Source organism: Chionomys nivalis, chromosome 7, assembly GCF_950005125.1.
Source record: "Chionomys nivalis chromosome 7, mChiNiv1.1, whole genome shotgun sequence".
Lineage (NCBI taxonomy): Eukaryota > Metazoa > Chordata > Mammalia > Rodentia > Cricetidae > Chionomys > Chionomys nivalis.
The window spans coordinates 42,943,952-43,015,469 of NC_080092.1; the positions used below are offsets into that span (position 1 = coordinate 42,943,952).

Below are 71,518 nucleotides of genomic sequence, written 5' to 3' on the forward strand. Positions count from 1 at the left end.
GCATATTTATAACCATATTCACACAAAAATGACATTCTGTCAAGGACAGTTAGAGAAGAGATGACATCATGTTTGCTTCTGGGTTCCCCAGGCATCCAATGTCAGTCATTTTGTACTGACTCATAGACCCCTGATATCTAACATTAGCTACCTCAGCCCGGGCTGGGTATCTAGATCAGTCAGGTTGTCGACACATAACCTGGTCCTTAGAGCCGTCTGTTTAGGCAGATGTCACGGATGGTGGGGAAATAAGCAGAGATCCTGGGGAGGAGGCCTAGGACACATGAAGAACAATGCATGGACAGACAGGGTGCAACTCTATTAGTGAGGGACCCTCGGAGAAACCATTTTACAAATGGGAAACAGGGAAAAAAAAAAAAAAAGAACCCAGCCCAGATCACAGCTGAGGGTGGAAGCCAGCTTTGTCTGCCCTCTGCCTGCTGAGACGGAGAACATCTCAGAGTGTGGCAGGAGAGGCCACCTGGGTTCTGTTTGGCCATCTGCTCTCTCTCCTAATGCTCCCTCTCTCCTTCCACAGGACAGGCGGCCAGGGGCAGCTATGGCAAACTGCCCCAAAGAGCAGTACTGGGACTCCTTGACCAAAACCTGTGTCTCCTGCGTCTCCTGCAGCCAGAGGAGCCAGCGCAGCTGTACAGACTTGTGCAGTGAGTTCTGAGCCATTCCCTTGCCTTTCCCAGAACCCCTCTGGTCCATCTGCAGCCAGGTGGAGGACAGGGATGGAGGGATGAGATGTGTCATGTGGTCTCTTTCCATTCAGCCTTTCAACTGTTTGTACACATCCGTTCTTCCCTGCCTCGTGCCCTGGGAAACTGCTACTCCCCTGCCTGAAAGCATCTCCCAATCATCCCTTCGCTTCTTTTCACTGAGCCGTCAGTGTCTCTTAGCAGTTCCTGGAGGACTTCTCTGACACAAAGGAGGAATTAGTCCTCATCACATAGCCCTTCATCTCTATCTCCTCCTTAAATTTTTTCTTCAAGTTTATTCTTTGGTCATTCAGTCAGTAAATACAATGTTTCTCCCCCGCCTCCTCCTTTTCTGACAGCTCTGCTGTGTGTCTCAGGCTAGTCTTGAACTTGAAATCTTCCTGCATCAGCCTCCTGAGTACTGGGATTACAGGCGTGTACCCCCTCCCCAGCTCTATTGTTGCTTTGAAACATTTTATTATGGAAATTATCAAACACATAAATAGGCGAGCACAGCACATCTGCCTGCACATCTTCGGAAATTGTTAAAACTTTGCCTTTGCCTTTCCAATCTCGTTTGTTCCACTCAAGTATTTTTCAAATATTTACTGATTGTCACTCGGTCTTAAAACTTTCTTTCTCTCTCTCTCTCTCTCTCTCTCTCTCTCTCTCTCTCTCTCTCTCTCTCTCTCTCTGTGTGTGTGTGTGTGTGTGTGTGTGAAGATATTTTTGGTAGTTAGTTCTCTCCTTCCACCATGTGGGTCCTGGGAACCAAACTAGGTAATCAGTCTTAATGGCAAATACCTTTATCCACTGAGCAATCTTGTCCACACTGGTGGGCAAGATATTTAAATGTTTAAAATATTTAAAGAAATCTAAAACTCCATTAGTCTTAAAGGGAGAAAGTTCGTGATTTGGGGGGAGAGTCTCAATGTCCCTTGGCTCTTTATTTCTGGGTATGTGGTGAAGGCAGTTTATTGAGAAGCAAGTGGGTAGTATCTCCCCTTCCAGAGTGAACCTCCTCCAAGTAGACTATGTCCTGCCTTTCTGGCTGTGCAGCTGTGACTGGATCCGCTCACCCAGGAGATTAGCTGCCCATCATCTGTTCTGCCCAGCATCATTACCTGTGAGGCTGCTGTGGTGCCCACGTGCTGCCAATGAATCACCACGGACTTTCCCAGCTCCCCTCCCCAGCTCTCCAAGGAGGGTTCTGGCATTTTCTCTTCTATTCCTTCCACTAACCTGAAGCATGTTTCCCCTTCAGGAGATTTGAAAATGCAAATAAACAATTTATATGACCATGTAATAATCTAGATATTAATTTTAAAAGATACGTAGAGGGGACTAGAGAGATGGAACCACAGTTAAGAGCATTTGCTAATTTGCAGAGGACCCAGCCCTGTTCCTAGCACCCACACGGTGGCTCACAACCATCCCTAGGAGTCTCACACCCACTTCTGAACTCCACAGGCACAAGGCACTCGTGTGATGCAACGCATACATGCAGGCAAATCACCAGGCACATAAAATAAATAAATCTAAAAAAATTTAAATATATGTAGAAAACCACCACATTTGGAAACTAAAAAGTATGAAAAACTTGTGTGTCATAGAAGAAACAACAACAATAAGAAACCAGATGCATCTTCAGCTAGGTACAAGAAGATGCATATAAATATAGATATAAATATCCAAATGCGAATCATATGGGTAGAGAGCACCCAGGGGGCCCAACTGACCTGGAACTGCTGTTTTCACATTGAACCATATAGGGTCGGTTTGCTTCGTTCCTTCGCTTTGACATAGTTCTTCGTCAGACCCCAAGCTCCTGGAAGTCTCTAACACCCAGTAGCATTGTTCTTTGCATCTCCCAGAGTTCCTCAGTTGCCGCAGAGAGCATGGCAAGTACTACGACCATCTCCTGGGGGTCTGCATGAGCTGCGACTCCACCTGCACGCAGCACCCTCTGCAGTGCGCACACTTCTGTGAGAAAAAGGCCAGAAGCCAGATGAACCTCCAGCCCGAGCTCAGGAGACCACAGGCCGGGGAAGTGGAAGCCAGTCTAGGCAACTCAGGAAGGCACCAAGGAGTAGAACACGGAGGCTTGCAGACAGGATCAGGTAGGTGAACAGAGGTCAGAGCCTACGGTATCCGAGGGTCAGGATGGGGAGGAGGCCAGGCAGCAGGCTGCAATAACAAGAGTCTTAGGTTCAAGAGGCCCAGGCTGGCGAATAGCCAGAAGCCAGGGAGGTCACTCCAGGGTAGGAAAATTATGGAGACGAAAATTTCAGAAGTCTCTGGGACATTTTGACGGACAATTTATGATGTATACTGCTCAAATCTGACACCCCAGACACTGAACCAAGTCTTTGTAATGAAAATATTCCAAATCTCTTCAGATTTTCCCATTGATTCTGTCCAGTGTTGGGGCTGGACCCTGAGCCTCATGGTGCTATGGTCAAGCGGCCAGCTACTGAGCCAGGCACACATCCCTCTAGCGTCTGAGACAACCCAATACAATTGGTGTGGCCTAACCAGCCTCCCAGGATTGTCCCTTTCTACCTAGCCGCTCTGAGCTTCTCATTTCCTGGGATCAAACAGGGCCCAGCCCAGAGCAGAGTTGAAGAGAATGATTCCGTAGGGCCTGGTGTAGGCGGCAGACTTTTTTTTTTTTTTTTGGTAAATGAAAGAATTAATCAGAAGGAAACGATGAAAATTCAGATCAACCTTCATGATGAAAGTTGTTGACATTCATTGGTCTGAGAGGTGGTGCCCCAAGACCCAGAGGCACAGCTTTTGAACCTGCAAAGGAATGCAAATTGCGTGGTTTGGGGACTGGCATAGCTAAAGGTACAGAAAGAAGAGCAGAGGGTATTGTCAGGGGCAGAACGAGGAAGTGAACTGCTTTTCGACATGATCTGTTTCTTGGAATGGCTGGGTGAACGATAGGTCAGTTGCTTTTCTCTGACCCTCCAGGGGATTAGCTGCTTTCTGGGAATTCCATGGTGGCAGATCTGGGACCTTGGGCTTCTTTTAGGGCATCGGTTCTACATGAAGGGCAAGGGGGGAAATTTCCTTTAATCCCAGACCCTTTCCATATGAGGGATGCGGGTGCTGTTTTCTATCTAGCTACTATCTGGAGGGGGAAGCATCATCTGGGGGCTCTCAAGTCTGGAGTGACGCTAGAAGAGGCATTGTCTTTACTTCATCTTGTGAGGTGGAGCAGAGGAAGACAATGATGCTATCTAGGAGAAATTGGGGAAAAAGTTGAAAAGACAGGATAAACTCTAAGTATGAGGATGTTAAGGAGGAAGGTGTGAGAGGGGAGGGGCCAGGATGGGCAGGAGCCAGGAGCCCACCCAGAGGAGGCTTGTTCCTGAGTTTTCTGTGTGGGGTCTTGAAGCAGTTTTATCTGTTGATGAAGAAGCAGCCTTGTCCCTGGAGGAGCTGAAGGGTGTGGAGAGGATCTGGATGTAGACTGTCCACGAGCTGCAGAGACAGGGGGGTTGGCTGATGGAAAGAACCCCCTGTTTCTGCTGTCCTCCTTATAGTCCCTGGAAGAATGCCCAGCCTGACAAGAAGAGGGATGAGTTGGAAGGCCTCTCTGCTCTTGTTGATGGAGGTGTCGGGACAGAATTAGAGTTTCATGGTTAGAAGGGGAATCGTGAGGCGGAAGGCTAAGTGGACAGGTACCCGTCCAGCTACCGGGCAAGCACACAGAGACATTTGTCCTGCAGCCCCCAAAGAGCCATGCTTTATAGGAAAAACAGGGAATGGAGTCAAGAATGGTTACTCGGTGTAGCATTCCCTCTGCAGGGCACTTTGGAAGAGCGTCCCAGGGACATGGCAGTGAACGGCAGCAAGCTGACTAGGAAAACCAAGTTTATTTTAATTAATTGGTTCATTTTGAGCTAGGCAAAAGTTCTGGTGTTGAGAGGACACTGGTAAGGGGAGGCAGGTTCTAGGAACCCACAGGCCGCAGAAGGGTCAGGTTTGAATGGGGACAGATCGTTAAGGATTTGATAGGATTTTCCTAGAGTAAGGAAGACAGGTTGTCCTCCTGTCCCCAGCAGTATTAGGAACCAGAAGAGGATTCAGACAGATGGGTAATGGAGGATAGCGCCAGGAGGGCCGTCTGTGAGGAAGTGCTTCAGATAGCCCGAGGAGCAAAGGGGGGGGGGGTGAGCTGCACTGGAGGTTGGAAGGAACTGACAGGAGTGGTCGCAGGGAGGTGGGGTCTGCCAGCAGGTAAGGGGGGCCTGTGACGTCAGCTTGTTTCTGACTGGTAAGATGCCTTGAGCAGATAGATGTTGGGGAGGAGCGAGTTTTCGAACGTCTTGCTAGAAGATGAGAGTACAAACCCTTTAGGAAATCCCTCCCTACTGTTCCCAGGGTCCCCCAGTATCTATCTGGGTGAAGCGGAAGCCTGAGGGTGGGGCAGGGCAAGCTTGATTAGCAGTTAGAGACTAATGAAGACACACCCAAAAGAGGGACAGGAGAAAACCTCTACAAGATAAAGGGGAGATTTTGGAGCCCCCAAATCTAGTCTCTCCTTAAGAGCTAGGTTTTGATTTTTAAGTTTTTGGAGGGTCTTTTTCTCCTAAGTTAGGGTCGGTCAGTTTTGTTTTTGTTTTGTTTTGTTTGTGTTTTTGTTTCGTTTTGTGTGTTTGTTTTGTTTTTAAGCAGTGTACTTCTATCTAGTATTAGCTTCCTAGAACTTGCTGTGTAGCTAGGCACACATCAAACTTGCAGAGATCCACCTGCCTCTGCTTCCCGAGTGCTGGGATTGAAGGTGCATGCCACCATGATCAACAAGGATTGATTAGGAGAGATTTGAACAAAGACAGGGTAGCTGATTGGCTCATAACCGTGGTCTCTCAATCAGGCCATGTCATAGGGTCAGTCCACCAGCAGGGGGCCCCACTGAGAAAAAACATTAGGCCTTTGTTTTAAGCTGCTAGGCTTTGCCTCAGATAAGGAAGAAGCTGGGCATCTTGGAAGTTCACCATCTTTACAACCTCGTCTCAGCCCCTCTCTCTGTCTGCCTACCAGGGGGTCTGGCTAACTCTAGTCCCTCATCCCTCCACTCTCAGAGGCCCCCAACTGCTTAGGGACTTGGAGGTTCAGACTATTTAACTGCTTATGGGCTGGCAAAGAGTTGATATAGAATGGACAGCATTTAGAGCCCCTCAGAGGAGGATCCATCCAAGGGACCACAGTGTTTAACATCTGGCAAAGCTCCGGAACATCAGACAGTTGAGTGGTGATAGTGTGTGTCCTTGGAGTGAGCTATGTGGGCAACAGAGCATCCGCAGCACACCAAGAGTGAGACTGCTGGTGTATCATAGTTCCTACTGAGTCTAACTAAAATAGTTGGGTAGATTTGCCCTCATTAGGGGAAGTGGAGAGGCCGAAGGACATTTGGCAGGCTCTGCCGTAGGATCAGTGAGATTGATGATTTCTTTGTTATCATCACCCACTGTATGGTGTACATACATGGAGGAGACCACATTTAAGTTCAGAGGTCAGCCACTGGGTCTATTACAACTACGTGAGGACTGTTAAGAGGCAAAGTTAATGAGACAGTTTCATTACTAAACAAAACATATGCCGAAGGATACAGTATCTGCACAATAAGCTGCTTGTTACATCAGACTCCAGATTGTATAAGGAGTGAATGCCTGGAAACTAGGAGAACTCGGTTAAAGTCAGCATCTAACTGACAACTTAAAGAAGAAATAGAGCCGGGCGGTGGTGGCGCACGCCTTTAATCGCAGCACTCAGGAGGCAGAGGCAGGCGAATCCTTGTGAGTTCGAGGCCAGCCTGGTCTATAAGAGCTAGTTCCAGGACAGCTAGGACTGTTACACAGGGAAACCCTGTCTCGGAAAAACAAGAAGAAGGAAGAAGAAGGAAGAAGGAAGAAGGAAGAAGAAGAAGAAGAAGAAGAAGAAGAAGAAGAAGAAGAAGAAGAAGAAGAAGAAGAAGAAAGAAGAAGAAGAAGAAGAAGAAGAAGAAGAAGAAGAAGAAGAAGAAGAAGAAGAAGAAGAAGGAAGAAGAAGAAGAAAGAAGAAGAAGAAGAAGAAGAAGAAGAAGAAGAAGAAGAAGAAGAAGAAGAAGAAGAAGAAGAAGAAGAAGAAGAAATAGAGTCCAGATTGTCCACAATGTCTCATGAACACTACTACATGAGTATCCTGAGTCATTTCCACAAACCTGTTCGTGGGAGGTATAGAATGTCCAGCACAGACTGCTCAGTCCATCGAGATAGGACACAGATGAACGTCCCTGGGGGCCCAGTGAGGGAAGATGGGGAGGGAACATTAATGGGACAGGGACAGGAAGTTTTTCATTGGAGATAGAAACAGTCTCAAATTAGGGGGTGGAGATGGTTGATTGTGCAACATGGTTGTGAACAAGGTTAAAAAAAGAAATGTACACAACTCACTCAGCGGTGAATGTGATGACTTACAGATTACTTCCCGGTACAAAGGTACTGACCCACCCCCTTTATCTTCTAGCCCCCCATCAAGGAACAGGAGAATTAAGGAAAGTCCAATACAAAAAGCACCTGGCACCCAGAATGGACTGAGTTATCGCAGTGTCACTATGCTTTCTCAGAGAGAAAACACTCCAGGCACTTAAGGGATCAATAAAGGGAAAAACTGAGTAGTAGCGTGTGACTGATTCTGGCTAATGCACAAAAGGGAGCCGGCCCTGAACAGAAATCCCCCCCAGCTTATATGGACTCACGGCCCCAAGTCACACTTTGAGCAGTTATCCATTGTTCTACAGAAACAGAATTCCAAGGTTTGGTTGTTTGGACAGATGGGGAGATTTACAGTGTAAAGTATTCTCATAGTTATCTGAGACAGATCAGCCTGCTTTTCCTAGGCAGCTGGGGTCTTCTTGCCTGCAGGCAGAATTCTGCTGGGCCTGATTAGAGGCACAGGATGAATTAGCATTGTTCCCCCCGCCCCCCAGGCCTGCCTTCTAAACTGCCCAGAAGACTCAGTATTCCGTTGTTAAACTTTACTTTTGTGGACTTAATGTTTTCTGAGCAAGTTTATTGATAACCCCTTTATATGTTTATTACTTCCACTTCCTCCTTTGAGGGAGTGGGAGGAGCAATGTCAGGAGCAGAGAGCTTTGCCTGGGATAAGGTCTTAGTCCCTCATTCAAAGCCCGAGGTTCAAGTCTTGAGCTGTAAAGTGTCCCACACCCCCGACCCCCGCCACACCTGTGCCCGGGACTCCTTAGTCATCTTCCTGGTCCTGATTTCAAGTCCAGGCTCCCTGTGATGCTAGGAGAACTCATCCTCCTTGGACTGCCATCCTTGCAAACAAGAATGTGCGCATCCATCCCTGGGTCTGTCTACCTCCAAAGCACGTGGAGAAAACAGAATGGACCAGCTCCAGAGAGGTCCAGCTTTAAGGCCTTGGAAAAATGTGCCATCCGTTTGGGGTGGGAGGGGCTAGTTCTCTCAATACTCAGCATAGCAGTGATATCTTGGGGCCAGGAAAGGTATCCTATGTCTTTACCAGCGATGAAGGCCTGGGGATGACCATGTGCATTGCTTGGACCTAATGAGGTAAAAAGAAAGCCCATGGTAAGGAGAGCATTTAGTCCTGGGATGAGGGAGGGTATCAGTAGCAACGGGCCTGAATTTAACACTTTTGTGAGAAGGGGAAACTGGGGAGCGGGTGCAACCCTTGTACTCATGTTCTCTCTTGAAGCATCCACAGGACTGAGGGTGAGCAGCGACCAGTTGGCCCTTGTCTACTGCACACTGGGGCTCTGCCTCTGTGCCATCTTCTGCTGTTTCTTGGTGGCATTGGCCTGCTTCCTCCGGCGTAGAGAGCCGCTTCCTAAGCAGTGTTCAGGGCCGTGTGTGTCCCAGGCAAAGTCTCCCCACTGTAAGTACAGAAAGCCAGGCCTCCTTCCCGGGCAAGCCCCAGCATACCTCTCCCCTTCCCTACCCACCACTACCCCTCTTTCCGAGTGGACAGGTTCTGAGCCCATGGGAGAGAACTGGGCATCCTGAAGCATCTCAGCGAAGTCAGGTTCAAGCAGCAGGGCCAGGAGAAAGGGTGGGTGTCAGGTTGCTAGCTTCAGCTTTGACAGGCGATCCAGAAACAGGGGGCATCCAGGGGTGGGGGCTAGATGGTTTCTGGGTTCAGGGAGAAGTGAGCCCAGCCTTGACAGCCTGCTTGGGGGCACACAGGACAAGAAGTCCTGGAGTGGCTGTAGAAACGCTGGACTGCTGGACCAGGCAGTGTGGCACAGCCCTTGGTGCCCACGACACCCTCTCTGTCCCCCAGGCCCCGCGACAGAGGCTTGCAGTGAGGTGGCCTTGCCACCCCAGCCTGTCGAGACATGTAGCTTCTGCTTCCCGGAGCGCAGATCGCCCACACAGGAGAGCACTCGTACGCTCGGGACTCTCGGCTTAGCAGGAACCGCTGCTCCGCAGCCCTGTGCGCGTGCATCGCTTGGCATCGTGCGCGTGCCCATCGGAGATGCTGGTCCAGGAGCTTGACAGCCAGTGAAGAAGAAGACAATGAAGTGGATGGAGTGCAAGAGGAGGGGAGGGATGAAGAAGAGACAGGAAGAAGAAGACAGGAGATAGGCAGCCTGGCTGCATCCACCCACAATGAAGCAACCACCCGTAGCGCCCACATCCCCAGTACCACCTGTGCCACGGTTTCCCAGACTTTAGGCAGAGCAGTCAACCTGTACGCTCCCCTTTAGTAGAGAATGATGGAGTGTGGCAGGCACCTGGAGCATCGTCCTCATAGTTCTTACAAAGAAGAACCCTTCCCTAGGGCCTTAGGCAGATAACTGAGTGCAGTGTGTAGGTTTGTGAATAAAAGAATTTGTATGTGTGTGTGCAGACCCTGGGCCATGTCGTGTGCATGTGTACGTGAATGTGTGTCTGTATGAGTGGCATACATATGTGCATGTACATGCATGTGTGTGAATTTGGTGCATGCAGGTATGTGTGTCCACATGTGCACGTGACCAATGTGATGTACCCAGGAAGGCGAGAGACTCCAGGTAAACGTCAGACGTCTAAAAGGATGATGGTGTTTCCTGGACCTCACCACAAGTATGTTCAATTGCACCCTTAATTTAATGAGCACCTATACACTTATTCTTTTAGCTGCATTTAAACCTCCAGGTGCATAAAGTGTTTTCCCAGCAAGCTTAAGTGTGAAACTGTACACAGTGAAATTTCACCCTCTCTACCCTGGTACTTGGCAGACCTACCCGCAAGGGCACCCCTGCCCTCACCATCCACAGCTAGCAGGCTGTACAGGGAGAAGGGAGCCATTCACAGTACACCACTGATGACAGCTCTGGTAACACAAGGTGGCTGCCACAGAGTTTGGAAGCCTGCAGTCAAGGGGTCTGCAGAATTGGCTCTTCCTGAGGCTGCACACACCTGAGGCTGCACACATTTGAGGCTGTACATGCCCAAGGCTGCACATACCTGAGGCTGCACACACCTGAGGCTGCACACACCTGAGGCTGTACCTGCCCAAGGCTGCACACGCCTGAGGCTGCACATGTCTGAAGCTGCACATGCAAGGTTTGTCTTTGGTTTCTCCTTGCCACTCTACACTCTGCCTTCTCTCTCTCTCTCTCTCTCTCTCTCTCTCTCTCTCTCTCTCCTCTCCTCTCTCTGTTCATTCTCCCTTTTTGATCTCATGTTATGATCCACCTAATGGCTTCATTTTGACTTCTCTGTCAAAACTCCAAATAAGGCCACATTCAGAGCACTAAGGGTTGGGATTTCAACATAATGAGTTTTGGGGGACAAATTCAACCCATGATGGAGGTCCTGTGAGACCACCACTGCTTTATCTTTGTTGACAAGTTGGCATCTAACAAGTTTTTGTCTGAGGCGTGTCTCACCAAGTATTGAGCCAGCCTAATCAATAGCACGCCCACCATGATCAACTTCCTACAACAGGGTTTCTGGGAAGCCCCTGGCGCCTGCTACAGACAGACGTGTGTTGACTGTGCAGTGAGGAACACACAGCACATGCTCAGAGACAGACGTCAGTGCTCAGCTTGTCTGGGAGATGAACCTATTTCTAGTCTTTAAGATCTGTGGTTTTAAAATTGTGCTCATCCAAATTCAAGGGGCTGTGAGTGCAAAATGTTTCTGAGACTGAGAGTGAGAGGTGCCAGGACACAGGGTGCTGAGAGCCCAGCCTCGGCCTCAGCTGAAGACAATCTTGAGAGTGTTTGGCCCACTTTTCAGTGGATCCTGTGTGTAATTTTGTTCCTTCTCTTTGTAAAGAAAGGGCTCTTTTGCCAACTTTAACTGTTGTGTTGGGTCAGTCTTGCAGAATATAGCCTGATTCCACTCGCATGGTCCCCTTACAAACTTTTTTATTAGTATATATTAACTGAATAAAACCGGTTTTGCTGCAGCTTTTACAAGCCTGTATACCATGTGCTTTGGTAGTCTCCCCAACCCCATAATCCTTTCATCTCCTTCCACTGGTCTTTTCTCTACATAAATCAGTACTCACCTCATTTCATGTCTTTTAAAAATGTCTAGATTCTGCAAATGTGAGAAAAACCTGATGTTTTTCTTAACCTTATTCTCAACACGATTTCTCATTGCAGTATTGCAGTCATTTTTCTTAATTTACAGCCTATTCATTTCTCAATTTTTTTTTTTTTTTAGATAGGGTTTCTCTGTTGCTTTGGAACTTGTCCTGGAACTCACTTTGCAGACTAGGCTGGCCTCGAACTCACAGAAATCCGCCTACCTGTCTCCCAAGTGCTGGGATTAAAGGTATGCACCACCACCGCCTGCCTTAATTTCTCAATTTTCTTACCTGGATTTCTGGACCAGCCTCCCTCAGCCTCTTTGATGATACCTTTCTCCCCACCATGGATGAGGGTTCCTGCAAAGGACCAGGTGTGGCCAGAAAGGGATGTGCACCATGTGGCCTTCCTGTGGCTGCACCATAGGGCAGAAAGGGTCAGAGAAAGAACATCCTGGCCCTGAGAACAGAGCCAAGGAAACAAACCCTGCCTCTAACCAACTCAGGACTTGGAATCCAACCAATCCCTGAGAACGAGATCCAACCAATCTCTGTGTTTTTCCCAAATTCAGGACTTGAGGTCCTACCAATCCCAATCCCCACCCTATATAAGCCCAGTGCCTGTTCAGTTGGGAGCTGCCTTTTTCCACCCTGGCAGAAGCAGCCACCCTCCTGGATTCCTCCCTCCCAATAATTTCTCGAGTGAGGCATACCCTGTGGCTGTGGTATTCCCTGGCTCCCAACTCCATCAAACAGAGATGCTTCAACAACTTCACTGGGAAAAGCCTCCCCTGCAGGAGCAGAGTCCTTACATTTGCATTAGGGAAACCTTTCCTGGAGCAAGGGCCTGTGACACTCTGCTGGGGAGCCGTCCCTGCGGGAACAGAGCTGCACCACTTGCACTGGGCTACCTTTCCCTTCAGGGCTGTAGGTTTCCCTGGCTTACTACAGCCCGGGTACCTGTCTACCAGAGCTGTAACTCAGCACGCACAGCCCCTCAGGCTGCAGATGCCTGGCATTGTTCCTCTATAATACATTTCTTTGTCTTATTTCTCCCCCAGGAGTCTGTATGTGCTGTTTAAGGGTTCCTTGTATTGGTTAATTTGTTTACTCTGCTTTGGCCTCTTTTACGATTTTTTGGGGGTAGGTACAGGGGTGATGTTTTTCTTCTCTCTCCTACATCTTCAAGAGCTGAGGGCCTGTTGTCTTTGTGGTTCTTTGGCTCATTCCCACCACACCTCAAGTTCTCCGTTTCCTTCATCACCAGCCGAGTCTTCTCTTCAGGGCGTTTAGAGCAGACACTTTTCTTACCACAGATGCTGTTGTTTCTTCCCGACGCTTCCTGATAGCCTCCATCTCGCTCTACAACCCCACCTACTCACACATGCTGTCCACCCATCTGCTCTGTCCAGTCGTCTGTCTCTCAGCAGCGAGTTTTTCATTTGATATTGTGCCACTTTTGACTGAATGCCAGACGCGTGAAGAAGACTGGAGAAGTACTTATACCTTCATTTCTGCTGATCCACCGGCGAGAGGTGGAGTTAACCTAGTTGTGAATTGAGGTGGGCTGGGGTTGCTGCCTTGTTTACTCTCAGGGCCCCACTGGCTTCATATTCCCTTAGTGATGCTGGGCTCTGGATGGCAACTGAGTTCAGGATGCTCCTGTTCTACCTCAGCTTTATGCTTCTCCTGTTTCTGGCCCTCCCTGGGTTTCAGGTGATGACTGTTGTCATGGTAATGGGACGGGGAGTGTCTACAGGAGTTTCTAATGCATTGCCATGCTCTCAGGCTGAGATAGTTCAGGTGCTCTCAGACCCTGGACAGAGAAATCTTCACTAACACCTCGACACCTCTTCCCCCAACAGGGGGAGCCCTGTCATGCCTTGGGACAGCCTCTGCCACTCAGCCACAGTGGAGGATACTTCGTTCCTCTTCCTCCAACCCCAGTGGTTCTTGGCCTGTACTCCAGGCCAACCAGCTTTGCCGCCTTTTACCCAGCAGCTCCTGGAGTCTGGGGGGCTTTGCACATTTTCTACCACAGTGGCTGTTCTCCCTGACCTGAGGCCTGTTGCTGAGGCCCTCTGGTCTCTGTGCCCATGTGAAGGGAAGCTGCTCAAGCCCGTGGTATCTGTTCCACATTAGCGCTGCTCTCCTCGAGTGACCGGATGCCTTGAGACCAGCTGGGTCTCCACGATGAGATGCTGCTGGGAATTGAGTGGCATCAGCCCCACCGCTCCCATCGTTTTGTCTGGTGGAATCTGGGTATTGGGGCTCTAAAGTAAATCAAACAGCACTCGGCAATAGAAGTTGCACCCTCATACACCACCATTCTGCCAACTCTGCACCAGTCTGCCAGAGGAGAGTGCAACGGCTTCTGTTCCCATCGCCTCACCTGCTAGCTGGACTCAGGGAGAACTGATAAGTGGAAGTGATGGGATGTCTACGGCAGGCTTCATGCTGTAACTAGAAACCATTACCTAATGCTGGTGCCTCACAAGCCAGTGCAGCATCGGGTCGAGAACTCAGGTGATTACGAAACCTGATCAATATTAGAATTAGAAACGAACTCAAACTTGTTCTTATTTCTCTTAAAAAAAATGATTTTGTTTAAATGGGCTTTAAAGAAACATTTGCTTTTTGTGGCTTTTACATCACACATCTCGATCCCATGCATCTCCCTGTCCCTTTGTATCTGCCCTTTAAATGGGCTTTAAACAATTATTTTTATGTTCATTGGTGTTTTGCCTGCATGTATGTCTGTGTGAGGGTGTCAGAAGTCCTGAAATTGGGAGTCAGGTGTGAGTCACCATATATATGCTGGGAACTGAATCCAGGTCCTCAGAATGGCAACTAGTACTCTTAACTGCTGAGCCATCTCTCCAGCCCCCCTCCTTTTTGGGGGGTTAGGGCTGGGGATTGAACCCACGTTACGCATACTAATGCACTTGCTCTACTACTTTGAGTGTTAATCTGAGTCTTAGACCCTGAGGGCAGAGAAATTTTCCACCTGTGGTACCTAGCAGCTGTCCCATTTAATCTGTCAAAACTGCTACACAGTGAGGTCAAGGACCAACTTTGGACCCTAAGGGGCACATTTCTCTGGACCATTTTGATAAAAAAAAGCATCCAAACAAGGAGGGCCAGAATTTCAGATCTCACTGGTTTCTGAGACAAAGGTCTGATCCAACCAGGTGAGCTCTGACCACCTGAGGCTGGGATAGGGAAGAGGCATCAGCACCCACCCACACACCTCTGCTGGGGAGTGTTCCTGTCTCACTAATCCTCCTGCCCACAGAAGGCGGCTGTGTTTGTTTTGTGTTTTGAGTCAGGGTCTCACTGTGTAACTCTGGCTAACTTGGGACTCACTATGCAGAGCAGGCAGAGATCTGTCTGCCTCTGCCTCTCAAGTGCAGGGATTAAAGTGTGGCCCTATGCCTGGCAGATAGGAGGGTTAAGCAGCTGATTCATTACAGAACAGGTGGAGCACATGATATCTCTACCCACAGGAAACCCATGGCTAGCTGCTACCAACCCTGTGGCTGCCTGTGTTGGTAACAGGGTCAGCAGTCAGTTCCAGAAGAAAATGCAGCTTTATTATGATATAGGAAAGACTAAAAGTCATCAGGGAGGAGACAGTCAAGCCCCTCAAAATGACAGGGGAGAAAGTGACAAATGTCTTGGTAATAAAATTTCTAACCACAATACAATCATTGGATTTTTTCCCCTTACATTTTATTTCAAAGCTATAATAAATGAAACAAGCCACTTGTCAAAAAGAACAATGATTTTACACAAGGAAAAGCATACATACCAAGCCAAACACAAGAGCACTCAGGTTCACATGGTGTAGGTCGCTCAGGCCAGAGCCCAGCTTGAGGGGGGACTCCTGGGATGAAGAGAGGAATTGCAGATCCCACCCCACCTCCTGAATTGAAGACACCTGAAGAGAGCTAGTTTGGTCTCCTGTGAGGCTGGTACCAGTGGTCATAGAAGAGGTCTGCTCACGCTCTAGACGGGGGCTGGGTAACGCAGTCCTGTGGTCACACACACTTCCCAACCATCTGGGCACCTATACTGGATGGTCCTTGGATGGGAAACCCTTTTCCTGCCCTGCTATCCAAAGGGGTAACTGAAAGACCTTCCCAAGCCCACTGCTCCAATCTGCTCCTCAGCTGTCCACACATGCCTGTCTGACTGAGACAGCATGCTGAAGGTCCCAAGACACAGAGGTAGGGCCAGACAGACGTGCGGCAGTCAAGGAGTTGGTTGGCCTCCTTGCCGCAGGCACAAAGCAAAGTGCTTAGAATGTTAAGCCCACGGTAAAGAAGGGGAATGCATCTGGATATAAAAGGTTAAAGTCACTGTGGCAGAAAACAGGTTTTGTCCTCCTCAGTGCCCCAAATTCAGGTAGAGATGGGCTGTGTGCTGTGGTGACAGAGGAAGCAGGCCTGGCCAGCACACCTGCTCATTTCCTCTGTCTCTGGATGCCCCATCCACCAGTGTCAAAGAGGCAGACCTTCAGGAAGAGGTTTGGGCTCTGGTTCCTCTAGGCCAACCACAGTGAAGTGTTTCCTATGGGGGTTCACAAACAGAAGAATAGATTCCCCAAGGGTACCTCCACAGTTGAGTCCCCCACACAGGTCCTGTCTGAGAATCTGGGTTCACCCACATTTCTCAAAAACATGCTTCAAGTTTGTTCTTTGCTTTAAACGTAGAAATAGGAACACGGGTACACTGCACAGGAGGCTTCAGCTGCCCCTGACTCCTAGTGATCTTTACACTAACTGGACAGCGGCCACTGAGTTCTGCCACAGCTACCTCATCCCGTCACAACTAGCTAAGGAGCTGGGCTGAACCTGCCCTGCTTTTTTGTAGCCTGTCAGTAAAGAAATGTCTTATTTTCAAATAGTTAAAAAAAAAATTCTGTACACATGATAAGTATATGGAATTCAAATTTAAGGTGTGTAAATAAAGGACAATCGGAATAGAGCTGTACTTGCTGTGCACGAATGATGCATAAGATACCTGCTATAGACTACAGCTCAGAGCCTGGCGGCCCTGAAACTCCTGGGGTGATGTGCCGCAGGCCCCTAGGCAAGCACCACTAAAAAGGCAGTGCTATAAAGAGAAACACTAAGACCCTAGATTTTAACTTCTTAGAAATATTCAACCTAAGCCTTGTCCAAAGACACATGCAAAATATCTTACAAGAAATTTCATGATTGACTCTGTCAGCAGAACTGGTCATCAAGCCCTTTCATTCTGGTCTTTACTGAAACTACAGCGAACAGAGCAGAGGGAAGCGGGCGGGCGACACAAAGCCTGGAGCACTCAGCTTCAAATCTCACTCCTCCACTAAACCACCCGGACAGGCAAAAGGACCAAAGACCAAGATAACAGAGACCCTGTTCCCCATGCCTGGCCACCAGCTAACTGTGTGGGGAGGCAGGCGGGGTACAGGGTGAGGAAACAACACTGATCAAAAAGCAAGACATTCTGCTCTCTGGAAAGGTCACCTAGCTTTCCATATAAACTTGATAATCATTCACTTCACTGCTATCACGTTTATGAAATTCACTAGCGTGGAAGAAGAGCAAAGGGTAGAGGTAAGACGAGGCCTATTTCTAGAAAACAAAGGGGACTTCTGGGCTGGTGTTTCCACATGCAGTTAGTTGATACAAAGTTATCTGTATGTTTTAAGCCTGTGGGTGGCCTCAACCTGGGCCCAGGGCTATTTTACAACCTTAGAAAGGACACACCCCTGCCCTTAATGCCACCCAACACAGCAAGCACTCTGCCCTCTGGCTTCACCTCTGCTACTCTACAGCTTTCACGGGCTCATTTTCATTTTCAACAGCACAGTGCTTTTTAAACCCGTGTGGGGTGACAGATGAAGCACCAGGCAGAGGCTGGTCTGCTCTGAGGACATCCGCCCTCAGCATACAACAAGTTGAGAAGACGTGGCCCCTTGGCTCTTGTCCACCAAGGGCACACTCCACTCAAGTCTTACAGCTCATGCCCACCCTAACATCTCCTGGTGCAGAGGGGCCATGTGTGAGGCACATCTGCACAGGAGGGATACCACGGTGTTCTGATGTGGGGAGACCAGGGATCATGTCGGGAAGCTTGCCAACTTGTTCTCTCTTTCTCTTTTCCCGGCCAGCAGGGCAGGAGGCTACTCATACTCCAGGAACTGCTTGTGGTAGAAGAGCAGGTACCTGAGGGGCAAAAGAGAGCGTGGGCTTCACCTAACTTCCAAAGTAGCTACGCCAGTCAAGAACGGTTCACAAGCCTGACTTCTGAACAGACGCTACAGCACCTCAAGTCTTCGAGAGAGAGAGAGAGATAGACACTATGGGCCTCCCATTGCCCAGCCTGAACTGGCGACCTCCTACAGTCGTTACCTCTCCTGTTCACAGCGGGGCTACCCTCACGCAGACTCCTTCAAACCCAACCCCTGCCCAGTAAGTAGCACACTTTCTCCATGAGATCTTTCTGGAAGCTCCCAGGGCCCAGAGTTTCACACCCACCATGTCCATCTGTGGCAGGCAGTCTGTCTTGACCCCAGGGGCTGGAAATTCTAAGGACTCGAGGAGGTTCAGGGTGAATGATGATACACCATGGGCAACAAAAGCAGCAGAGGTGATCAGAACCGCTGCACAGCATGGGCAGGACAAACGCTGACCACAATGTTCTCTGATCTAGGGGACGCACAGATAGTAACTCTGTTCCACAATACTCCCATCCTGTAAACATGACCTAAAAGTGACATCTGATCCAAGGAGCCACTGTCCACTGTGGCAGATTCAGTCCAGCCTGTGGCTCTGTTCAGACACAAGGGATGGCCAAGCAGCAGCACAGGTCCTCTAAACCCACCCCACACGTACCCTTCACTGTCCAGCACATCCTTGATGCTGGCCTTGGTGATAATGGCATCATCACACTTGAACCACTGGTCTTTGTGCTGCCGTATGAAGCTGGTGTAGTGGCCACTCTCCAAGGTCCCTTGATGGTTAACAACAGCAAACAGGGAGTACCTGGTGTGGAAGGAGAGAGCATCTCAATCACGGTCTGTTGAACAGCCTACAGCAGAGCTTGCTGGCTGCACTGCCCAGCTCTGGCCCAGCAAAGAGAACTCCTAGAACTGCACTGAAGCCACAGTGGCAGTAACTGCTCTCCTTGTGCCATCCGTCTGTGCTACCAACAGCAAGAGGAATGGTACCAGAAGGAGCAAGTTCATTGTGCTGCGCTCCAAGGCAAACCCTCACACCAGAAGTCTCTTTAAAAAAGGGAGTCTGCCCAGAGGGGAGACTGTAAGGAGGAAAGGAAGGGCCAGCTATCTAAGAAATGCCCTCTCACCCAGCCCCCAGGCCCTGCAACCCCACGTACTTGTTGTCATTGTTGAGACTGTCCAGGGGCTGCTGGTACTGCCCATTCATCCGGCTCTCTTTGCTGTAAGGCAGCAATAAGACTTAATTACTAACCCAGAGGGACAGGCTCCAATGACAGGATTAATTGGCGCCGAGACCTATACTTCATACACGGGGGTTTTCCTAGGTAGACTGCCCCACAGTGGTGAGAAATCCAGCTTGGGCTGGAGCTTGCTGACCTCCTACTGCTTCTGTGCAGCAACCCCTCACATCCCGTGGACCCTGAAGCCACTTTCTGCCTCTAGGGGTCTGATCCTGGCTTTGTGATGTTTTGCTTGTAATACACCAAATAAAGAATTCCTTCCAAAGGCTGTAAGTTAGCCCCACACTACATTCTTGAAGAGCATCAAGGGACATCGAGAAGTGTCTCTCTAGCAGCTCGTGGGACAGAATGGGAGGAGGGGATGTGCACGGAGTGCTAGGTTCCAAACTAATTTATTTACCTAATGCCAAGGTTAGCAGAAGGCAGCAAGATCCATGAGACCTTGGGATCGGCAACAATGTCACCCCATCCCTGGACATATTAACACCTCATTTTCCAAAGAGAATTCTCATGGTCTCTGACATCACTTCAGTCAGTGACCTGTGAACCTAGGAACAGAGCCCACAAGGAAGGGCATCAATGACTAATAACAGGAAGCCTGCTGAAGACAGTACAGCGGGCTGAGGTGTGGCTTCTGAAAATGCCTGCACCCTGACCCCCGAAACTGTGAGCGTGACCTATTTATAAAACCTGTGCAGATGTGATGACAGATGTTGAAATGAGGCTTTCTAGTCAAGCTCTACCCCTAACCACCAGTATCCAGGCCAACGGCTGAGACAGACTCTGGAAGGGCCTTGGGCCCAGGGCAGTAACAGCCAGAGAAGGACCCAGAAGCTCCAGGAGCGGATGACAGTGGGGAACCCCGTCAGGACCCTTCTCACAAGTTTCCTATTTCTGGCTTCCATTACTCTGAGAATAAATTTCTACTGTTTTAAGCTACCACATTTAGAGATGCCAGTCAGAGACAGCAAACACATTAGCAAGTACTGTAGTTTTTTTTTTTTTGTTTTTTTTTTTGGTTTTTCGAGACAGGGTTTCTCTGTGGTTTTGGAGCCTGTCCTGAACTAGCTCTTGTAGACCAGGCTGGTCTCGAACTCACAGAGATCCGCCTGCCTCTGCCTCCCAAGTGCTGGGATTAAAGGCGTGCGCCACCACTGCCTGGCCAGCACTGTAGTTTTTTGAGGGTTAAATTTTATGTGGTCTATGATACACAGAATTTGATCTCAAAGAAGAGAATCCACTGGTGCAATTGAACCCTGTCTATCTGTATTTCAAAATCTGTCTCCATCAACCAAAACATGTCATGTAGTCTGCCTGTGACTTTATCTTCTGCCAATTCTGAAAGTTGACAAGTGATCAATGTAGGATTCACAGGAGGAGGCAACCAAGTAAGAGCAGGATAAGTACTGAGGCCGGGGAGAGAGGTGAGGCCTACACAGCTGTAACACAGCTGGTCTAAGACCTGGCACTGATCACCCATCAGACAACTCGCCTCCTCACCGGGACGCACACAGGGGCACCAGACTTTTCTACCTGGAGGCCATAAAGGGAGTCATGTCCAGTTCCAGGGGAAAAGACACGTATGTGGTGATCTTCCGCCGAAGTTTGGCTGAGTGTTCAAATCGCTGCAGAGATGAAGGGAGAAGGGAACAAATGAGCAGAAAGAGCAACAGCTGGGCTGCCCAGACTGGAGGCTCCAGCAAAGGGCCCTTGACCAGCTTCTATTTGACTCATTCATTTCCTGAAATAGTCCTGCTCGGGTAGACACAGAATCAGGACCCTCCTGACTCAGCCTCCCGAATGCTGGGATTACAGCTGCAAACTACCAAGATCAGACTGATCTTTTACATTTTAAAGGGGTATTAAAATAAAGACAGGAAGCACAAATCATTCATAGCCTTTAAAGACTCAAATACTAGCACTGGCTGCTCTACCAAAGGACTTCAGTTTGAGTCTCAGCACCCACATAGCAGCTCACAGCAGTCTGTAACTCCAGTTCTAGAGGATCCAACACCCTCTCCTGGTTTCTGTAGGCACCAGGAATGCACATGGTGCACAGACAGACATGTAGGCAAAACAGCCATACATGTAACAACAACAAAAAAGACTCAAATTCCTACTACTTGGCTTTTCTCAAAGAGCCTGCTGGCCTCTGGCCCAGACCACAATGCGCAGGTCCTTGTTTTTTCTATCTTTTCTTCCCGCAGTTCTGGGGTGGAACTCAGAACCTTGTTCACTTTAGGTAAAAGTTCTACCACTGACTCACACCCCTAGCCTGGGTCTTTTAGTGAAACAAAGTTAAAGAGGGCTTAGCAGTTACGAGACCTTGAGGACCTGAGTTCAAATCCTCATACCCACCTAAAATGCCAGCGGTTGGACATATGCACCTGTAACCCCAACACTGTCGGAGGCACAGACAGGAGGACCACTGGGCTTGCCAACCTCAAGCCTATATCCAGGTTTAGTGAGAGACCCTGTCTCCACGCAGTAAGGTGGAGTATGACAGAGCAGGACATCTGACACCCCCTCTGGCCTACGCTTACAGAGACAGAAGTAGTAAAATCCAATCCCACTTCCTACAGGAGTTCCTTCCTGTCTTCACAAGGAGGCGCATACTCTGTCAGCAAGACACAGAAAGATGCAGGAGGCGGTCTTACTTCCTGCTTCTTGGGACTGGACACACTGAGGGGCTCTACCCTGAGCTGGTGAGTTTGAGGCTGTGCTGCAGGCTAATGCTGTTTTCTGGGAAACTCACTTTGAGATGGAAGCAGGCCACAATGGGCAGCTTCTTCATGGTGAGCTGCTTTGTGGACTCTTGGTAGCTATGACAACCACTACACTTGATCTTGGCACTGCTTCCTAAGTGCTCCGGTCTGGTAAATCTAAAAGGCATTTAGAAAATAGGAGAAAGGTAGAAGACAGGGAGAAAGGGGGGAACAGGTTATTTTACCACCCGAGATGCAGAGCAACAGTTAAAGATGTTGTATTTCACAGCACAAAGAACTTTTCCTGCTTCTTTTAAGCTTATTCTTTCTATCTACCTACCCACCTATCTCTACCTATACACACACATATATTCTATCTATCTGTCTGTCCGTCCGTCCGTCCGTCCGCCCGCCCGCCTGCCCGCCCATCCATCTATCCATCCATCCTCTCTCTCTTACCTATACACACAAACATATTTTTGTGAGAGGTCTGGGGAAATGGTGGTTAATATTCTTGTTATTATACATTCCAGCAACTCAACCTATCTCAGAACAATGGAGCATACATCCACACAAAGCTACAAATGAGGACAGCAGCAGTTCAGAAGACCCAAAGGGCTCAATAAACAAATGGTGTCATTACCCATGGCCCACCAGTCAGCAATGGAATGGCAAGATCTACCCCAGACACAATTCTCTGGGCTGCCAGAGGTCAAGACAAAGTGGAAGAGTCACCTCACAGGTGATGTGCTATGAGATTCCACTCACAAGCCTCCGAGAATTCTAGAGGAAGCCAGACCTGAGCTGCTTAGGTGAGGCCCAAGAGGGCTGTGGGTAAGACGGATTGTGGTGCTTTTGCCTACACCAACTTCAGCAACCTTTTCTGTGTATGTGGGGAGGTGTTATGATGCAGCACTGGGTACCGAGATCACCATGTCACTTTATAGCAGCAGGATACTCTTCAATGTGCTAATATTCTCTCTCTGTGGTCATTTTTTCTGTTACTTTTTAAAGATTGAATCAAACAGTAAGATGGAAGGAAGAAGTAGCATTCTGAACCACTACTGCAGAAAGTGTCTCACCTTCGCAGGCAGTCTGTGAGAGTGGTGGTGCCTGATGCATGGCTCTCCCCGTTAACCACACTGCCCTCACTCCCTGGGCTCAAGGGCCAGAATGGGGTGGAAGAACCGGGCAGGTCTAAACTGATGTCCCAGAAGGGGTCTATGGTGGTGGAGACCCCGCTGCAAGAAAAGATGAAAACACATGAGGGCACACGAGGACTGGTGAGAACTGTGGCCTGAGGCAGTCCCTAGAGATAGGCTAAACACGATGCCTTCTCTGCCCACCTGTCCATCAGAAGCCTCAGGACATAATAGGAATGTCCACAGTAATGACTTCATTTGGGAAGTCTGGCAGAGTATAAAGTCCTGAGCTACAGGCAGAACCCTGGTTGCTGGGATCCAGCTTACAACACTTAGGAACTGCAGCAACACTGCTCAGAAACCAGGTATTCTGCACAGACAGACACTGAGAAACCCCCATCCACAGAGTGCACAGGCCACACTTGGCAGCCCCATAAACAATACTGCATTTAACAAGGCTGACTCCTGTTAGAAGACTTACATTACAGTATTAAAAAGGGGAAACTCAGAATAAGAAAATGGGTTCAGCTATGGACCAAAATCCAAGGCTACCTCTTGCTAACAGAATGTAGTCATTATAGGTCAGGGATAGAGGAATTTTACATTGATTAAAGACAAGGCTCAAAGGAGCTCTGCTCCTAGGAAACCATACCCCCAGATTCCTGCACCCTGATATGAGTACAGGTGGGCAATGGAGGATGGTGTGGAGTGTGCCTGGGGCACTTCTCTAGCCACCGTCAAAGGATCCTTCAGGTGGGCACTGGGGATGGTGTGGAGTGTGCCTGGGGCACTTCTCTAGCCCCCGTCAAAGGACCCTTTCTGCTTCTGGAGGGGAAAGCACTCAGCAACTGCTACACCTGGAAAGAACCTTGGCTTTATGTGAGCTAATGCAAAGGAGCCAATTCACAACAGGAGCAAAAACACCAATGATCTGCCATTTGAAGGGGCTACTTGCTTTGGATCTTAGTTTTGAAGACTTTAAGCAGAGAGATATGTATGAAGCTGCCAAGGACACCCTGCTAATTGCTAGTACAGCAAAACTCTACAGGCCCCCAAGGGAAGAACTCTCTGCCTGCAGATTCAGGCAATCTGTTGATTCCTCGTGTCTTCTCTGTTGGAGGCATTTTTTGTCAAATGACCAAGCATAGCTGTTTAAGTAAAACTATCCCAGCCGGGCGGTGGTGGCGCACGCCTTTAATCCCAGCACTTGGGAGGCAGAGGCAGGTGGATCTCTGTGAGTTCGAGACCAGCCTGGTCTACAAGAGTTAGTTCCAGGACAGGCTCCAAAACCACAGAGAAACCCTGTCTCGAAAAACCAAAAAATAAACAAATAAATAAACAAATAAATAAATAAAACAAACTATCCCTCAGCTGACACTAGTGCAGGTGCTCCACTATGAACACCACAGAGCTCAGGGAACCTTCTCTAAAGTACTGAGCTTTAGGGTTGAAGTCCAAAGAAGACTTTCCCTTGCAGACAGGGAAATGCAATATGGCACAGCTTTGGCAGGTAAAAACACTCATGGTGACTGTCCAGCTGATGGGAACACTTACTGGCAGACTTGACATGTGACATCAGACTGGAGTCCACCCGTAAAGATTTGGTCAATGATACAATTGCAGTGGTTAGGGTTGTTGGCTTTCTTCCCATTGTCATCACCTGAAGACAGAGATGTGTGACTATCATTAGCAATGTCACCAAGACAGCACAAAGCAGTCAGTCCACATCCACCCAGCAGACAGGAGGACACCAGGAGGACCAACACTCTGAGGTACGTAAAGGCATTTATTTCAACAAGAGATCTATCTGATGGCAGGGGTGGGGTGGGGTGTGTCATTCTTCCTTTCTTTCTTTCTTTCCTGAGTCAGGGTAAGGAAGCTCTGCCTGGTCTTGAACTTGCAGAGATCTGCCTGCCTCTGCCACCTGGGTGTTAGAATTACAGATGTGCCAGCATGCTCACCTTGGGACCACTATTCTTGTACAGAGGTTCACACCTGTAATCCCAGCACTCAGGAGGCTGAGGCAAGAGGACCTGTGCTTTAGGCCAGTTTGAGCTACACAGTGAGATGCTGCCTCCGAAAAACATCCAAATTCAATTGATAATAACAAAACAAACTGTGAAGAACTCCTTAGAAGTGGCCATGCGATTTTTCTTAGTGGAAACAGAAACTAACTACACTGTCTATAAGACAGATCAAGCATTATCTACAGTTGCTGGGGGAGCACCAGCCTTGCTCTGCTCCATTTTTAAGGAAAGTCCCCACCTGCCCAGCCCAGCAGGGAGATGGTGGCAGGCCCACCTTTGCAGTGCCGGTGAAGGACGTCCAGGGCTGCAATGAGGAATTCATGTGCGTCCTGCTGTTCATAACCCGCCAGGTGCCGGGCATGTGTCCACACCAGGTGCAGCAGCTTGTACGGAATGTGTGGGGAGCGGTGCCCCGAGTAAAACTGTTTAGAGAAGGAAAAGGGATACTAGAACACCTGCCAGTCTTCATCTGGCAAAAAATCCATGGCTGTAGACTGGGTAGGTGGCCTGCTCAGACAGACTTACTTTTCTTTCTTTTGTCCAAGACAGGGTTTCTCTGTATAACAGCCCTGGCTGTCCTCGAACTCACAGAGATCTTCCTGCCTCTGCCTCCCAAGTACTGGGATTAAAAGTGTGTGCTACCAGCAATTGCTTGTTTTTCTTTTCACAATTATATTTTTTAAAAAAAAGATTTAAAATTATTTATTTATATACTTTATGTATGAGGGTGTTTTACCTGTATGTATATTTGCACACCAGAAGTGGGCATCTGATCCCATGAGACTACAGTTACAAATGGTTGTGAGCCACCGTATGGGTGCTAAGAATTGAATTCAGGACCTCTGGAAGATCAGCCAGTGCTCTTACTGATGAGCCATTCCTCCAGCCCCACCAATTGTAATTTTATTTGGACTCACTAGATTCGAATCTCACTTTTCTCCACTTTACAACTGCTGGTAAGCCCACACAATGAAAAGCAAAATCAAGTGATTCATTCTATACAATGTTCCTCACAAAGCACCCACCACCCCTTCTACCAGAGTGCACTTCCCAAACTCATCCCAGGACTTCTTCCACTTTTTTATTTGTCACCTCTTTGCCTGGGAAGTCACTTCGTGGAAGTTCAAGTACACAATGACACTAAATATATTTAAGGCCATTTCAGAGACTGGAAAATTGTTTTAATTCTAAGCCTTTTTATAACAACAAAAATGAAACTCGAGCCAGAAAACAGCAATTTTTAAAATCAGATATTCAACATCATAATCTAAAGCTGTATGGGATATAATTTTACACGCTGAGAAATGACGGCAGGAAACACTCAGTTTCTGTTTTCTGTAATAACACCTTTAATTCCTGTAAGAGCAGAAGGCTTTGTATGTACATTAGAATCACTGAGGTCTGGGGCAGCACTTCCTGGCTCTGGCACTGATGGAACAGTGTGTTGTATGTTCAAAACCAAGGCTGTGGTGAAGTCACACAACACAACCCTGGCAAGTCCTGCCCAAAATACCTAAGAATCAGAATCTACTTGGACTTGAAGTTCTGACTGTTGTGCTTTCAGATTTGTGTGTGTATGTGTGAGACCTCCAGTTCTGTCAGGACCCATAAGACTGTGTATTAAACTAATTCAGAGCTGCAAATTGTCTGCTCTCATGTTTTAGCTAGAAAACAACAGTGTGTAGTAAGAATCCAACAAAGGCTGACGTCAATCTTTTACCCAGTTCTGTATGCATGTGGTGAGTGAAGAGCAAAGCAGCCTCAGCCTTTTCCGTGGAGCAGCTGAGCACCCAAAAGGGCTGGGATCAGAGCGTCTAGGGTTGTGGAGTGTTTGCAAATGAGGCATCCTGCAGATGGCCCAAATCCAGACGCAAAACTCAACATAAAGCAAGAAGGTAATTTATGAAGTATGTGCACTAAACTGTCCCAGGGCAGGTGTGAAATTCATCACATCAGTGACCAAAATGTCTTGGAATTTGGAACATTTTGGGTTTTGCTTATCAGATGAGCGATGCTCAACTTCTACTAGCAATGACCAGCTAGAGACTAGAACTGAGAATTAGAATTACACAGCACCAAAGCCAGGAAGTACTTACAGCAGTAAACTGTTTAAGACTGTGTACTAAAAACCAAGAGCAGCGATGAAAACAACAGCTTAAACCAAGAAAGGTGCTGGAAAACACTTCACACGAAACCCTGTAACGCACTTACATTCTCTAACTGTAAAAACTGGAAACCACTCAAAAGTGTCTGAACCAGGCAGCCTACAGCTGCACTGTGGCTCCTGCACAACAGAGCCTTCTCTGGCAGGAGAGCGCTGATCAAAGTGCCACACATGGACCTTGATGCTCCACACCAGTAAGACACAGACAGGTTAAAACCTAGCAAGGATGGCAGCGCACTGCACATACACACCTGCACCTGCCACACATCCATCCATATCATGTACACAGGGGACAAACACCTGTGTCACCAGGAGAAGGGGGCTTGGCTTCAGAAAGGTTGGAGGTGTTAAGCATCTGATACTCATAGATGTATATACTAGGAAGTTTTACTGACTATACCTTACTAAGCCTGAGTTTTAAAATGATCCAAGAGAGATGAATTAGTTACAAAGTAATAGTTAAAACCAGTGAACCCCAGCACCCACTTCTCACCGTGTTTTCTTTTCCCTCGTTATCTCTGACAATTTTTCCAGTCTGTCATGACAACTGTTCCTGTTTGTCACATAGCCTCAGTCACCAGTAACTGCAGGTGTTAGTAATGGCTGAACTAAGACAGGAATTGGCAAACTTGTTCTGGAAAGGTCATCTGAATCATTTCAGTTACAAAGTCACTCCTCAGTCCTGGGCTGTGGCCTAAGGCAGCCCTGACCACACACGAGCAAAGATGCCTGAATGCACACGGGTAAAAGATCACTCAAAGAAAGGAGACCAGCCTGCTGGCTTCTGTGCAGGGCAGGGTAACCCATTTCTAGGATGGGAAAAGAATTATTGCAGCTCTGATACCTAGACTGAGGCCACTAAGTCAGTAAGTGCTGAGACCAAGCCTGAACAAGGGGCTATCACTTTACTTAGGGATAGACATTGATAGGCACAATACAAGTTTTATCATGAGATCAAGGACAGCCTTGGTAAGCACTGGCTCTCTGTGCTGCCAGTCTGCAGAGCAGAGGTGTTTGAGCACACTTGGGAAGGGTTATCCACTGCCACTGAGAATGAAGCAGAAAAAGGGGCCGACACACATCTGCAGCATGTCTTGAATGTAGGAATCAAACAATAGCTTTAAATTTTTTTCAATGATTTATTTATTTATATTTTATGTGTATTGGTGTTTTGCCTCATGTATATGTATGAAGGCATCAGATTCCCTGGAACCAGAATTACAGACAGTTGTTAGCTGCAATATGGGTGCTGGGAATTGAACTAGGTCCTCTGGAAGAGCAGCCAGTACTCTTAATCATTGAGCTAAGTGTCCAGCACCCAGACAACAGCATTTACATATGAAATTCCCAGGATTCCTGGAGATGAATGTCATCCTTAAGTTGACTGCCTACTTTGAGGGCTCTTCTCTTTGGTGAACAATGTGTCTCCAAAAAGCCAAACCAACAACCTACCTCTAGCAATCCCTTTGTAAAAAGCTATGCCTTCCACAGTACAGTCACATATTGAAAAACATTTAGGTATGGTTATCATCAACTGCTTCACTTCCTTAGAAGCAGGGAAAGAAGCAGCTGTACAGCTGTTCCTGCACTCACCTCCTGGAAGAGAGAGGACATCTCACAGACCAGGCAGGAGCTGGGGCTCTGCATCTCACAGCGGTGCCTGTCTGACAGGAAGAAATCTCTCAGAAGTGGTGTGTGGGTCAGCGCCTGCACGATGCAATTCATAAAGCATGTGTTCCCCAGGTTGATCAGTCCACGCAGACCTGATGGGAGCCATCAAGAGCAGTGTTACCCGTGCACTGAGTGCAGACCCAGGATGCCAGATCCCAGCCGAAGCTTCCTCTACACCTCATGACCAGTCACTTTCTTCACTCATCAAGCAGCGTGAGAAGAGCAGGGAAGTGCAGTGCTCTCTAATTTCTGCATGGACAGAATGCTCTTCACCTATGCCCCTCCACTTTCTTCTTTATGTTTCCACAGTATTACCCAAATGTATTTACTATGAAAATAGGCATGTCAGTCAGAAAAGAGTCTTGGTAACAAGTCAAAATGCTTTTCAAACAAGCTCTAAAATATACTTCCTCCTTTTTAGAAGAAGTGGCTATCAGCGGGGGTGGTGATACACACCTTTAATCCCAGCACTAGGGAGCCTCTGAGTTTGAGGCTAACCTGGTCTACACAGACAAACCCTGTCTCAAAAAACCAAAAAAAGAACAACCTCACTCACTTGCATTATCAACTCCCTTTGAAGAGCAGCTTTGACCAGAACACATGCAAGTGCCTTCAAACATGCAGATGCCAAGGAACTAGGAGGGATCGTCTCCACTATGCCTCTGCATTCCACGTCTATAAGACCCCTGAAGACTAGGCGCTTAAGAGCTCAGTGCTGAACAAATCCAGGAAGGCCACTAAGGCATGCCCGGAAAGAATGCTGTACTAATAGAAAGGCAAGGCTCTCTACCTATCTGACACCCTGCACGCCCCTCACCCACCTATGGTACAGTTGGAGGTGATTTTCCGCCTCTTTGGGTTGTGCTTCAGCAGTTCCAGTTCCCGCTTGGTTGGTTCCCAAGTTGAAAACTTCTCTCCAACACCTAAGCAGATGGAAAACAGTCTCAGGCAATGGTATTTAAGTTCTCTTGTAAATAACAGTTGTAAGGCTGCATTTCAGAGAAGGGACCCTTCTTCTAACACCCCGCTGTGCTGAGAGGTCTATGCATACACCATGTTTATTGAGTTAAGGAAAGAAACACGATCCATCAAACTGCCAGACACTAATGTTTCTCAAATGCCTTGGATCCAGAGATAGTAAGTACATCAGCTACAATAGGGCAACCTAGTAACTCACGAAGGATCTTTCCGGAAATGAGACTAACAGAGAATATGTACTTTAAGTCTGGGGAGCAGCTTAGTGGGAGAGCATTTACCTACTGATGTGTGGCCCATATTTGATCCCCAGAATTGCCTAAGAAAAAGAAAATGCGTTTTCTTTTTTTTGTTTTGTCGGCTGAGTTATGTTGCCTTGGTTGGCCGGGAACTTGCTATGTAAACTGGCTGGCCTCAAACTCAAAGATCAGTCTGCTCATCTCCCAAGTGCCAGAAATCATACACCACGGCCTGCTGAAAATGCACTCTGATCTACTTGCTGGTGATAGTACCAAAGACTGGAACCCACGACAATGGCAACCGAAAGGTAATGCAGAGCACACTTGGCGCACGCCCCACTCGGAAGGACCTGTCCTAAACTACTTTCAATGTCTAACTCAGTAACCATCGCTTGCCCAGATGGCCCTAGCACATGAATGTCAACTAATGGTTCAAGTGTTCTGCACAAAAAAATAATATATCCCCACATAATGGTGATATGAATTGTTTTGAGGGGTCAGAAACAACTGGCTAAAAACCACGAAACCCTGGACTCCTGAGAGCACCTGTTTCTACCTTCATGTCAGGGTTGTGGTCTACTTCCCCAGCACACAGCAATGATGCTGACACATGAGAGACATGTTTACTGGTCAAAAGGAACACAGACCCAGCATTATTAATGCAGACAACTGTGAGCTTCTCTGGAAACTGGGGAAAATCAGGTGTGCTGATAGTCTTATGTCAACTGGACACACAAACTAGAGTTAGCTGAGAGGAGGAAGCCTCTATTCAGAAAAGGCCTCCATAAGATTTGGCTGTAAGGCATTTTCTTAATTAGTGACTGGTGCCATCCCTGGGCTGGTGGTCCAGGGTTCTGTAAGAAAGCAGGCTAAGCAAACCATGTAGAGCAAGCCAGTAAGAAACACTCCTCCATGGCCAGCACAGCTCCTGCCTCCAGCATCCTCCCATGAGTTCCTGTCCTGACTTCCTTTGTGGATGAGCAACAACTTGGAAGTGTAAGTCAAATAAACCCTTTTCTCCTTAATTTGCTTTTTGGTCATAGTGTTATGTCACAGAAATGGAAACTCTAAGACACCAGGTAAACCCAGAAATAATAAAGAACAAAGCTGCATAGCATTGCTGCACCCGCGACTAAGGGTGTGACACGAAACACACATGAGGACAGACAGAAACATGAAACTGGTGCCACCAGAGCCACCGTTCCATTCCCCATCCACAATTAGGGAAATGGTGCCTCTCCTACAAGGAACTGCTATGTTACTTCTGATATTATTTCAGACAGAACATCTTCCAGAATACTTTAGGGCTGAGAGTAAATCATTGGTCAGGGATCTCTGCAGGCAGAATCATTCGGTCTGGATGAGGTAGGCGGAGATACTGATTTGGGAAAGGTTAGACTAAGCCAGGTTCTCAAATGTGCCCTCAGAGAGTTTTGCCTTCTTTCTGACCCAGGCAACGCCCCTTAGGAGTCACAACCACAGGGGCTTTGGGGTACATGGCCAGACTGATGCCACTGAGAATGAAGGACAGAGCTGCTGGAGGCCAGATGTCTATCTGGACAAACGCAGCACTGTCGGGCTTGCCTTTGTTCCTTGTGCCTCACTGTCTCACCAACTTCTACCCTCACTGTGACTGACCTCCTGTGTTATAGAGAGAAAATGTACAATCATATGTATTAAACTCATTTCACTGGGCTGGGGAGATGACTTAGTGGCTAAAGTGATTGTTATGTTAAGCACGACATCCCAAATTAGGATTCCCGGCACCCATATAAAAGTCAGAAGAACAGCATGCACCTGTAACACCAGTGCTGGGGGGGGGGGAGTGAGTCCAATCTTGGGGGATTACTGATAAAATGGTCTCTTTGAAATGATGAGTTCCTGGTTCAGTAAGAGACCCTGACTCTAAACGTAAGATGGAGATCAACAGAACACCTGATGTTGACATGAGGGCATGCAGACCACTACACACTGGCACCAACACAAACACAATTTAAACCCCTTCCTTACACATTTTCACTAGGGGTTTCTTTTACAGGCGTACTGTGTACACACACAGTTGTTAACTATGAGATTTATTAAGGCTGCAGTGCGTATAAAAATCATGGAGGTAGCCGGATGGTAGTGGCACACACCTTTAATCCCAGCACTCGGGAGGCAGAAAGAGGTGAATCTTTGTTGAGTTTGAGGCCCGCCTCGTCTACAAATCAAGTTCTGGGACAGTCAGGGCTGCTATACAAAAAAATCTTGTCTCAAAAAACCAAAGGGGTGGGGGGAGATCATGGAGACAGTATTTGCTAAAGATCTTTGTGTAATACTTATTATAATATAAAACTTCTTTTTCATGATGGGCTAACAGAAGACGCCAACCTCTGCAAATAGAAACTTTTAGGAACTGGGCAGCTTCCCTATAGGTAACAAACCCAGGGATTATCTTACTATATGTCTTACTATACTAAACTTTACCAAGAAGAGACATATCTTACATTTAAGGAGTAACTATTACCATACGTTTTCGTTGAGCACTTACTTAAAAGTTTCAATGCATAAAATGTAAATTTAGGAAATAAAAGCTACAAGACTGACACTGTGTGTTAGGGGGACTTCTGCACGGTTTCTGGGCTTTGCTTACCTGGAATACAAACGTTTTGTGAATGCTGAGACAGGCTGCTTTTGACATATGTGTGTGTGTGTGTGTGTAAATCTTAAATAGAGAACAAAATTTCTAACGGTATTGTCTCTAAGATGCATCTAACTCCACTGTAAAAGAAGCTCTTATCATTGTATCATTTAGGCACAGGCACTGTGGTGTTTTGAAAGAAAATGGTCCCCAAACAGAATAGTACTATTAGGAGGTGTGGCCTTGTTAGAGTAGGTGTGGTCTTGTTGGAGGAAGCGTGTCACTGTGGAGGTGGGCTTTGAGGGCCCATATACACTCAAGCCATGCCCAGACAGACAGGTCACTTCCTGTTGCCCATGCAAAATGTAGAATTCTCAGTTACCTCTCCAGTACAGCCATGTCCTGCCATGATAATGGACTGAACTTCTGTAAGCGAGTCACTACAGTTAAATGTTTTCCTCCTCTTCTCAGCAATAGAAACCCTAACTAAGAAAGACAAATTTCAACAGTTTTTGCTTCCACATATATATATGTGTGTGTGTGTGTGTGTATGTAAGTAATGCTGGGGTTCAAACCCTAGGCCTTGTATATGCTAGGAAATGGCTCCACCACTGAGCCAGACACCTGGCCCAATAGTTAAGGAATTCCCACACCAGTCCAGCAAGAGGCAATTTAACATCCCAATCTGCCAGGGTTGAGAACGAAGTAAGAAAAGGGAGGGATTGTAATGTCTAACAGACCTTCTGTTGGAAGGATGGACACAGCCTGGTGTATTGTGGTGGAAGACCCATCCATTCTCTCCAAAAGACCAATAACCCATCTCAGCTCATCCATCCTATCCCTAGGACCAATAACCCATCTCAGCTCATCCATCCTCTCCAAAGGACCAATAACCCATCTCAGCTCATCCATCCTCTCCAAAGGACCAATAACCCATCTCAGCTCATCCATCCTCTCCAAAGGACCAATAACCCATCTCAGCTCATCCATCCTCTCCAAAGGACCAAAAACCCATCTCAGCTCATCCATCCTCTCCTAAGGACCAATAACCCATCTCAGCTCATCCATCCTCTCCTAAGGACCAATAACCCATCTCAGCTCATCCATCCTCTCCTAAGGACCAATAACCCATCTCATGGTTCCTGCATTAGTTTCATCACTCCTGTGAGCTATGTGACTGCCACAGGAAAAGTAGGACTTGTTTTTTCTCTCCTACCCAGCCCAAGCCAGCTCCTTTGACCATTTTTTGGTCACCTAACCTTCTCTAAACACCATGAACGCACCTTGCATCTTCCAAGCCTTGCGTTGCTCCTCTTTGGCAATGATTTCTATGTCCTTGTCATAGATGTAGTCCTGACACAAGAAGCAGTATATACCACCATACATCAGGTCAATAGCTGCAGAAAGAAAGGAGGGAAGAGAACAAAATTAAATCCAGTATGGCAAGGTAGTGCTGCAGGCAGCTGAACACTAGCTGCCCAGAGCATCTTTCTTTGTGAGCTGCAGGAGTTCCAACTGCAAGGGTTCATCCAGGGTGGATGAAGTATGTCTGCTAACCCCAGGGCCGAGCGAGAATGGACCCTGTAAAGTACTGATTCAAGGATCAGGATGCTTTGCTTCAGCTGTACAAGCACAAAATTCAAAACTAGGGCAAAAGTTCAGAGAGTTTATTTTAGGCCCACAAGGATTCTCAGTGACTTGTCTGGCTAGGGAATGAAACTTTGCTACATCCTCAATGGCTGGCAATCTTGTAAGGGACACTAAGAGCTATTTGCTGTTGTCCCCATCTTGACTGAGTCGTTTTTCTCCAGGGACAGGTATAACAGGTTCCAATAAAAAAACCTTGACTTCATAGCACAGACACCAAACTTATCAAGGTATCTGTCTCAACTGCTACTTTAAACTAGAAACTTTTTCTTTTTTTTTTTTTAATTTTTATTTTATGTGCATTGGTGTTTTGCTAAGGGTGTCAGGTCCTCTGGAGCTGGAGTTTCAGACAGTTATGAACTGTCATGTGGGTGCTGGGAATTGAACCCAGTTCCTCTGGAAGAGCAGTCAATGATTTTAACCCCTTAGCCGTCTCACCAGCCCTAGAAACTATTTCAAGAGAAATGAAAACAAAAGCCCATTGAGTGTGGTGGTGCACACCTTTAGTCCTGGCACTCAGGAGGCAGAGGTGGGTGGATCTCTTTGAGTTAGAGGCCATACTGGTCTAAAAGCAAGTTCCACAACAACCAGAAATCCTGTCTCAAGAAGAAAAAAAGAAAGAAAAGAAAAACCTATCACACTAAAACTTAGGGACTTGGGGAGGGAGGAGGACACAGGGCTAAGATGGAAACTGGTGGCTGTACGTGCTTACATCACCCACCACCAAGCCAGGTGTGATGATGCATGCCTAGAATCCTAGTACGCTGAAGACTAACAAAAGGGGATCCCATGTCTGAGGCCATCTTGGACTATGTAAAAAGACTGTTTAAAAGAACAAAGCAGGGCCGGGCGGTGGTGGCGCACGCCTTTAATCCCAGCACTTGGGAGGCAGAGGCAGGTGGATCTCTGTGAGTTCGAGACCAGCCTGGTCTACAAGAGCTAGTTCCAGGACAGGCTCCAAAACCACAGAGAAACTCTGTCTCGAAAAACCAAAAAAAAAAAAAAAAGAACAAAGCAAATGCTGGGCATGGTTGACATAACCTATAATGCCAGCACCAGGGAGATGGAAGCAGGAGAATCAGAAGTTCAGTTTAAGGTTATCTTTGGCCACATGGCAATTTCACAGCATGAGACAGCCAGCAATAACACACACTAGCACATACACAAGCACACACGCATGCACAACTACTTCACATATACATGCATAATTACTTATATACTTGATGTCATATAATGCTCAGCTAGCCTTTCATGAACCTGTACTACTAGAAACAAGAAAACTCATTGTCAAACTATAACCAGTTTAAAAGGTCTCAAACAAATGCCAGCGCCCACTTGAGAGCTCAGTTTCACAAGGACTCTTTCATCCCAGTGGGCTTTTTGGAAAGATAACATGCTACCAGAGCCAATGCCTGCTCCAGCTCCCATAGCAGGAGTGTGCCTTACCCAGGTTGTGCCGCTTTGACTTTGCATGGTCATGGATGTGTTTCTTGGTGAAACAGCCAAAGAAGACGCAGTAGAGGCAAGAGTGCAGCCGGTTCAGGTGGATGCCGCAGACATGGCAGACGCAGGACTTTGCCTGAAATTCAGAGGAGTTATGAGCAGTACGAATGCAACAGGAGTTCAAGGGGAAACGTGGAGTCCAAGTCAGAGGATCACGACTTGGGCACAGGTGGGAGGGAGTACAGGAGCTTTCTTCTGAGTCTTTACACTTTAACACAGCATTCCATTCTTTCTGTTTTCCCAAAGCACTTAGTTTAGCTCAAAAACAAATCAACAAGAGAACAACTATGGAGATGACATCTTCTACAAATGGTTTGAAAAGCAGAATACGAAATAAATAACACAAAAAGGACCTACATAGGTAAATTAATAGGTGAGATGTTGTAATAATTTAAAGGGTCACCAAAGCTCACTAGAAGAGCATGTGGGAAGGGGGTCAGAAGAGAGTAAAAAGTTTAAACTGTGGAATACACATGTGTCTTATAAGGGGTAGGATTCCAACACATGAAATAAGCAGCGTCTCTGGGTGAGTATGAGAGCAAGAGAGAGTTCTCAGGAGAGACCCGCCTCTTCTCTTCACCTGGTGACTCTACACAGGGGAAAACAGTAAAATTAAGGTGGAACTACAGGTTTGCCACTTGTTGTGGAAGACACTAGATTAAAAAAACAGAGCAGATTCTCTTCTGAATGTTATCAGCTAGTCAAAAAACTAGAATTTGCAATGAATACAGAAAACAGCAAGTGGTCTTTGATACAGTCATAAACCCCTCACTTTTAACAAAACACAGTGGCACACGCCTGTAGTCCCAGCACTTTGAAAGCTGAGGCAGAATGATTGCCGAGTTTGAGGCCAGTATGGACTACATAGGGAAATACCTCCTTAAAAAAAACAAACAAACAATAATAACCTCCCCTTACATATTTTATATTAGTTGTTAGCACTGTTCATTGTGGTAGATCACAGCAACATGTTGAGCTCAGGCTACGGTATGCCTGCCACAACCAGAATTTTAACTTTTATTTAAAATGGTCAGTGGCCACTGGATGGTGTGGCAGCTTAAGACCCTAAAGTGGGTGCTATTTACCCATAGAGTTTATTTGAGGTACGTCTTCTGGCTTCATTTATCCTACAAGTGAAGGGTTTAATTTAGATAAGGCTTTAATTCGTAGAAGTAAATAACCCTAGAGTAGTTCATTAAACACATTCAGTTTAAAATCATGATGCTTAAACAAAGGCAAGTATTAACCCCACAAACTGTGAGGCTATCCTGTTTAGAAAAGGTGTTATAGTCTGGGTGATCACTAAATGCTGGCACGAGCACCCTCCCCTCCTAAAAAACAATGACAGGACCAGAAGCTAAGCTCATGTGAATGACAAAATGGACACTGGAGACCGTGGCCTGGATCTCGGAAGAGGGAGGCCCTGGGACATTTCACTCCCTATAGTGAAGAGTTTTACAGTGTCATTTGTTACAGCACCCCTAGAACGGTGACACAGGATTCCTATCAGCTATTACCCTAGCTTCTACTCTACCAATACCACTAAGTGTGAAGATGAATTTCCAGTCATCCTCAAGGCTTAGGTTTTAAAAACCCAATTTATGCATCAACAATGAAGCTGTCAGGGAGAGGCACAATGGGGTGCACAGGGTGCTGAGGGGGTACCTGGGAAGCAGCACAGCTGGCTTCTAGAACCACTAGTAGCGGGGCTGCTTCCCACCTACAAAGAGTGGCTACTGTGGTGAGCCAGCCTGCCCATCAGCCAGTACCCAAAGCTAGCTCTGTGGATGGTGGAAACTGGACATTAACTTGGATTGGGCTTTGCAGGGAGCCTTCTCCACAACATTCACATTAAGGTACTCTCTCCTAAGTCATAACCCACAGGCTGCAAACAAACCGAAAGACACCTAACGATGCTTCATCCTTCATTTTTAATTATCATATAGTAGTTTCATTATGACATCCTAATACATATTTAAACTCACCGCCAACACGATCCCTCTTCTCCCTCCCCCAACTTTTTGCATTTCTTCCCCCTAAGAAGTCCCCCTGCATCGCAGTCCTGTGCTTAGAGTCCGCTTGGTCTATACAAAGGACTGGAGCGGCTCAGTGACATGGTAGTCTAGTTCCAGCTGTTTGCGGGGTCGCCACTGGTTTACATAAGGCTGTAGGGGCTCCCCTTTCTCCCATATCCTGTTTGCTGTCATTTTTCTTGGGGGTAGACACTGCTCTGATGGCTGCAGATCAATCCTTTTCCAGATATTTGTATTCCCTCTTATGCCTGGTCAAATATTTCTTAAAGCTGGCTTGTGAAATGTGAACATTGTGAGGCGGAGGGAACTTCAGAGAAGTGGAGTTCCGCACACAGGCTGAAGTCCAGGCATCTTCAAGAGCACAACTAGCTGCCTTCACTTCCTGCTTCACTGTAGTTCAACAGAGCAAGGTTTGTGAGTGTTGCACGAGTGTCTGAATTCTGGGCCGTGAACATCACTCAATAAAGAACTTGTAACACAGTGGAAATTTAAATATTGAGCTGAGTAGTTCTAATTAAAAAGGAAAATTTTCATTTCCTTGTGTGATGCTACACGGAACTAGAGTCGGGAAGATGGAGGGGAAAGCAAAAGACAGAAAGAGAAAGGGGAGGATCCCCCAATTATTCCCATGTAAAAATGAATTTTACAACACATCTCAATCCAGGAAGCAATGGAATGGATCGGTGACAAAATTATGACTGTGGAACACTGATATTCTAGCATTTTTTGCCATGATGGTTCACCTGTGCAATCTCAGTCCTCACAAAACTTTGACAGGAGGTTTAGGTGTTTAAGGCCAGCCTTTCTTCATAGGAAGACTATTGTTTCAAAATACAATAAATTTCTGACTCTAACAGGCTGTTACAGAATATAAACTTTTAGTCACACTAAAAGATGTTAGTTATTGCGGTGTCTTCCACTATGATTGATAAAAAAGAGAATTAGGTCGGGTGTGGTGGTGCTCGCCTTTAATCCCAGCACTCAAGAGGCAGAAGCAGGTGGGTCTCTGTGAGTTCCAGGGCAGCCTGGTCTACAAACAGAGTTCCAGGACAGCCAGGGCTACACAGAGAAACCCTGTCTCAAAAACTAAAGAGAGAATTTAATACTTAACATGACTTAGAACCCGGACAAAAAAATTCCCCATTCCAGTTTTCACCTCAAAATCAAATTGTAATAACGAAGTCTAAGATTAAAGAACGTTTTCCGACTTGCAAATCACTAACAATATAGTCATAGTTGCTGGGATTACAGGACCAGTAGACAACAAAACAGCCACTACCTCGATGGCTGCGGACGTCAATCACCTCCTACAATCTAAAATCTCGCTTCCCAGCTCGAGTGCGCAGAGGCCCTGCCAGCCTCCTGTGTGCTGCGGGTCTCAGCCCCGGCGCCACCCGCAGAACCACCTCGCTGACCCCGATCCTGCATCGCGACCTTTACGGACGAGGGCTACTAGGTCCCGACGGTCTAGGCCGATCGCCAAGGCGGGGTCTTCCTCTTCAGACACTCCCCTCCCCGCACCTAGAGGCTTCCTTTCGCCTACCCCTTACCTCCTCCCTGCACCGCGAGGTTTAGCCTCGCCCCTTCCTCTGCCCCTCCTCGCAAGGCGAGGCTTCTCCCCGCTCCCTCCCTGCACCGCGAGGCTTCCCCTCACCCCCTCCCCCCCCGCACTGCCAGGCTTCTCTCCTACACCGCCCCCCCCCCCACTCCCTGTGTCCCAGGCAGGAGAGCCGGGCAGGCCTCGAACGCACCTTACGCTTGCGGGCCTCGGCCGTCCCGCTCCACACGAAGCACTGGTAGATGGCCCGCAGGTTTTGCTTCCAGTTGTCCACCTTGAAGCTGCCCAGATGCGAGCAGCCCGGCGGCGCCACGGCCAGCTCAGCATCCATGGCCTCGACCTCAGGCTCGGGCCGGGTGACCATGGCGGGCAGGGCCCGGGCGCGCGGGGCGGGCGGAGATGGAGGCGAAGACGACGCCAGTGCGGCGAGAACAAAGCGGCGGACAAAGACCGCGCGAAGAACCGAGGCAGGGGACCGCAGCCCCGATGGCTCACGCAGCACCCTCGAGCTTCGAGGAGGGCGGGGCGGGGCGGGGCGGGGCTCTTCGCGGGAGAGGATAACGTCATCCAGGCCGGCGGCCGCAGTGCGCAGACTCCGTCGCTCTAGGCCCCGCCCCACAGCCCCACTCGAGTCCGCTAGCTCCCGCGAGACGCCGGGCCCGAGGAGGTGGGGCCAACGGAATCCCGCCCTCGCGTCACGCCATTGGTTGTCTGCCTGTCTGCGGCACTGTCGGCGGTTATCATAGGCTGGAGGGCTGGTCCGGTTTGCTTTGGAGCCGCCTTCCGAGACGCTGGCGACGCGACGCTTGGAAGGCGGGGCTTGCTAAGGATTGGGTAAAACCGAGTGTCCGTCAGGCCACTGAACCGGTTTGCACCGGCCTGAGCTCTGCCGCAAAGAGGCGGGGCGCGGGGCAGGGTGGGGCGGGGCCTGAGTCTGCGCTTTCTCTTCAGGGCCGGTTTTCGAGGTTGTGGTTGTTGGTCGATGGAGTTTTCTTGTGTGGGCGTTTCTGCAGACTGCCATCTTGGTAACTGTGTTGGGTACCGCAGTGCCACAGCAGGAGCTGGGCGCGGCAAGAACACAGACTGAGATTCCTTCCCCAGGGTCTAATCCAATCCTTTCCTGTTGAACTAGAACGCCATACGAATATTTTTTAGTGGCCACAAAGCAACAAGAAGCACGTAAAAGTAATCCAATAAAGACAATATCATGTCGACGTGTGATACTGTAAAATTGTTAGTGAAGTATTCAAAAAAATTTGCATTGGCTTTGGAATCTCGTATTTTACACACTCTGTACAGCATATTCAATTTGCACTGATCACATTACACACTCTAGGTCCTATTATGTGGGGGACAGTACAGACCTATAATGAATTCAGCTCTCCTATCTGGGGGTTCCACAAATGAGCCGTCAGCCAACTCGGTCTTCCTTCCCTACAAATTGATTGTCTTTTGAATAATTAGCCCCTCCCCCACCTTTATTCCTTAAACAGTAGAGCAGCTAGGTGTCAAACTCTGGTGACAGGTACCTGTGATGTGGAGCAGTGGAATAATTCACAAAGACAGAAAATGGCGAAGTAGAGAGTTCACCAAACGCACTGCGGTGAAAGCAGCTAGCAGCCTAGGGAAATGCCGACAGGCATTCTGAGAACTGCTCTTATGGGCGGGGGCGGGGAGCTTCCTATGGAAATAGACAGCATTTAGATGTCACAAGTCCCAGGAGCAACTGCAGTTAAGGCTTGTCTTGTTAGCTAACAGCAGCCTGGCCTTGAAGCAATGATGGTCTTACCCAGACTTAGACACGGTTAAGCATGCTGTCCTGTTTGGCATTTAGAATCTCTATGATGAATTGAATATCACCCAGAGATGAGTTAAAGCATACAGAAGAGCAGGGAATGTCGGTGTGTCTGTGTACACCGCTTTTCAGGAGCTATTCAGGTTGAGGCAGGAGGATCACTTGAGCCCAGGAGTTTGTGGCCAGCCTAAACAAGTAGTGAGACTCATATTAAAAAGAGAAAGAAGGTGGGGGACATACAACCCATTAGTGTGCATGCAGGCCATATAGGTTAGAGGCAAATATTACACCATTTTTATAGTTAACTCTTGAACATCTGAGGGTTTTGGTGTACTAAGGGAATCCTATGTGTAAACGAGTTGCTCAGGGCAGATTTGGGGGGGGGGGGGCACTGAAAAGCAAAGAGGCCAGGGAAGCCCCTCAGCTTAGGTGTGGTGCTCTATTGGTGTGTTTATGTCCCACTGCTCTCTGTTTTACAGCGTTCCAACACAGGTGGGACAAAACAGCAACTGCCATCCAGATTGTCTTGATCCCGAAGTTCTTAAAGCTGTGGGGTTTAGTGGATGGAAAACTAGAATAAAGAATCCATGTTGAGCTGGATCGTGATGGTGCACACCTTTAATTCCAGTACTAGGGAGACAGAGGCACTGGATCTCTGTGAGTTTGAGGCCAACCTGATCTACAGACAAAGTTCTGGGATAGCCAGAGCTATACAGAGAAACCCTGTCTAAAACAAAAACAAAAAAATCCGTGTTGAGGACAAATTAGCAGGCACCCAGAGCCTCTGCCTAAAATACTCACAGTATATATTCCCTAAGCTCCCAGGCTTCTTTAGAAGCTTCCTTTACAGTTTGGTCTTCCACTGTCACACTGTTACAAATGACAGTCACCTTCCCACCCCGCCCCCACTTCCTGCTTTATTTTACTTGAAAGAATGTATCACTTTTATCCCACTGTGTACAGTTCCTTGTTTAGTTGACATTCTCTTTTGTTTGGTGTGGTGTGGTGTGTGTGTGTGTGTGTTGTAGAATATTATTTTAAGGTGTGTTACTTTGGTTTATGCTGTGGAACATTTATTTAATGATGTAAAGATGTGGTTTTTGTTTATGTTGTATTTATTTAACTCTGTGAAACTGTGTTACTTTGCCTGTCTAAAACACCTGATGGTCTAATAAAGAACTAAACAGTCAATCAGGAGGCAGGAGCAAGGATAGGTGGGACCACAGGCAGAGAGTATAAATAGTAGGAGAAATCTGGATGAGGAAAGAAGCAACAGAGGAGCAAGGAGAGAAGGGCATCAGGGGCCAGTCACCCAGTCACCCAGGCAGCCAGTCACCCAGTCACCCAGGCAGCCAAGGAGTAAGAGTGAAAGTAAGATATGCAGAAGAAAAGGAAAAAGCCCTGAGGCAAAGGTAACTGAAATAATTTAAGAAAAGCTGGCAAGAAACAAGCCAAGCTAAGACTGGGAATTCATAAGAAAATAATAAGCCTCCATGTATATTTATTTGGGAACTGGGTGGCAAGCCCCCAAAAGAACTAAGAGTAAAAAGAGTTTTAAAAAGAGGGCTAGAGTAAAAGAAAATCCAACTCTATGTGTGTGTGTGTGTGTGTGTGTGTGTGTGTGCGCGCACAGCTAAGGCATGGTCTCATATTGCCTATGTTGACCTCAAACTCACTATGTAGCTGAGGATGCCCCAGCTCCTGTACCAACCCTCTGAGTACTGAGATTATAGTTAAACACTATCCCGCTCAGTGTCTAAGGTTCTAAGGACCAAACCCAGGGTTTCTTGCATGCTGGACAAATACTCTTAACACCTGAGCCACATTCCCAGCCCCTAGTTTTTTGTTTTTGTTTTTGTTACTCCCAATGAAAAATTGATGAGGATGCAATTTTTGTGTTTTATTTCCTACTCTCCAATACCTACAAAAATATTTGAGTATTCAAAATTACCTGCTGATTTATAACTTGTGTCATAGTTATGGTTACTATTGCCATGATGAAACACTAAGACCAAAAGCAACTTGGGGAGGAAAGGGTTATTTCACTCACAGTTCCATATAACAGTTCATCATCAAAAGCAGTGAGGGTAGGAACTCAAGTAAGGCAGGAACCTAGAGGCAGGAGCTGATGATGCAGAGGCCATGGTGGGGTGCTGCTTACTGGCTTACTCTCTATGACTTGCTCAGCCTGCTTCTTTATAGAACCCAGAACCACCAATCCACAATGAGTTGGACCTTCCCCTATCAATCACAAATAAGAAAATGACAGGCTTGCCTAAAGTCCTATCTTATGAAGACATTTTTTCAGTTGAGGTTCCCTCCTCTCTGATGACTCTAGCTTATGTCAAGCTGACATAAAAGTAGCAACTGACAGAAAACCAAGCATGTTCATAGGAGAATCACAAAACACACACATACAACTTCACCAAATAAAACACTTCACAGATGAAAGAAGAGGTATCCTTGAGAAAAGAATATCGGCCTACAAAAAAGTCAACCATGAACTTTAGATTCTAAGCAGACAATGGCTTACCTAGCATGTTTCAGGCCTTGAGTTTGACCCCCAGGACTTCAGAGAAGTTTATGTGATTAAGTCCCATAAATATTGTGAGTCTGGGCATGGTGCTTCATGTCTATTATTCCAGCACCTAGGAGGCTAAAGCAGAGAATCACAAGTTCAAGGCCAGCCTAGTGTAATATACATTGTGATGGCTAAGGGAAATTCTGTTTTGTACTAGGCACCCATTTTAAATTCCTAAAGATAAGCTCCTAACAACTCTGACTCCTTGCCCCGTCCCTCCCTAGATTTGTAAAATTGTTATGAAATGATTAACCACTTGCTCTGATTTCTTTATTTAAATTGTTTTTATTGAGCTATATATTTTTCTCTGCTCCCCTCCCTCTTCTCTCCTCTGCCATGAACCCTATGCTCCTAATTTACTCAAGACTTGTCTTTTTCGGCTTCCCATGTAGATTAGATCCATGTATTTCTCTCCCTTAGGGTCCTTTTTGTTGTCTAGGTTCTCTGGGATCGTGAATTGTAAGCTGTTTTTTTTTTGTTTTTGTTTTTTTTTTTTTTGTTTTTTTTGTTTTTTTTTTTTTTGCTTTATGTTTAAAAGCCACTTATGGGTAACTACATATTATATTTTTCTTTCTGGGTCTGGGTTACCTCAGACCATTTTGGATTATCTAGATCCATCTATTTGCCTGCAAATTTCAAGATGTCATTTTTTTTTCCCACTGTGTAGTACTCTATTGTGTAAATGCACCACATTTTCCTTATCCATTCTTTGGTCGAGGGGCATTTAGGTTGTTTCCAGGTCCTGTGTCTATGACAAACAATGCTGTTATGAATATAGTAGAGCACATGTCCTTGGAATGTATGGTATGATTGTTGCTCTGATTTCTTAAACTCTGCTTCTGAGTGTGTCAGTTCCTCACTTAGCTATAAATTTCACAGGGATGAAGTAATTGTGACCTGCCTTTAAAAGCACCCCTCACCCCAAGCTGGGCCTTAAGTCCAAATTCAAACCAAAGGAACTTAGGACACCTGCAACTTAAAATAAAAATTTGACTAACTATAATTTAAATTAAGTCTGTGCTGTCTCTGTGTGTCATGTGTTGTTTAAGCTTGCTGCAAATTGACTCCGAGATAAAGAAGGTCCTCCCTTGCCTCAGACTTAAACATGTTTATGTTAAGTGTCCTCCAAACCCTTTTCTGAGCAAGTTGTCCCCCTGACTGTGTAATGGGAAGAGGAAAAAACAGCAAGAAGATAATAGTATTGAGAACATTGTGTCCTCAGGTTGAAGTGATATATTCCTTTAATCCCAGTACTCAGCAAGCAGAGGCAGGCAGATCTGTGTGAGCTTGAGAGCAGCCTGGTTTACATAGAGTGTTCCAGGACAGCCAGGGCTACATACTGAGACCTTATCTCAAAAATAAAAGCAAATAAACAAACAAAGAAACTAAATCAAAACCAAACCTACCTTGTACTCTTGAGAAAGCTAAAAAGGTAACCATCTCAAACAGTACTATTGTTTTTCCCATGGGATAAAAAATGTCTGGAGAGGGACTAGAAAGCCAAAAATAAATAAATAAATAAAATAAAATAAAATAAAAAACTCAATGATACCCTTAACTAGGAATGATAGCATCACTACTCTCCCAGTGGATTTCTGCTGAGTGTCAGAAATTCCAATTTGATGATGCCATCTTTGCTTCCTCAATCTGGCCATCCGATTGGTTGTCTCTGCTAGACTTTACAGGCATCTGCTTTGATGATGAAGAAGGAGAAGGAGAAGGAGAAGGAGGAGGAGAAGAAGAAGAGGAAGAAGAAGAAGAAGAAGAAGAAGAAGAAGAAGAAGAAGAAGAAGAAGAAGAAGAAGAAGAAGAAGAAGAAGAAGAAGAGTCCAATTTATGTTGCCTATATACTCACTGGAGCATGGTCAAACTTCCAGTGGCAACCGAGTCCCTCCCAATGTGCACCCCTGCCAGACACCATCAGTTGTGGAGAGCTATACTTCAGCATCTTTACCACAATTTTTAAGAGTTTTCTTTGATGGCTTTCTGTCTAGGCTGTTACTTTTTAAATACATTCAAAGAATACATTCAACAACATAAAGAGCAACATGGCAACACCAGAACCCAGTGGTCATACAAAAGGAAAACCTGAACATTCTAACCAAGAAGAAGCAAAAGAAAAAACCTTAAATATAACTTTATGAAGATGATAGAGACTCTTAAAGAAGAAATGAAAAATTCCCTTAAAGAGATGGAGGAAAAGATAAACAAAAAATTAAAAGAAATCAATAAATCTCTTAAACCTATAAAAACCAAGTGTGTGGGGGGAACAATCAAACAGGTGAAACAAACAGTTCAAACAGTTCAAGACTTGAAAACTGAAATAGAGACAATAATAAAAACATAAACCAATGAAATTCTGGAAATGGAAAATCTGGGTAAATGAACAGGAACTACAGATGCAAGCATAGCCAACGGAATACAAGAGATGGAAGAAAGAATCTCAGACATTGAAGATACGGTAGAGGAAATAGATTCATCAGTCAAAGAAAATGCTAAATTCAACAAATTTTTAACAAAACATCTAGGAAATCTGGAACACCAAGAAAAGCGCAAACCTAAGAACAATAGGGATAGAAGAATAATTCAGTTCAAATGCACAGAAAATATATTCAACAAAATCATAGAAAAAACCTTTCCAACCTAAAGAAAGATATGACTATGAAGGTACAAGAAGCTTACAAAACACCAGATTGACTGAACCAAAAAAGTCCCCTCACCATATAATAATCAAAACACTAAACATACAGAATAAAGAAATAATATTAAGAGTTGCAAAGGAAAAAGGTCAAGTAACATATAAAGGCAAACCTATCAGAATTACACCTGACTTCCCAATGGAAACTTTGAAAGTCAGAAAGCCCTGGACAGATATGCTGCAGACACTAAGAGGCCATGTAAACAAGCCTAGACTACTATACCCAACAAAGCTTTTAATCCCCATAGACAGAGAAAACAAGATATTCCATGACAAAACCAAATTTAGACTTCTATCCACAATCCCAGCCTTACAGAAAGTACTAAAAGGAAAGCTCCAACCCAAGGAAGTTAGCTGCACCCATGAAAATACAGGCAACAGATAACCTCACACCAGCAAACACCAAAGAAGGGTATAACACAAACACTACCAATGAAAAATAATAGGAATTAACAATCATTGGTCAATAATTTCTCTTAATAACAATGGACTCAATTCACCTATAAAAAGACTCAGGCTAATAGAACAGATACGAAAACAGGATCCATACAAGAAATACACCTCATATACACCCCAACTTCAAAAACAGACATTACCACAAAGTAGAGGGTTGGGGAAAGATTTACCAATCAAATGGACCTAAGAAACAAGCGTATATAGCTATTCTAATATTTAAAAAAATAGACTTCAACCTAAAAATCAATAAAAAGAGATGGAGAAGGACATTTCATACTTTATCAGGATGAAGTCTCAATCCTGAACATCTATGCCCCAAATACAAAAGCACCCATATATGTAAAAGAAACGTTACTAAAACTTAAGTCATACATCAAGTCCCACATACTAACAGTAGGAGACTTTCAATACCTCACTCTCACCGATGGACAGGTCAGCCAGACAGAAACTTAACAGAGAAGTAAAACTAATGGATGTCATGACTCAAATGGATTCAACAGACTTCTATAGACAATTTCATCCAAACACACAAAAAATACACCTTTTTCTCAGCACCTCATGGAACCTTCTCTAAAATTGACCACATACTTGGTAACAAAGCAAACCTCAACAGATAGAAAAATAACCCCCTGTATCTTACCATGGCTTAAAGTTAGAATTCAACAACAATACAAATTGCAAAAAGCCTACAAACTCATGGAAATTGAACAGTGCTCAGATGAATCACCTCTGGGTCAAGGAAGAAATAATGAAATAAAAGACTTCCTAGAATTCAACGAAAATGAATGCACAACATACCCAAACTTATGAGACACCATGAAAACAGTGCCTACATAAAGAAAGTGGAGAAATCTCACAGTAGTGACTTAACAACACACCAAAAAGCTCTAGAACAAAAAGAAGCAGACTCACCCAGTAGTAGTAGACTACAGGAAATAATCAAATTGAAGGCTGAAATCAACAAAATAGAAACAAAGAAAACAATACAAAGAATTAATGAAACAAAGAGCTGGTTCTTTGAGAAAATTAACAAGATAGACAAACCCTTATCTAAACTAATCAAAAGGCAGAGAGAAGACTTCCAAATTAACAAAATCAGAAATGAAAAGGGGGATATAAAAACAGACAATGAGGAAATCCAGAGAATCATTAGATCATACTTCAAAAACATACACCTCAAAATTGGAAAATCTAAAAGAAATTAACAATTTTTTTGGATAGGTTTCACATACCAAAATTAAACCAAGACCAGATGAACAATTTAAATAGACTTATTACCCCTAAGAAAATAGAAGCAATCATCAAAAGCCCCCCCCCCAAAAAAAAGTCCAGGGCCCAATGGTTTCATCACAGAATTCTTCTAGAACTTAAAAGAAGAGCTAATACCTATACTCCTCAAATTGTTCCACACAATAGAAATAGAAGTAATATTGCCAAATTCTTCTGAATATGAGGCTACAGTTACCCTGGTATCCAAACCACACAAAGATACAACTAAGGGAATTACAGACCAATCTTCCTCATGAACATTGATTTAAAAATACTCAATAAGATTGATTTGGCAAACTGAATCCAAGAACACATCAAAAATATCATCCACCATAATCAAGTTGGCTTCATCCTAGAGATGCAGGGACATTTTAACATATGAAAATCTATCAATGTAATCCACCATATAAACAGACTGAAAGAAAAAGACAATATGACCATTTCATTAGATGCTGAAAATGCATTCAACAAAATCTAATACCCCTTCATGATAAAGGTCTTGGAGAGATCATGGATACAAGGAATATACCTAAACATAATAAAAAAATATACAGCAAACTAACAGCCAACATCAAATTAAATAGAGATAAGCTCAAAGTGATCCCACTGAAATCAGGAACAAGACAAGGCTATTCACTCACTCCATATCTATTCAGCATAGTTCTTGAAGTTCTAGATAGAGCAATAAGTCAACAAAAGGAGACCAAGGGGATACAAATTAGAATGAAATAAGTCAAACTTTTGCTATTTGCAAATGGTATGATAGTATATATAAATAACCCACCTCAAAAGTTCTATGAGGGAACTCCTACAGATGATAAACACCTTCAGTAATGTGGCAGGATCAAGATCAACTATAAAAAAGATCAAGAAATCATAGAAACATCACCATTTACAATAGACAAAACTTAAAATATCTTGGGGAACTCTAATCAAAGAAGTGAAAGACTTATGTGACAAGAACTCTATGTCTTTGAAGAAAGAAACTGAAGAGGCTATCAGAAAATAGAAAGATCTCCCATGCTCTTGGATAGGTAGGATCAACATAATAAAAATGGCAGTCCTGCCAAAAGCAATCTGCAGATTCAATGTAATCCCCATCAAAATCCCAATACAATTCTTTACAAACTTTGAGAGAACAATATTCAACTTCATATGGAAAATAAAAAAACCCAGGATAGCCAAAACAATCCTATATAATAAAGGAGCTCTTGGAAGCATCACAATCCCTGACTTTAAACTCTACTATAGAACTACAGTAATGAAAACAGTTTGTTTTTGTCATATAAACAGACAGGAGGACCAATGGAATTGAATCAAAGATCCAGATATCAATCCACACACTTACGAACACCCGAGTTCTTTGACAAAGAAGCTAAAATTATACATGAAAAAGAAGAAAGGATCTTCAACAAATGGTGCTGGCATAACTGAATATCAACTTGTAGAAGAATGCAAATAGATCCATATCTATTGCCATGCACACAACTCAAGTCCAAATGGATGAAAGACTTCAATATAAATCCAGCCACAATGAACCTCATAGAAGAGAAAGTGGGAAGTAGCCTTGAATGCATGGGAACAGGAGACCACTTCCTAAATATAACCCCAGTAGCACAGACACTGAGTGCAACATAAATAAATGGGACTTTCTGAAACTGAGAAGCTAATGGGAGGCAAAGGACACAGTCAATAAGACAAAATGGCAGTCTACTGAATGGGAAAAGATTTTCACCAACCCCATATCAACGGAGGACTGCTCTCCAAAATACATAATGAACTCCAACTAGACATCAAAATACTAAATAATCCAATTAAAATGGGGTACAGATATAAACAGGGAATTCTCAACAGAAAAGTCTCAAATGGCTGAAAGACACTTAAGAAGGAACTGCTTAACTGTCAAGGTCTAGCCCCAACATAAATTATCTCCCAGACCAGTGTAAAGGCGTGAGAATAATTGAGACATGGTTCACACAGCAATATCAGGAGGGAGTCTCAGGGTTCATTCACATCCTGGAGATCACCCACGGTTATTATACAAATAGCTTTTATATCAAAAGGTAAACTGAGGGGGAAGTTCATTAGCATTCTGTTTCCCAGGTAGCGGGACTAAGGTCACATCCACAGGACATGACATGGACATTTGGACATGGACCCAGAATGGTCAGCTATGAATGGCCTGTGACAGCTCTTCATTATGCAGGGCAAACTCACTGGGCCTTGGTGTTTCAGTTAGCTCACGACAAGGGACACACTGAAGCTGACACCACATGGTGAGCCTGATCGGTTTGTCTGCCATGGACACTACTGGGAGGCTTGGGGCAGAGGCTAGGCATCACTCCATGTCCCACCAAGGTCAACTGGAGAAACTGTACGGTGTGAAGCTGGAGATGTAATCAATGTGCGCTGGAAAGAGGGATGAAAAGGGATTCTTTAACTCGTCTTTAGGATATGACCTGAGCTTTCGGTTTAAGTACAAGAGCTGGGGCAGAGGGAGAGAGATAATTAAACAGTCTGACCAAGTCCCAAGACCAAGGCACTGTCTCAGCTCTGGTCTACCAAGGTGGCCCAATATGTTATCTGTCTGCTCATTATTATCCTTGCCTGACAGGACCAATCCGGCTCCTATAAGATGCTCACTTCTGCTCAGAGGTACAGCTTTGCCAGCATGGGTAACGGTCCTCTTCCGGGGGGTGCTCTGACCTAAGAGGCTCCTCTATTCTATGGAATCCAAGCTGACTTCAGATTTGGGACTCTGCCTGATTTCTGCCTTCAACCTGTATGTGTGTGTGTGGAGGGGGTGGGGAATGAGTAGACAAACACTCTGTTAGTGTCTAACACCTGTGTGCAGTCAAGTACGTGTCTAGTCCAAAGTAAAGGTGACAGGCACAGAATGAAGGCAGAGGGACCAGGCTTTTATCCTCTGCTTAGCCACCTTGTTGGCCCAAGCGGGGAGCAGATGCTCTTTAGCAAGAGCAGCTTCTAAGTCTCTCTCTTTTTTCCCTTTTATTGATTTTTTTTTGTTTTTTTTTCCCCTTTAATTTTTTTCTGTGGGTTTCATATCATACGTTCTGATCCCACTCATCTCCCTGCCTCCTCGCATCTGCCCTCTTCCCTTGCAAACTACATGAGAGCCACCACCCCCAAACCCAAACAAAAACAGAAAGAAGAAGAATCTTGTGGAAGCTGTAGTGTGGGCCATGAGTCACACAGTTTACCCTTTAGTCCGTCCCTCTTGACCTGCAAGTGCTTATTACCTGGAGTCATCGGTCTGACTCGAGGCCTCTGGTTCCTGCTACACCACCCAGAGTGGGCTCTCACTGGTGTTCACCTAGACATCCCGTCGTTGTCCTGTGTCATGGAGATACTGCTGTTCTGGATCTGTAGCAGAGTTTTAAGAGACTCCTGCAGCTAGAGAAATGATGAGCGTGCTCAAGGAAGTTGAACCGAGGAGAGGAGTTTAAAGGTCAGAAGGGTGATGGGGTATATCATAGCGGCCATGCCCCTGCCTCACATGTTATAAGACCCTAGGTTTGTGCCCCAGCACTGAAGAGGAAAAAGGACAAAAATGGACCCACAGCTACTTTGATGCAGAGTTCATTGATCTTGGAGATTGTGGTGATTTGTAAGAACTGCCCCCAGGCACACAGGGAGTGGCACTATTAGGAGGTGTGGCCTTGTTGGAGGAAGTGTGTCACAGGGGTGGGTTTCGAGGTCTCAGATGCTCAAGTCAGGCCCCATGTGACACTCTCCTCATGCTGTCTGCTAATCTGGATGTAGAACTCTCAGCTACCATTTCTGTCTACATGCCACCATGCTCCCCCCCACCCATGATGACCATGGACTAGCCCTCTGAAACTGTAAGCCAACCCCAATTAAATGCTCTCTGTTATAAGAATTGCAGTGGTCATGGTGTCTCTTCCCAGCAATAGAAATCCTAAGACAGATACCAAAGGCAGGAGCTAGCATCAAGTGGAAATACTATTTTTGGGCAGGTATTCTTTTCAGAGCCTTTCAATTGTTGCAGCCTTAAAGGATGTTAGAGGTAAACATTGCTACAGAAATCTGTGCATATTCCTGAGGCTAACAATTTGTCAGATACATATAGAACAAGAAAAAGTCTCTTTGGAGTTATTACAAAGTTCTTGACAGATGGCCCATCACCCCTCATAACTTCCAGCTCTAATTTTGTCTGGGTCTGACAAGAATGCTTGCATCTTGGTGTTATCAGTTTTCTTGAGGGAAAACAGGGCAGCCTGGTGGCTGAGACTGAAGGAAGGAGGGCACACTGAGAAGAGGTGCACTGAATGGCCCTCGGACTGTGAATGGAGCTGCTTCCGGGCCACTTGGGCATGTGGCATGGCCTGCTAGCTTCAGAACCACCTTTGCCTTGGAAACCATTCCTGGAGGCTGTGCTTATTCAACAGTGAACTTACAGGACTGCTTTGACCCAGGTCTTGGTATTGAGACACACTGATCTTCAAATCCCTAGGTTCACAGAAAGCTCGCTGTCTGACCTATGAACGAGGATGTGGAAAAGTCCTTGAAGCTGAGAACAGAGCACACACAGTGCTTCAGATAAAGGGTTCTCAGATCATCACCCCAGGTTTGCTTTTACTTTGTAGTTTCTGAGGAAACAGGACCAGGGTCCAGTTTCCAGCTCAGGGCCATGTTAACTTCCTGAGCATAAATATCCTGTTTGACTAAGTCTATCAAAAGGCTGCTTCATTTCAGTTTTTCTACCTACCCTCTGCATTCCTTGGTTCTGTGAACCTCCTCCCTCTCTCTGTGCTGATTATTGTTTTGTTTGTTGGTTGCTTGCTGTAGTGTTAGCCCCCCCCCCCGCCCCCGAGCTGATCCCCAGGTCTTTGTTGTGTTTGGAAGACCAGGTTCTTTAGGTAAGGTGTCTTACTTGCTGCAGGGAAGTTGAAAGACTGGTTGTGTGTGTGTGTGTGTGGACTACAGGCTTGGCTCTGATAACTGTTGTTAGAACATTGTGTTGATAGTCTGACAGATAAGAAAGAAGTTTTGGAGCCATAGAAAGAAGTATAGAAGGATTATCACAGAACCCTGTGCACTTTAAAACAGAAACACGAGGTCAGTGGGATGACTCAGAGGGTGAAGGTGCTTGCCACCAAACCTGACGACCCGAGTTTGGTCTCTGGGAACCACTTGGTGGCAGGAAAGAACCAATTCCCAAGTCCTCTGACTTCCACATGTGTGCGGTGGCATGCACACCCACATGTACCCAAATGCACAATAATAATAATTTGAAAAATCTCTTTTTAAAAAAAAACATAAAAATCCATGATGTCTTGCTTCCTTGAGCAACCATCACAACAATTGTCCTTTCAAAGTGATGCTGAGGACATCTTTTTATCAAAATATAAACTTGAGACAGAAAGGGCTCAGCTGTTGACTCCAGTCCAAGAATATCTGCCACCTCTGCCCTCCAGGGATGGCTGTACAGACAGACACACATACGTAATTATAATTAAAACCAAATCAATCTTAAGAAGTGCATATTCAAATCTCTTTCCAGATGAAACAGCCTTTTAAGTATCTTTTCTAGGGTGCCAGAGGTATGGTTTAGTGGTAAAGTATTTGCTTGGCATGAGTGAGGCCCTGGGTTCTATATTCAGCACTACAAAGGTAGAATATATACATATATATATATGTATATATATATAATCAGTTATTAAGTAAGCAGGCATCAGCCAGGTTAGACACCAGTCTCCTCCTCCCCTTCCTCCTCCTCACTGCCTTTCATTCCTGTGGATCAAATCTAGACTCTCACAAGTGCTAGGCAAGGGCCGTATTGCTGAGCTACATTTGACCTGAGTGTGAGGTCCTTGGATGGAGGCTGCCCTTCTCTCCCAAGGGGGAAAGGGAGAGTCTCGCTTCCAGTGGTTCCTCATTTTGCAGATTAGACGTGGTCTCACGGAAACCCTGGGACTTTGGACCTTCCACGGTAACAGGAAACTTTCCTTGGAGGCGCGGCCGGCTCCCCTCCGCAGATTGCAGCAGGCAGTCACTAGATGGAGCTCTAGGACCGCCTGAGCCGCACGGGGCGTGGCAGTTGCAGAAGCCTCCAGTTCTCACCCTCAAGGTTTCTTAAAGACGTGAAGACCACGCTTAAAAAAGTGGGGAGAGGGTCTAGGGGCGCCTGGTGTGGTGCTTGAAATCTGAAGAGGGTCGGTTTATGAAATGTGTATCCAGGCTGGCTTGGCCGTCCCAAGTCTGGGGGTCCAGGCTTCAGCTGACTTTGACAACGGAGGAGCGAAGGAGTTCCATGTGTTATCTCTGCAACCTACTATGGTGGTGGCGTTTATGATGGACTTGGCAGGCCCTTCCCCATCACTTCTTATGTCAGAGGTTTGACATGATCAATGAGATTCCAAACTTGGCACCCCAGAGGTGCTTGGCTTGGCTGTAACTAGATTCCAGGTGAACTCATTAACCCATCTGTGCTAAAGACTAGACGCAGGAATCCTTACGTGTGCAGTGGGTGCAGGATTTCTTATGTGTGCAGTGGGTGGTTGGGATGACAGTGATATCTTATGTCATTAGACCAAAAGCCACAGCGGGCTTTGAATTCCTGAAGGAGAGTGCAGGGATCCTGGCTAAATGACCATACTTGGTCATATCTGGAACTGGTCAGACATGGAGAAGGGGGCATGTAACCAGATGGGACCAAAGTCCTCATTTTTAGTCATCTCAGGAAGGGGAAGGATTTTCTCTGAGGAGAATTGTCCCCTAGGTTTCATATATGAAATTCTAAAGTGAGTATGTGAGGGAGCGTGTGGGAGGAGGGGAGATGGAGGAGTCAAACAGGAGGGAGCAGAAGCAGAAGTTTAGCAGTGGAGGTGTGAATAGTGTGGAGAAGCTTAAGGGTGAACAGGGGGCTTGTGTGTCGAGAATGCCCTCTGGGGCTAAGTTGACAGAGACAGGCTAGAGTCGAGCCTAGTGGGGCACATGTGACATCCTCTGACAGCTGAGAGGGAGGTCACAGTGCCTTGGATGCAGGGGATTGCAGAGCCATTTTCTAAATTATGCTAAAAGAGGAGGGCTTGGTTACAGCCTAATGTGCCATGAGACAGCATCTCAAAGTGGGTGCAAAGGGGAATTTTTGTTAGAAAGGAAAAGTTCTTTTTCAAAGTCTGAGGGTCAGATTTAAACATTTTGACTCCGCAGGGCTGAGTCATAGGGAATACAGGGTACAAGACTCATTGTGTGGGTCCTACCAGAAGTGCAATTTTCACCTAGAAAGTTTTTAAATCTATTTGCAGATTTTAATTAACATAATGAAAACCAATGGAAGTTGAAAGGCACCAAGATCAAAGTAAAAAATGAACTTCAGTATAGATAACTAAATGTTCAGAACGAGAGAGAGAGAGAGAGAGAGAGAGAGAGAGAGAGAGAGAACACCACAACATTTTCTGTAACAGCAGCTCCTCACAGAGTGTGTTCAGAAAATTAACATCTTCAGAGCGGTCAAAATGCTAATCCAACCATTATGACGTTTTAGGTTTTAAATGTAGCACAGATAATATTTGCTGAGATTTAATTATACATCAGTTTTCTGATGAAAGTAATCCTTTTTCTCATGGGCCTCTCTCTAGATTCTAAGCTCATCATACTCAGATAGTTATCACACATAGGCAATCAGAAGCTAAGGTCTACATGTGAGAGACAACACACTTAGCTGGGGTCACCTTGTTTACTCTAATATCTTCCAGTTCCATCCACTTTCCTGCAAATTGCATAATTTGATTGTTTATGGCTGAATAAAATGTCATTGTGTGTATGTTCCACAAGACTGATTTCTCTGCTATTTTGAATAGTTAGAGAGCATCTCACAGAGACAACGCTCATCCCTATTGTCCCCTCGACTGTCTCTCTGTACCCAGTCAGCTGTATGCTCTAAGCAAGGGCGGTCCCCCAAGAGTGGACCCCTCCACCTGTGCAGGGGCCTCTAGTCTCACTCTGGATCCAACCTGTGCAGTTACTCAGGCCAGACTGACCTTAAGAGGAAAACTCATACATTGAAACTGGACACAAGTCATTTGGGAGGGAAAGAGAAGGGGAACAACTGTCCTGGAGAGAGTGGAAGTGTGGTCACCTGTAGGTCTCTTGAGACCGGAGTCCACAGGAGGAAATGGCAGGTAGGAACACAGCCCCACACTCGGACTCTTTCCCACTGTGGAGGGCTGTGGCAAATGCCAGGATGAGGAGGGGAAGTGAGAGGGTGTGGTGTGCACACTAAATGTTTTAATAAGCAATGCAGGAAGGCTTTATTAGAAGAGAAAGCCTTGAAACCACGGAGACCATGATAAATAAGGCCTTGAGGTAGGAAAGGAAAAAAAAGGGAAAAGCAGGACAGAGAGCTGTTATATGCAGGACTCTGAAGAGAAGAGAGGAGAGGAGGGGAGGGTAGAGGGAGGAGAGGAGGGAAGAGGAGGGAAGGGGAGAGGAGTGGAGGGAAGGAGAGGGAAGAGGAGAGGGAGAGGAGAGGGGAGGGGAGGGGAGGGGAGAGAGTGAAGAGAGAGGAGAGGAGGGGAGGGGAAGGGAGAGGAGAGGAAAGGAGAGGTGAGGTAGAAGCAAGCCTGCCTGCCTTTAAGGGAAGTCGGTTAATTTTATAAGTTTTCCCAACGGAAGGAGAACCTGCCTGCCCATGACTTAAAGGCACCCGAATTACTGCTCAGACTGATAGTATTCAGGCAGTACACTGGCCTGCTCTCAGGGACCTAACGGGACCTCATCAGCACCAGCCACTGCAGCTACTGCAGCCACTAAGCAGAGTACTCCCTATGCGCATGCGCCATATCCCCTTGTAACCGGCAAATCCTGGCCCTCTCCATCTTCTGCTCTTGCTCAGAGGCCGCGTCTGCATCCTTCCCCCCCCCCCCCCCAAGTCTATTGCTGGTGTGACTTTGTGGTGCACCTCGGCTCCAACCCGCCAAGGTCTCCTTCCCGCCACTGCTAAGCTAAACCATTACACAGAGTGGCAGCGATAAGGAAGAAACTTGTTCACAAGTCCCTGCTACACCCGCAGGAGGGAGAGCCCACGGCCATAGGGGAGGTGTGGATTTATTTCTGAGAGCGGGAGAGGCAGCTGGAGGGTCTATGATCTCATTTTCCCAGCCTTTCCTCCTTTATATTTACCAAAGAAGCGGAGGAATGAATTTACAGGATAGCGAAGATATAGAGCAGGAGACCCAAGGGGTGATATGGGTACCGGATTTGATTCTCATGTTTCTTTGCGCCTCATTGGGATGTAGTAGATTAGGATGGGCCTGGTCCCATGCCGACATCCAGATCCACGTACCGGGAGGACATCATCCATATAAGTGGCATGTTGGGAGCAGTCTGGGTAAACTGAGTTGCCAGGGGGATTGAGAGGGGTCTGAAGCTGTAAGCATCAGAGCTTGGTCAAGAAATAGGCACCGTTCTCTTGTTGAAGCTCTCATACAGGTGCAGCTTCTTTGGGAACCACCATCACATCGGGAACCCCATCACACTGGCCACACATCATGTTTCTTGTATGTGGCAATATTGTCTTATGTGGCTGGGAGTTTACTCCCAGGTCTGATAAAGATGAGGTCGAGTAGTCAGAAATGTGGGTTTTCAGGAGAGTTATTATCAAAATCATGACAGAAGGAATTCCTGGATCATGTGAGGCTATTTGTCACCCTGATCCTGTTTGGGTCGTCGTCACCCCCCTCCCCCGCCTTTGTTTCTGAAATAGCAGGTACCCGCAAATCTTAGAACTAAAACAATCAAGAAGGCAGTGCACCCCAAAGAAGAAGGCTGCAGATGTAGGAGCCATGCTTTCATTTAGAATCCACAAGTTAACTTAAATCTTTGGGTGTCCCCAGTTACAGTAAATGGTGTCAAAATTAAAAGAGTAACAGTCAGTTCCTATGGAGGAATGAGCCCTGTAAACGTAAAGACTTGATTTGAGCCACGTAGGAGGTCTGGGAAAGCAAGCAATTGTATCAAAATGTACCAACCCACAAGGACTGGAGAGATGGCTCAATGGTTAAGAGCACTGGCTGCTCTTGTAGAGGACCCAGGTTTGGTTCTCAGCATAGTGGCTCACAGTTACCCATTTTTACTAATTAAGTCAATTTTTTTTTCGAGACAGGGTTTCTCTGTGGCTTTGGAGCCTGTCCTGGAACTAGCTCTGTAGACCAGGCTGGTCTCGAACTCACAGAGATCCGCCTGCCTCTGCCTCCCGAGTGCTGGGATTAAAGGCATGCGCCACCATCGCCCGGCCAATTAAGTCAATTTTTAACAAGCAAAAATTTAAATGTTTCTTCAATATAGAAGGATCACCAGTCTAGATAACTAAAGACAACAGGAACAATAGCTTTTAGTATTTGTCCATTAAGATAACTTTATGATTAGAAAAATAAATTTTATAATTATTATATAATTTAGACAAGAATGTACCATTTAGGAATAATTATTTAAGTAGAATTCTTCTCACTGTTATGGTAGTGGCTACCCAATGAGAAAAACATAAGTGTATTTATTGTAAATATTATTAAGAAAAGATAGATATTTACAAAAATCAATAACTTTGTGTGATACTCAGATAAATATCAGACAAAGGACCCAAACGGTTTTTTTTTTTAAAAAATCCCAGTATGTCAGTAGCTTCAAAGTAGTCATTTTGATAGAATATAGAGTTGTTCAGTGTTTGTAAACGTTACCATGAGTAACCTTTAAAGAAAACTCTATTGGTTCAAATATTTGTTTGCGGGCTGGAGAGATGGCTCAGAGGTTAAAAGCATTGCCTGCTCTTCCAAAGGTCCTGAGTTCATTTCCCAGCAACCACATGGTGGCTCACAACCATCTGTAATGGGGTTTGGTGCCCTCTTCTGGCCTGCAGGCATACACACAGACAGAATATTGTATACATAATAAATAAATTAAAAAACAAAACCAAAAACACAAATATTTGTTTGCTATTAATGAGAACAGGATACAGAAACTGGCCAGGTGCTTGTCTGAAGGGTAGAGGACCCTGAAAGATTTTCCCCAACTAAAAGTCAGGGTGTCCTTGTTTCTCTCAGCAGCTCTGTCCTTGCTGAAGGCCAGAGATGCCAGAAGTATTGAACCCCAGGAGCTAGGGGTGCTAGGCAAGAATTCTGGCTTATCATCATCTGGCTTCCCCTAGAGATTGCCCTTCCTGGGAGCTGTATCTGAAGGGATGACGAGAACTGAGGGGCACCTGGACACCTTGAGAACAGACCAGCTGGACCGACCAGTTCCTCCTATTCCATGCTTCCATGCAGCAAAGCCTTATAAATGCCAGTCTGAGGACCCCGAATGGTACCCCAATTCAGCTGACCCACCCTTCTGTACAAGAGCTGTGTTTTCTCTTTTCCTTAAGCTTCCACTTATGAATCTGTGATAAAGCTTTCCAAAGCTCAACCTTTCTGGTCCATGAATTTCATTCCTCACATTTCAAGGGGAGAACCCAGAGATCATTGGCTCGGTGGAAGTTTTGTGTGACTCTAAGTATCCAGCACCCTACCTCCCACAGCTCAACCCTTACCCCCTGACACCATCCTGCTGACTATCATAGAAGATCCACTTGGTTTTCCTGCCAAGTTGCTGCCCTCTGTTCCCAGAGGCAGTCTGGCAATTAATTTCTCCAGTTAAATTTCCTTTCTACCTACGGAATGGTCCATTTGGAAGTTTCACTGTGCCCTTGCTTACAGGAAGAAAGAGGAAACAATAGCAATAAAGTTGCAGCAGAAAGAGGAGTGGCTACACCAAACTCCAGTGAGATCCAGAGCATCGTCAGGGATCATTCTGAAAAGCTGGAAAATCTAAAACAAATTTCTAAACAAATATGACCTACCAAATTTAAAGTCTGAAAATATAAAACACTTAAATAGACCCATTACAGGCAATAAAGTTGAAGCTGTAATTAAAAGTCCCCCCCAAAGGATTATATGGATCCAATAGTAAATTTTTATCAAACTTTAAAGGAAGATTTAGTAATAATCCTTCTCAAATGGCTCCACGAGGGAAGTAGCACGACCAGATTCGTTCTAGGAAGTCAGTGCTGTTCTGAAACTGAAAGTAGATAAAGACAACAAAAGAAGAAAACTACAGACCAATTTCTCTGGTAAACACAGGTAGGAAAATTCTCAACAAAATACTTGCTTCGCCTTAAGCTCACACATCATTGCCAAGAGGGTTTCATCCCAGCGATGTGAGGTTGAGTCAAAGATGACACACTATGAAAATGATCAATAATGTAGAAAAAGAATTTGACAAAGCCCAGCATTTCTTTTTTTTTTTTAAATATTTATTTATTTATTATTTATACAGTATTCTGTCTGATTGTATGCCTGAAGGCCAGAAGAGGGCACCAGACCTCATTACAGATGGTTGTGAGCCACCATGTGGTTGCTGGGAATTGAACTCAGGACCTTTGGAAGAGCAGGCAGTGCTCTTAACCGCTGAGCCATCTCTCCAGCCCCCAGCATTTCTTAAATGATGACATTTCTGGAGAAATTAAGAATCAATGGAACACACCTCAAAATAACAAAGGTTCTATATGACAAATTTATATCCAACATATGGAACGGAGAAAATCCGATGGCATTTTCTCTATAACCTGGATCGAGACAAGGGCGTCAGCTCTCTTCATTTTGTTCAGTGCCTAAAGTCTCAGAACACTGAAGCAAAAGAGACCTGTGAAGGAAACGGGAGTCACAGGCAGCCAAACTGCCCTTAATTAGAGACACACACCCCCACATCTCACAAACTCGACCAGAAGGTTCTTAAACTTAATGAATGCCTTCAGTAAAGTTGTAGTATACAGAAATCAACCCACTAAAATCAGTAGCTTTCATATATTTGATGGCTGTTCTTGGTTGACCACCTGACTATGTCTAACATTACCTAAAACCCAAATGACCAGGCGCACCTGTGAGGGAAGGGATTTTCTTTTTCTTAATTAAATCATTTGTAGTGGGAAGACTCACTTCTATTTTGGATCTTTGAGGTGGGAGGGTAAACCTTTAATCCAGATCTTTAGAGGTGGGAAGATCACCTTTAATCTGGGCCGTACCTGCTGGCAGCCTGAGCAAGGGACATGGAAGAAGGGAACCTGCTCCTTGCCTGTGTGTTCTCATTCTTGCTGGCAAGTCCAGGCCTTCTCTCTGATTAGATCCTACTTGTTCAGAATTCTAGCTCATACTCAAGACCATCTGAGACACCAGCCTCACAGACTGACAACTTCTGGATTCTTGGAGCTTCATTGGTAGCCATTCTTTATATGACTATAAACAATTCTAATAAACCCCCTTTCTATACAGAAGATTAATTCTACAAATTCTGTTCCTTTAGAAAACCTAGACTACTACAGATTTTGGTACCAGAAGTGGCTTTAGAACAACAGAAGTGTAAACATGAATCTTTTAAGTATCTGGAAATGGCTTTCTAATTAGTCAACACCTACAATATATAATAGAAATACATTTGCTGAGGAAAAAGTTAAAGAAAATACTTAGGACTTATCCTATCTACAAAAGTGAAAGACCCCTACAATGAGACTTTTAAGATATTGGATCTTTGCGGATAAAGGGGGAAGGAAAGACCCAATTCTACAAAGGTAACCTCTGCCTCCCACGTGTAGGACATGGCACACACACAAACATCACAGACACATACACACACACAAACACACACAAATCCATTTTAATTAAAAAAGAAATTAAAGAAGATACCATGATAGAAAGACTTTCTATGCTTCTGGATTGGCAGAATTACTATTGTGAGCATGGATATATTATCAAAAATAAGATGCAGATTCCATTCAATCCCCATTATGTAGAATATATGGAATATATATGTATTAACACACACCTATATATAGTACTTTGATCACATACCCCCATTTTCTCTTATCTCTTGCCTTCTGAACCCCTTCATCTTCCAAAAAGGCCCCTCCTCCTTTCACGCTTGTGGGTGTGCATATGTGTGTGTCTCACTACATTTACTTAAGGTTGCCTGCATGAGCATAAGGGTGGGATTATTTAGTTGAGCAAGGGCAACTTACCAATGGCTACACCATTGAAGAATATGATTCCCCTTTTCCCAGCAAGCACCAATTGCCTGTAGCCCTTCTAGGGGTGGGGGCCTCATTCGTATCCTTCCATTCTGTCATGGAATGTTGATGGCCCAGGCTTGTGCAGGTCCTGTGCAGGAGGCCACTGCGCTGAGTTCAGGACTGCATCCATCACATCATACCAACATTGCACAGCCTATGCTGCTCCTCATCCTCCGCCCCTTACATCCTTTCCATGCCTTTCCCCTGATGTCTGCTGAGCCCTGGAGGAAAATACTCAGGAGTCCCTTATTCTCAGCACTTTTGCCAGTTGGGAGTCTGACTGCCAACTGCACCTCCACTGCAAGCCGAAGCTTCTTTGACCGATGTGGTGGGATATCTGAACACACTGGGAAACTCTGAGACTGTGTTAATTAAATTAATCTTGGATCAGGAGATGGAGCCAGCATCTAGTTGACAGGAATTAGCCATAGGAAATATGGAGGAGCAGGGATATGGATAGAGAGACGCATAGGAAGGATATAGAGGGACTTAGAGATTCGTGGTCCTTTTTGGTTTGGGATGGGAGGAGAGATGCTCTCTGCTGTGTCTCTGACCAAAAAGGAAGGTCAGTTGGCTGCTTCTCAGCTTCTCTAATCTAGAAGGTTTCACCCCAATTATCTCACTCCTGAGTCTTTATTGGTAAATAGAACAACATAGTTAAAAACAACAGACCAAGGTTGAGAGCAGAACTACGTGGGCCTGATTGTTGGGACTCTCCCGGACTGGTCAGATTCCTTCTCCACCCTGAGAGGTCCTCTTAGACGGGCGGTCCCATTCCAGCCCCAAATCTGCCTTTGATCACAGCCACACAGTGGCGTCTCTAATCTGGCCACATCTCTGTGAATTCATTTGGCCTCTTTTCAAGATTTCTTCACAAATTGGCACCAAGGGCACAGAAGAAACTAAAGTCGACTACGAGAAACAGTTCACCAGCAAAACTTTCTGAGTCACAAAACCAAACTGCCAGGATGTTCTTTGCAATAAGATGGGACCAAAGCCTATAGCCTTACCCCTTTCTTGGCTCATCAGTGTGGCTGTAGCTAGGTAGTGCCACAGGTGTTGTTGGAACATGGTCCACGAGTGACTTCTGAGAGTTGTGACAAGAATCTTGTGACCTCTGCTCCTCCATAACATGCGTTGTTCTTGGAATGAGCATTTGTGCCCTCCCAGGTGTAGTAAATAGGAATGGGCTTGCGACAGATTACACACCATCTTACTTCTGCTGTTCAAAGGTGTCTCCAAGCACCGATTGTCATTGTGACTGTATACAGCCTAAACGTATGTGAAATTTGCTCAAGATCATGCTTAACTCCCAGAAAACCCTCAGAATATAAACTATCTGATGTTCTGAATAAAGTTGGCTATTGCATGAGACTTTTGTCTGCCCAGCTCTCCCAGGTTCCCATCACCAACTAGAGAAGTAACAGGTGGTAACCTCACAATATGTGGGGAGAAAATGGAGACCTTCTCTGTGTCCCCTCTAGACTTGTCTTAGCTGAAGGTGGCCAGACTGGTGAACACGGGATGCTAGGATCTGTCCCCTTCTGGCTACCATGGAGATGGCCTATACCAGGAGGAATACTGAGTGCCCTAAAGCCCCTCAGACCTGAAATTCTGGCATCTCTGACTCATTCATTCTTGGCCCTTGATCATGGTTCCTGGAGACTGAGGCGATGCTTCCAGCTACTCTCCTTTTTCCTTATCTTCCAGAGTTCCATGTTCTTCTGAGTCAACATCAGCCCATAGCTGGGGTGTCAGTGTACATGTGTATGAGAGTGTAAGTGTGTGTGTGTGTGTGTGTGTGTATTCATCTGCAGTGATGCTGAGAGGAAAATGTCTCATGTGGGAAGAATTGCTGAGGGTCCCCAAGATCTATGGACTCTATTTTAAAGGCAATCTACATTTTAGATGACGTAGTCCTGGCCTAGTAAGGCAGTCTCTAACTTCTTCTTTGGACTCCGCCCACGCCCTGTGCCCTGGGATAGTCCTTACCATGGGTGGTCCTGTGGTAGATGTGAAAGCCTGGATTGTCAACATCACACATGTCTTCCTCAGCCCTGCCTCTTAGGGACACAGGAACACTTATGTCCCAGAGGAGGGAAGAACCTGCTGAGTTCACACTGTGATTCAAGGATAAGCATGAACCTCTCTCTCTTGGGATTAGATTTTTTTTTTTTTTGCTACACAGGAAAACACTCAGAAAAATTGAAGCATGGGGAACAAAGAGAATTGTTCTTGCTTGTGTAAAAGAACTCTGGAGGGGCCAGAAATGGTGATATATGCTGTAACGCAATATCACCCAGAAGGCTGAGGCAGGAGAATTGCAATTCAAGACCAGACAGGCCTACTTCATAAGACAATATATATAACAAACAGGATTGGAATATGACTCAGAAGTTAAGAGTACCTACTGTCCTTGCAGAAGACTCTTCTGGCACGCAGTGGTTCACAACTATCTGTAGGCATACGCATGGTTCACACACATAAATGCAGTCAAAGTACTATGAACATATGTTGAGAGCCAGACCAATCTAAGGCTTCCTCAGAGGCCCTGATCAAAGGACAAAGGGAACCTAGTTCTGTGTCCTTGTTCAGGAGCAGACATGGCAAGGCCAATCTAGATTTGGGGATCGGGGCCTTGAAGGAGTTAAGGTTTCAATTCCTGAGAATTTGGCTTCTGTACAAAGAGAATGGGATTATCAGTACCAAGGCTGCTGTGTGCTTGTTCTGCATGCTCAGATACACTGAGATCCCTTGACTTCCCTGTAAGTATTGAAGTTCAGATGGAAAGGGAAGATGGCAGTCGGGAGCCAAGGAGTACCACTAAGTCACTGTAAACGTATCAGCTTCCAGACCTGCTCCAGAGAAAGGCTTCCCCCATCTAACAATTCTGCTAGGCTAGGGAAGGTTTCCCCAGCGAAAGTGTTACTCTTCTGCTCTGCTCTGGCATGGTCCACTCTGGAGACGGAAGGTCTTCACCCAAACTTCACTCAAGAGATTTATTGGGAAGGAAGAATCCAGGAGGGTGGCGGCTTCTGCCATGGTGGAAAAAGGCAGCTCCCAACTGAACAGGCACTGGGCTTATATAGGGCTTCTTAGGGGTGGTGTTTTTCCAGGGTGAAGATTTTCAGGGTGAGAATTGGTCAGATTTCAGTCCTTGAGCTTGGACAAATTCAGAGATTGGCTGGATTTCGTGATCAGGAATGGTTGGTTTTCCTGCTAAGTTGGTCAGGGCCAACTTTGACTCTTTGCCTCTAGTTTCAGGGTCAAAGTGTGTTTCTTAGCGGCTTTTGTTCAGGGCCAGGGTGCGTTTCTGTGGCTAGCCCGTTTATCCTACATCCCCTTTGTTTATCATTGCCTGATTAGCCTCCTGCTGACCCTGTCCATTTCTCCCCAGAATAGTATGTAAGACGCTGTACTCCTTAAGCTTGCTTGGCATAGATATAGCCTGTGCAAGGCCTCCTGATCCCAAACTTATCCGTCTCACTGTCTTCTGATCTCCCGGTCCTCTCTCTCAGGACCTTGTCACCAAAGAATGATCTGCTGGTTTAGATTAAATACATAATAAAATTATTAAATTTAAAGCAGCAACAACAACAAAATAAACTAACCAGACACACATGGAGGCAGCCTCCCACACTGACCCTGGTCAACACCTGAGGCGTCCTAGCTCCCCATCAATCTCGTGGGGTTTGCATACATACTAGGAAGGTCAGTCATGTGGACTTCCTTAGGCCTGTGAAATGAAGACAACACATGTGTAGACCAATGGCCAGCAAGCCCTCATCAATGAATTCAAACTCAGGAGACAAGAGAGTGATCTGCCTGGTTTTTGGCCAGTTCAGAGCTGTCTCTGATGATAAGGAGTGTGTTCCAGGTGGCGAGGGAAGAACACGTGTGTAAAACAGTCACTAACACAGGGTGCAGTCATTCTTGCCCCGCTAACATGCTAAAAGCCACAGCCTGAGAAGGAGACTTAGATGGCATAATACGAACAGACATAGAGCCTTGTGGGGGTGAGCATGGTTAGAAAGTGGAGTTTTGGGCCCCTCATATCAAAAGGTTACCCACTGAACACTTGTACAGGCCCAGTGAAGGAGTCCACCTGGTTTAAGCTAGAGGAAAGCAATCTCTGTTATTTTTTAAGTTGTATCTTATTAATTAATAAGCTGCCTTAACTCCCACGAGTTGTCTTTTGATATCTGCACACATACCATGGCACATGTATAGTCCCCCACCTCAAACCTTCCTCCTACACACACACACACACACACACACACACACACGTTAAAATTTTGAAAAATACTGGGAAAACAATTTAAAACTCTTCATTCTGGGGCATAGCAGGGCTATATTCAGTGAAAAAAATAGAGTTAGATTCCTTATATGTTGGAATAAGAAGGGAAAAATGAAAGGGCTGATGTAGTTTAAGTACCAATGGAGGGGAGAAAGGAACCAACAAGGATCAAAGCAAAAACTAACGAACCAGAAAGTCAGTCTACATTTATACTCACACTGCGAAGAACAGCAGCCACTCTCTGCCTGAAGCCTGAGCCCTTGATGCCAAACAGTTTCCATGACAATGGCAAAGAGCCGAAGCTAACACACACTCTAAGGCATGAGAATGAGACATAAGTACAGATCAGGAGATAGTAACAGAACTGTAGGGGACATACACTCGACACTCTGGCAACCGGTTTGAAGACTTGGAGGAAATGAGTTCAGCAGAGTCTCTTAAAGGAGGACACTGAGGTGGCATTCCTTGGGTGTGTGACCTCGGGCCAATTACAGCTTCCCTGTGCCAGGCTCCCCGTGTGTATAATGTTCATATCATTGGTGGCTGTGAGGACTGAGTACATTAAAACCTGCAATGTGCTCGGAACGGTCCGTGCCATGCAGCAAAGCCGCAGTCAGGGCTTTGGTGTAATTAGATTCTCTGAGTACAGCAAACTGTCTGTTTACAAGAAAGGAACCCGGATTACCAGTCACCACATGTGAGGTGAACTCTTGATGAATTCAAATTAGAAAGCGGAGCAGCCAAAATCTTTCGGGAAAATCAGAGAATTGGAGGAATTTTAGGGGTAGAGAAGACCCTCCTAACCTAACCTGGAATAACAAATAGAGTGTTTGAGTATATAAATATTCACCTCAGAAGGCACCACAAAGCCCCTCACACACGAGAGAGTGAGGCCAGCAGAGGCCGTGGAGGCGGGGACGCTACTGACAGATGCAAACTGACAGCGTGTGTGGGAAAGTCCTACCCGGACTGCCACACAGGACAACACACCCCATTGAAGCCTCGGACTCCCGAGGTCAGCTGTAGTGGGACAACATCCGGCAGCACCACGGAGAATTAAAAATGAAAACACTCCCAGGAAACCCTTATATAAGCGTGAAATCTCCAGTAAGTTCAAGGCCTTTGGTAGAACCTTTGCCTTTGCAAACTGGTCTTCCATGAATTGGAGACACAATATGCATTACATGTGGTTAATACTCATAGGAGCAGTGCATTCATGTATTCTGGCGTTTTTGGAACAATTGTCCCCACACTCCAGAGTATAGAAAAGTGTGTATGAGAGCACCTCATTGTTTTCTCCTTGTATCTGCTGAGCCATGGCACTACCAGCTGTGTCCATCAGGTTACCACAGTGTTACCAGCTATGTCACCAGCTGTGCCCGTCAGTTTACCACAGTGTTACCAGTTGTGCCGGGCAGGTTTGTTACTCTCATAAGGTGCCAGTTTGTGAAGAGACTTGACTTTGGCTCGTGCCCTACCTCTGAGGTTTTGGCCCTGTTACTTTGGGTCGGTGGCTTCAGAGTATGCAGGGAGCATGTGGTAGAAGCAGCTGCTCAGATCATGGTGGCCAGAAAACAAAAGAGGATGGAAGAAGGGGTGGGGTTATAATAGCTCCTTGAAGGGCATACGGATGCCAGGGAAACTCTTTCTTAAATCACACAATCACACCACCACAGAGGCATTCCCAGACCGTCGTAAACAAGACATCCCTTTCCAGTCTTCTTACTTTATTTGTTTTTTTTTTGTTTGTTTGTCTATGGTGTGTGCATGGATGTTTTGCCTACATGTATATCTGTTGCCACAAGTGTCCCTGGTGCCTGTGGAGGTCAGAGGAGTGTATCAGATCCCATGGAACTGGAATTAGATAACAGTTGTGAGCCACCATATGGGTGCTGGGAATTGAACCTTGGTCCTCTGCAATAGCAGCCAATACTCCTAACCACTGGGCCATCTCTCCAGCTCCTGAGCCATTTCTCCAGTCCCCCCAGAGGCCTTACAACTCTCCACGTGTCACGTGTTTTCATTTTCAGTGTATTATATAAGCATTGGGAGTGGAAGGTGGGGATGAACAGGAGTGTATTTATGAGATGTTGAGCCAAGTAAGTGTGAAAGCAAGGCTGAGCCAAAACATCTTATCATGGATCTGTGTCTCTATGAAATCTCATCTGTGTAGCTGGGGAGAAATAAAGCTTGACGTGTCTCCCTGCTGGAGCAGGTTGGTTTGCAGTGATGAGGGTGTGCTCGCTGTATTGGTTATGATCTGAAGGAAACCTAAACCCAGAGAGATCATTAGTGCTGCCGACTCGTGTGCCCTGGCATGGCTTCCTGTGTCAGGCTGTGACTCAGGTAGGCTCTGCCTGGGCTGGGCGGGCATTCCTGCTGCTAGGTGGCAGGTGCCTAACGCACAGTGACTTGCATTTTGCTGCACCCTGCCCAGAAGGCTAGCTTAACCCAGGAAGTCCTGGCACTGCCCTTTCCAGCCTTCTACTGTGTTTTCTGCCCCATTGGGCTAGGCTTTGACTTTCTTGGGGAGCCATGACTTACTGCTAATGGGAACTCCAAGGGATGGTGCGGGTTGGGAAACTCTGTAGCATACTTGGAGCAGCCCTCCCCTCCCCCTCTCCCCTCATCCTGCAAACCCACAATTTCTCCAGCCCAAGGCAGCCTGGCAGTAGATAGTGGAAAGAGAGGAGGCCTCCGGGTCTTCTCATTTCCACAGGCGGTGTGGATCCAGGCGGGAAAGTTCTGTCTGGCACAACCAGTTCTGATGACTTGTGCAGGGCTGACTGACGTGGGTTGGCCACCTGTGGGTTCCAGTTCTTCATTCACAGAGTCAATCAAACTCAGATGCAAAGATAATTGAAAAAAATTGTACCAAACATGTACTGTCTTTATTGTTTATTTATGTATTTTTTTCCAAACAGGGTCTTTCTATGTAGCCCTGGCTGTTGCAGAACTCACTATGAAGACCAAGCTGTCCTTGCCTCCAAGTACTAGGATCAAAGGTGTGCGACAACCACGCCTGACAGGACTTTATTCTTATTGTTGTTCCCAAGCCATATAGCATAGCAACTGTTACACAGCCTTGGCATTAGGCATTACTGTTGCCGGACATCTGACGGCACTGTGACACTCCGAGACTGTTAATAAAGTTAACATTGTATGGGGGGTGAAGTCAGTGACTAGGTGACCAGAATTAGCCGTAGCAAAGTCAGGACTATGGATAGAGAAGATGCACAGGAAACAGAAAATTGGAGATTTCGAGCTCTTTGATCTGAGAAGGACAGCTGGTCGCTCCTCCGCTGCTTCTTGGATCTATCAGGATTTTACCACAATATTTGACTCCCAAATTTTTATTGATAATAGAACAATTTAGATAAATGTTTCACATAACAAATAATCTAGGGTAATTTAAAGTGTGCAGGAGGCTTTTTGTAAGTTGCCTATAGCACTGTGCTCTTGATGAAGGAGATGAATGTGTGTGGGTTTGGTTATCAAGTAGAGTCCTGGAACTAGTCCTCTGGGGGTACCTATGGGCTTGCTGCACTAACTGAATGATTGAAATCAATGTTTCCTCACAGCTCAACCCTAGACATTAAAAGTTGTTGAGCATTCATACTCTCTCTTTCTCTCTCTCTCTCTCTCTCTCTCTCTCTCTCTCTCTCTCTCACACACACACACACACACACACACACACACACACACACACAAGCAAGCATACAGGGCTGCAGGCCTTAGTTGTTGACTGGGATTCCACCTGCTGACTGCAGAACTGGAGGGGACTTAGGAGAGTTCAGCCCAGACTGGAAGTCCCATGGGCTGTATGAAGCCCGTCTCTGCCACCCTCATCACCTTCTTTCCAGTCCCAACCGTCAGTCTCCTAGTTCAGCAAGTTCCACTACAGGTGCCTCAGCTGGAAGCTTCTACGGGAAGGCCCCCACCCGGCTGGAAGGTGCTCCTAGCAACCTTGGGGTGGAGGAGGACCCCAGGGGAAACCATCCTTCTCGTCCCACATGTCGAGAATACGCACACATAAGGACTGCACTTCCCTGTTCACACCGATTGGGAGCCCTGAGTGAGGTCACAATGTCAGGTCACACCCTGAGTGAGGTCACACTGTCAGGCTCCTACTACACTGTTATTCTCCCTGTGTCCCCCACCCCCACCCCATCGTGGCCTCTCTGCAAAGATGGTGCAGTGTGCAGCCCTCACTTAAGGACAACACTGATGCCCAAGTGCGGAGCAACTGCACAAATCATAAACTGGGTTTGAACAGGGAAGGCCTTAGCTTCCATCGCCAGCTCTGCAAGAAAAAAAAAAGTAAATAAAAGCTTCAGAGAAAAAAATTAAAGTCATGAGAATATAATGGTTGGAATAGGAATGCCGCCCATAGGCCCATATATCTAAATCCTTAGTCATCAAGGAGAGGAACTACTTGAGAAGAATTGGGTATGACCTTGTTGGAGTAGGTGTGGCCTTGTTGGAGAAGGTGTGACACTGGGGTGGGTTCTGAGGTTGTAAAAGCCCAAGCCAGGTCTGTTTCTTCCTGCTCTCTGGATTGAGAACTACAGCTACTTCTTCAGTCATGAAGGTACACCATGTCTGCCTGTGTACCACCATGCTTCCCACCATGATGACAATGGACTATACCTCTGAAACTGTAAGCCAGCCCCAATTAAATGCTTTCTTTGATAAGAGTTACCTTGGTCATGGTGTCTTTAACAGCAATAGAACACTGACTAAGACATCCCCAATTTACTTGTTTATAGTATGTAATGTAATTTTTAGTTTAAAAAATAATACCACAATCCACCCATCAACTCTCTCTCTCCTCTCTCTCTGATGTTTTAAGACAATGACTCTGTATAGGAGAGTTTTATGTTAATTTGACACAAGCTAAAGTTATTTGATAAGAGGGAGCTTCAATTAAGAAAATGCTTCCAGAAGATCAGGCTGTAGGCAAGCATTATGGCATTTTTTTAAATTAGTAATTTATTAGGGAGAGTTCAGCCCTTGTAGGTGGGGCCATCCCTGGGGTGGTGGTCCTGGGTTCCTTAAGAAGACAGGCTGAGCAAGCCATGGGGAGCAAGCCGGTAAGCAGCTCCCCTCCATGGCCTTTGTGTCAGCTCCTGCCTCTAGGTTCCTACCCTGCTTGAGTTCCTACCCTCACTGCTTTTGATGATGAACTGTTACACGGAACTGTGGGCAGAATGAACCCTTTCCTCCCCAAGTTGTTTTTTGGTCATGGTGTTTCATCACAGCAA

General features: G+C 46.0%; 2 protein-coding genes across 2 annotated transcripts; one reads left to right on the top strand and one right to left on the bottom strand.

Moving 5' to 3' along the window:
* The first annotated feature begins 559 nt into the window (after positions 1–559).
* On the top strand, positions 560–9,248 carry Tnfrsf13b (TNF receptor superfamily member 13B). The gene is made up of 4 exons (XM_057776370.1): positions 560–665; positions 2,579–2,824; positions 8,436–8,615; positions 9,021–9,248. Exons 1-4 carry the CDS (start codon positions 560–562, stop codon positions 9,233–9,235), a joined length of 747 nt encoding a protein of 248 aa, XP_057632353.1. The 3' UTR covers positions 9,236–9,248.
* A 5,723-nt stretch (positions 9,249–14,971) lies between these two features.
* Positions 14,972–39,541, bottom strand: Usp22 (ubiquitin specific peptidase 22). Its single transcript, XM_057775004.1, has 13 exons — positions 39,212–39,541; positions 35,371–35,503; positions 33,561–33,674; positions 29,265–29,366; positions 28,366–28,535; positions 24,883–25,030; positions 24,136–24,241; positions 22,522–22,680; positions 21,490–21,616; positions 20,268–20,359; positions 18,651–18,713; positions 18,149–18,298; positions 14,972–17,479 (listed from the first exon to the last, which is right to left on the bottom strand). The coding sequence occupies exons 1-13, from the start codon at positions 39,380–39,382 to the stop codon at positions 17,437–17,439; spliced, it is 1,578 nt and encodes a 525-aa protein (XP_057630987.1). The 5' UTR covers positions 39,383–39,541; the 3' UTR covers positions 14,972–17,436.
* Positions 39,542–71,518: the final 31,977 nt, after the last annotated feature.

Excerpts from the sequence above, each read along its gene's own strand:
- Tnfrsf13b (XM_057776370.1), top strand. The coding sequence starts at position 560 with ATGGCAAACTGCCCCAAAGAGCAGTACTGGGACTCCTTGACCAAAACC. Across the intron at positions 2,825-8,435 it reads AGGCTTGCAGACAGGATCAG|CATCCACAGGACTGAGGGTG; the intron begins GTAGGTGAACAG and ends TCTCTCTTGAAG. Across the intron at positions 8,616-9,020 it reads CCAGGCAAAGTCTCCCCACT|GCCCCGCGACAGAGGCTTGC; the intron begins GTAAGTACAGAA and ends TCTGTCCCCCAG.
- Usp22 (XM_057775004.1), bottom strand. The coding sequence starts at position 39,382 with ATGGTCACCCGGCCCGAGCCTGAGGTCGAGGCCATGGATGCTGAGCTG. Across the intron at positions 21,617-22,521 it reads CTCACAGACTGCCTGCGAAG|ATTTACCAGACCGGAGCACT; the intron begins GTGAGACACTTT and ends AATGCCTTTTAG. Across the intron at positions 20,360-21,489 it reads TGGCCTGCTTCCATCTCAAA|CGATTTGAACACTCAGCCAA; the intron begins GTGAGTTTCCCA and ends TCATCTCTGCAG.